We start from the raw sequence: 72089 nt of genomic DNA, 5'->3' as shown, positions 1-72089 counted from the left end.
CAACAATGTTTTAGTATGGCAAACTAATCTTCTATTAGCCCCATCCCCAAATTAAGGGTACTCATAATTTAAAAAAAAACATAGAGACTGATTATAAATAGTTGGTTAGAAAATTTCCTAATTGAAGAATGAAATGCTATCTGATCTCAACTAGAAACAAGATCTGTCCTAAGGAAATGAAACTTATAAAAATGTCATAAAATATGCATGCTTTTACTTTGGAACATCACTTAAAGTATCACCAGTTATGATAGAAATGCACATTTGGCCACAATTGAAAAAAAAAAGGTTTTAGGGCAAAAGAGTGCTAAAGACAAAGTTAAAAAAAAATTCTTCCATATTCAAATTGAGTGAGACTGTTGATACCCACATTTTTTGATATACAACTCAAGTAAAATTACTAATCAGGTGCAATTCAATTGTGAACTAAAACTTGATATTATGAAGCATTTTCTTTTCAAAAATTACTTGAACAATATCAATAGGGTTCTTGTAGGTCCCTATGACTTTTTACATGGTATAATTCATCACTACAGTAGGCTTTTAAACACAACATAACAAAACATTTCTTTCTAACAATGATTTGAAGGCTAAACTAAATAAAATTTTAGAGAAGAATTGTTTTGAAGAACCTTGTGTAATAATGTGAATGTTGTTGATTATTGTCAAGACCCGAAGGAATTGACAAGCACCGTCGATGCATCTAACTTTGCAGTGCTGTAAGGATGAAATTGATTTACAAAATCATGAAGATAATAATGCCAAAAGTCTCCCACAAATTCCTTGGCACCATCTAACTCCACTCTTCCCATGAGGACAATCACCAGTTGCTGCTATGAAGAGGAAAACCATTTTACAATCCTAAATTTTAAGAAACAAAGAGTAGAAATTTTGTCAGTATATAACTAAACAAAATGATTTCTAGAGAAAAAGAATAAAATCTTATCACAAAAATCTATAATAATGCCTTACCTTGCATGATTATTTTAAGAGATAGAATGAATTGCCATTTTGAGGAGCATATGAATTCTTCTAAAAATTAGCAACAAGACAGATGGAGATTCAAATTCTTGACATGTTAATTTAGAAGAAGTTACTTCCATGCAACCTACACGTTGATGAATATTAATTTAGATAGTTGGAACAACAAACAGACTCCCAAGTGACAAATATCAGTTCAATAAAATCATTTTGTAACATTTGTTGTGTGCAATGTTTTTGTAATTTTCTTACTAGAAAAATAAAAAGACTACCAGGAAAGAGGAGCATAGCCAATCATAAAATAAAAATAAAAATTTAAAATTTCATTTTAATAGAGAGCACCCACAATGACTATAGGATAAATGACATTGTTTGATATTTTTATGATTTCCAAAAAATAGATTAATAGCCAAAAGCAGCTAATAATCCAAAGTTGCCACCCAATCTTCTCCAAGTTCAAGAAACTCTTCCACATGATTGTCAAAATATTGTCACTTCTCCCACTTTTGATCATCTTCATAGTCACCAATGTTGAGCTTGTGCAATCTCCTTAGTTGAACCAATGTAAATACAATCAAACCACTAAGTATATTGCATCTTCTACGTGTTCTTAATATGAAAAGTTTATAAGTTAATTGATGTGATGATCCATTTTGGGTCTTTGGTTAGATGTTTACAGCCACCCTTAAACATCACACACTAAGGGAAGAATTAAGCTTGGGAAGAAAAGGTCAACTTTGACTATTTAACACTTCTGATCTAAGAATTAAGCTTAGTGTGTGATGTTTAAGCCATTTCAACATTTACCATGTTGGATGAGCGCCTTCATTCTTTAGACTTTTGCTCAAATAATTCATGATCATCTTTTGTATAGTTGGATATTAATCAACTCTGGACATATCACCCGGGTTCCCTTTCTATATACTTTGCTTAGGTGATAACAAGCTTTAAAAGTAATCTGACCAGCTCCCCATCAAAGCAAGACATAGATTACAATGGCATCATATACAAGCCATGTGGTTGATTCAGTGATGTCCATATATGGCACATACATCATTCCCTTGAGAAGGTATCCAAAACAATGAATTCTCCTATTGGCAAGTTCTCAGTACCACTTTATATCCCTATAGTAATTTTTATAGACGTTATTTCCATAGATATGCTGACAGTGACTTGGGAGTTGAGCGATGTCTCTTAAGCACTCAGCACTCTCTGACTAATGCCAGTTAAAATTATAAACATTATCGGTGCGCAAAGAAAGGGAGACATGAGCATGAGTTATGCGCATTTATTCAAATAGATCACCTCATAATATCGGTACCCAAAACTTTCTTTGCCCGCATTGGAGAATGATTCACTATAGACAAGTATCTTGACTTTAGATCCAACAATCTTCTTGGCTTCATTCACCAATCAACTATTCAATATGCTGCTGGTCTCTATTTCCAACATTATGTCTTTGTTAATTATTGTTAGTTGGACAGTTGTTATTTCTGACCCGAAAATAACAGCACTATTTATGGGTAGCTTGGATAGCTGTTCATCCTTATCTATGAATAGCGGTTGTATTTATGGGTAGTTTGGACAGCTGTTTGTCCACTTGCCAAAAATTAGTAAATGGTTATTATTTACTAATTTTAGTGATTCCTTTTGGACACTTTGCAACCAATTCTATTATTGGCTGTCAAGTTGTCTTAATCTCAGCCGTTGGTTAGATTTAATCTCGGTCGTTGGTTTACCAACAGGAGTAGTATAGAAAGGGGTCATTGGGTCATTTGGATGTGAAGAAGCATTTTGGAGAAGCAGTTTGCAGTGTTAGCAAATAGTCTTGCAGTATTAGCAAGGGTGCAGTGTTAGCACAGGGATAGTAGTGAGGAATATCAGCGGGAGAAATTAGGAGGTTGTCAGAGTTCTGCCAGTGTGAGGCAAGGAATTTTGTATCTCTTGATTTGCTGAAGTTTAATATAATTTCTCATCTGTAGAACTGGTTTTCCCTTAGGGGTTTTTCCAGGGACAATTTGTCCGAAAATATTGTGTTGATTCTGTTGCGCATTTCTTTCCGTATTTTAAGTGAAGTTGCAGTTGTGTTATTTTTCGATATTAGCTGAGAATTTGTTTTCAGCAGTTTAATAATCATTTATGATAGGAGATTAATAATCAGTGACTGCAATAGTTTGATTTTTCACAATCTTCAAGTTCCATCGAGCCACGATGATGCTTCATTTTTCTTAGACTTTCCTTGCGTGTCGATGGAGATAATGTGTGGGTTATCTCACCTTGAATATTTCAAACCTTGCCATCGAGTACCTTGAAACTTTATCTGTTTGGTGAAACCCAACTAGCAAATGCTTTGGGCTTATATTGAATGATGCTTGCTATGCCATGGCTGGGAGGTGCGCATGGGCTAATGCGCATGTCCCCTCCAAGACTTTAATACTCTCCAGTGAATGTTTTGATTATGCTATCTGTTCTTGAGCATTGTGAAAGACACATCATGCAGCCTATTACAGAACAATATGTCGCTGGCGAGATTATTAATGTTTCCCACCATCACGTGCTTTGCCTTCCTTTTTTGAATGAGATTCAATATGCCGCGGCTCCTCATCTTCAAACCATCGATTCCATTTCCATTTGCACGTTGAGAACATACAAGGCAAATGTGCAAGAGTGCGGTGGCTTCTTACGACAGGGAATGAATGTGATTGGCTCAGGGTATATTACCAATATATGCATTTCCCATCATACACATCCTTTGGCATACTATAAACCGGTTCATGTATCACCATCTATAGTCACGAACCCTTTATTTCTCCATTCGATGAAGAAAGCTTGCATTTTATCAAGGAGTATAACTAACTTTTATCAAGGTTTATTTACATCTCAATTCTTAACCTCTATCAATTCCAAAAAGCTTAATATTTGACTTTTGATAGAGCTTAATATTTGACTTTAAAAAACATATTATGAGTCTCATGCTTAACCTTTTTAGTTTTTGGAGGTTAAGGTTTGGGGTTTAAAATGTGCATTTGGAATGTTTTTCTTAACTCTTTTTGGGAAGGGAGGTTAATATTTCAAATGGAAATGTTGCATGTTCTAAACCTCGTTGCTTAACCTCTTAAAGTTTTCAAGGTGAATGTTGCAATCAAAAATACATGTTTTGGCACCTTTAATTAACCTTCCATAATTTGAGACTTGGGTGCTGGATTTCAGAAATTTGAAGTGTTGGGTGGAGCTAGAGACAGGTCAAAGGCATTAAGATCACAAGAGCATTTAAAAGATGATAAATTGCTGACTCTTTTAATCCTTGAATTTTAACACACTTGGATATTCCTTAAGTTGGTTAAGATGAAATCTTGGCATAATTGGTGATTAGGAAACTATGCCAACAATTGGCTATATCTGGAGACAAGGACTAACAAGGATGAAGCTATAGATTCACCTTGAAAAAAACAACCTTTTAAAGGATTGAACTAAGAACAAAAATAAGACAATTGAATTGAATGTTACATTTTCACATCAAATTTTCATTTTCTAGATTCTTTCAAAATGTAACATTTACTTCCAATTTTTTTTTGGTAACTTACATTGGGTTTATAGCCATACCATAACTCATAGGGTATTTTGAATGAGTCATTCTTCAATTTTACTCAGTTCAAGGTATGAACTGCAGTGTTGATAGCTTCCTTCCAGTATTTGATAAAAATGTTTGTTTCAATCATTAGAGTTCTTGCACAATCCATGATAGATCTATTCCTTCTTTTAGCTATTTCATTCTGCTTGGGAGTTCTAGGTGTCGATACCTATCTTTTGATTTCCCTTTCAATGCAAAAGTTATTGAATTCATGGGAGATGAATTCACCACCTTTATTTGACCTCAAGCATTTCAGTCTTTTCCCTGTTTCCTTCTCTACTCTAGCCAAATATCATTTGAACTTTTCAAATGTTTCTGATTTCTCTCTCAGATACATGACAATCATCATTCTAGAGTAATCATCAACAAAAGGAATGAAGAACTTTTCTCTAGTATAAATCTCAATTCCAATAGGTCCACACAAATCAGTATGCACAATTTCCAAAAAAAATTTAGACTGATAATTCTTACTTTTAAAGCTAGTCATTCCCATCTTACCAATCTGACAATTCTTGCATAGACCAACCTCAAGTTTCTTTATACCAGGAATGCCTCTTACTTTCTTGAATTTTCTTGTTTTCACAAGTTTATCAAAATTCACATCACATAACCTTATGTGCCATAACCAACTTTCTTCAACTTGAGCAATAAAACATGAACATTCACCAAGTTTAAGATAGAACAAGTTACCTTTAGTTTGTATGCCTAATCCAATCAGCTTTCCTTTGTCATCTAGCAGTCTTACTTTTCCATGCATCAATTACACTTTGAATCTATAATTGATTAGTTGTGCCACACTCAAGAGATTGTGTTTTAGACCTTCAACCCAATAGGCATGATCACATACAAGCTCTTTGGTTAGTGAAATTGTTCCTCTTTCTTTTATGCAACAAGGTTCATTATTTCCAAACCTCACACTACCACCATCATAGTCTTCAAAATGTTCAAACTTAGTTTTATCACTAGTCATATGATGAGAGCAACCACTGTTTATGATCCATGTATCATTTTTTCTCACATGAGAGATAAGTGCCATCTTGTCTACCTCATCATTATTAGACTCATCTTTCACAGCAATGTAAACAATCTCATCATCATTATTGTTAGAATCTTTAGAATCTTTAGCCATGAAACATGTTTTCTTACCTTTGTCCTTGAATGATTTGAAGTCTTCTTTCCATTACACTTGTGACCTTTCTTCTCATCCTTGTTTTTCTTTTTTGGGCACCTAGCAGCAATATGACCAATTTCCTCACATGAAAAATAGATCAAAGGAACTTTACCTTTGTATTTCCCTTTGCCTCTAGAATATTTCCTTGCTAGTAGAGCTTTAACCACCTCAAGATCACTATCATAACTCTACTCTAATTCTTCTTCATTTTTTGATTGAGATTCCTTTATCTTCTTGGCCTTTTCTTTGAGTGAAAGCTTGGCTTCAAATTCTAATTGAATGTTTTTGGAAGCTGGAACATAGTTGTCGTAGTTATCTAGCTCAAATGCAGTCGATCTTCCTACTATGGCCTCTAAATTTATTTTATGATTTGCTTCACATCTTCTTTCCTGAATTGTAGAAACTCTAATTGCATAAATGGGAAGCAATATTCTAAGAACTTTACTTACAACTATTTCTTCGATGATATCTGCTACAAAATCTTTGATTGCACTGATGCTTGCTTTGACTCTTTCAACATACTTGGCAATGTTCTCATCCTCTCTCATCCTCATCTGATCAAATTGTCCTCTTAGACTTTATTCTTTGGCTCTTCTCACATTATCAACACCTCCATATATTTCTTTCATCTTGTTCCACATAGAAAAGGTAGTTTTGCAGTCCTTGATATCATCAAATTCTTCATAGCTTAGGTTAGATGCAATGTCTATCATCATGGTGTTATGAGTCTTCTTCTCAACAATGTCATTGACAAATAGTGTACTAGAAGGAGTCACATATTCTTCATCAAAATATTTCAATCTTGTATCTCCAATGCAAGCTAGATGGTGTCTGATGAGACCTTGCCATGCTAAAATGTTATCCCTATTAAGCCTTGGAATTTCCCTCTTGTAAGACATCCTGATCTTTAGCTTAGATCCTTGAAATCCTTCCTGCAAGCACCAAAAGCTCTAATACCAATTGCTAAAAATATAGATGGAGTAACTGGGGGGGGGGGGGGGGTGAATCAGTTGCCACAAAAACAAAATCCACAGATCCCTTAGATGTCTTAAAACTAGTTACTCTTGTCACTTGGTAGCCACACAAAAAATAATTATAACTCGATAGTTGTACTATAAGTTATTACTGATCTTTAAGCATTCGCAAAGATTTAACATGCATGCATAAGAGAAATAACATGAACACAAGAGACACCAGATTTAATGTGGAAACCCAATATGGGGAAAACCACCAAGTAACTAGCTACCAAATTTCACTCCTCTAAAGTGAGCCTTGTTAGGAGCCAACACTGTTAAAGGTTACAAAACACGCTATGAGGTGTGACCTTGTTAAAGGATTTATACACCCTACTAGGAGTGGCCTTGCTAGAGGACTTTAGAACAATTCAATAGAATTGTCCACCTTGTTAGAGGATTTACAAAATGGTTATTAAACCAACTCTGTTAAGAGATTTAGGAAATCACTGCTACAATTGTGAGAAAGTAACAATGAGTTGACCTAAATGAGATGCAACTGAACTTTGTTGATATAGATCTTTGTTCTGCTTAACTAGATCCTCACTAATAAAATAAATATTTGCTGCTCCTCAAGGATATCTGATCCTTCTTCAAAATTTTCTCACACCTTCTTCTTCACATTTGTATGCTCACTCATTCATCCATCCATTCATACTTTAGAATTCACAACTTGACCTTTTATTTATGCCTTACAAATTATCCAGTTGGCTCATTTATAGGCTACAGTTACCAAAAATCATTACATTAGTCAGCTATATTCATTACATGAAATAATTAAACTTTATTTCCCAAAATAATGAAATCCTTCATTGGCCGACCCTACTCGATAGACACTATTCTAGAAATTATTTCCAATGTTAACCAACTAAAGTTCGGTAAACACTACGAATTTTGTAAAAAACCTTTGGACACCAAGTGAACTTGGTAAACACTAACTTTCCTTTACTGACCTTGTGAGCTTGGTAGAAACTGAGTTTTGCCACAAAAACCTTCGATGCCCAAGTGCACTCAGTAGAAACTATTTCCACAGAGTAACTTCGAGGAATGCTCGGTAGACTCTATAATTTACTTTGCTAACCAACTGAGTTTGGTAGACTCTATCTGATAACTGATATGATATTTGTGTAACATCAAAGACAACACACAAGTGAACAATTGTATCCAACACTCTTTTCATCAAATTCTCAATCATTACGATATTGTTCTAAAGCACTAGCCAAAGGTAAATATTAATTTTTGGTATTAGATGCTTGTTCCATGTCTTAACCTAAATTAGTGGGGTAGGTGGGGGGGCTAGGTGGTGAAGAGAAATTTCCTAGATATGTTGTGTCATTAATAAAATAATCAAGATACATGATTTAAATGAAAAATGCATGAATATTATAGTAAGTGACTTGTACCCATTTTCTTTTCTTTTATATCATATATATATATGGATGTTAGCATCTCTACCTTTATAGAGAAGATTACAATAATGTAATTAAGAACACATCCAAATTATAAGATTCCTTTGGCTAGGAATCCACATGGAAAGGGATTACATCTATCATATTCATTTAGGTGTCAAAGCTTGCCCAAATGCACCTTTAAATATTTCAACCTTTGTGTGTGGCTTTATCTGCCTTATATCACCATCCTCACCAATTATGTTTAGTAGAAAAAGCTTCTACCCTTTAAAAAATTCTCACTATTTCAAGATGAAATAATTATAACAAATAAATGATAATATTTATTCATCTAAGATCATATTTTATATATGCATACATTATCCTTCATAATGTATACATACATACATTATCCTTATATATATGGCAAACTTAGTGAAAATTTAGGTTAGTTTTTGTTGGGTTCCTTGGCAGGGCGTTACATTTGGTATCAAAGCCTGAGTTTCTACATTGGGAGCTCTAGGTTTATTTAGCATATTAATTTATTTCAGGTTCCTTGGTGGGCCATTACACAAGATTTCTCAAATCAACCTATTTTGCAATAATGCATGCACTTGTCTGGTTAACTCATCACTTTCTATTGGTGTCATCATGCGTGCTACCTATTTTTGAAAACCGTCTCCTAGGATCAAGTTGATTTGGTGACTAATCTTCCTCACTAGGGGTAATTCATCAGGTATATTATCTTACATAATATCAAGAAACTCTCCCAACAAATTTGCAACTTTTGTAGGTATCTCCTCTACTTCTTCTTCACCATCTTTTGGAATTATAGAAAAAATACATATGCTCGTGATTCATACCTTTGAGAAACTCCTTGCCATCAAAAAACATATTCTAGCAATGCTACATACATTTTCTTCATTCTCCTTTAATGGGTTCAACTTATGTTTCACTCCCTCCTTTGTTAGAGTGTAGGTATTTTCTCATCTATCATGTATAACATGCCTATCAAATTTCCATAGCCTACATAGAAACATATGAGATATGTCCATCATTTTGATATCACAAAGCATGTTATCATGGTAGCTTCCAATTTTGAACTTGACTAGGTACTACTCATTGACCATGACGTTATGGTCACCCTACACCTAGGCAATATGGCATGGATGCAGGTGTTTTTTCCTCTTGAGATTTAACTTCATGACCATATTTTCTTGCAAAAAATTGTTATTATTTACACCATCAATGATCACATCACAACACTTATCTTCACATTTGTATCAGGTGCAAAAAAAAATCCTCCTTTGATCAATTTCATTCTCTCCACTATGAAAGACTCTCCTATTAAATAGGACTTCTCCTTTTACAACATCTTCAGAATGGGATGATTTTATATCTTCATCAACATGCACAACTCTACCCTGGGTTTTTGTTCTCTAATTTGTCCTTCCTTGGCATTGTGAACATTCAAATGATCTATTCCCTTCTTCTCTACAGTGAAAGAATTTTCCATAGTAACCTCCTTCCTCCGTTTCCAGATCTGTTCCATCTACCTATTCCTCTCTGATCTCCATTGTTTTGATCATGGAAATTATTAGAATTATTTATCCCCTAGTTTCAATTGCTACAACTGGCCACATTCTTTTTCTTATGATAACCACTTGTGCCTCCAAAAGAATTCCCATCAAATCTCTCACCCTGACCTCTAATATTATTTTTGTTATCAAACATTTTTCTCAACATCTCCTAAACTCTTAGGGAAAACTAGTACACCTCCTCCATAATTTTTATTAAAATAAGACTCAACTCCTAAATTCTTAGCCTTAACTCGTTAAGATAATTTAAAACTTTCTCCTTATCATCTTTGGCATAGACGGTTCTAATGAGAATTTAGTATAACTCTTTAGTAGGGTAAGTGCACCAAGTTGTGGTGCCAAAAGGGGGATATAAGTGGACACCTTTTTTCTGAAATCAATAATTTCTAAACTTCAACAAGAATTTGAAGATAGTTATGCTCAAAATTTTAAGATATGACAAAAACAAAAGTCATAGTCCTTTGAATCTAGTTTCTAAACTACTATTTCTTTTTTAGAATGGTTTAGTTTTAGGTCCTCAAAAAAGGGGGCCATAGAAAGTGGTACTGTTTATTCCAAAAAAACATAACACAATACAAAGTGTGGCCTGCATAAAATTTTCACTTTTTTTTTTGAAATTCTTTAATCGCTCTAGTCAAAAGTTACTTAACACTATGTAGTTTATCCCAGATTTTTTGGGTAATTTTATAATATGTATTTTTTTAAAATAATTTTTTTAACTAGACACGTCCCAAAAATGGGAAATATTTGTGTGCTTCCCCTAGAAATAATTGAAAGCTAATGTAAAATCAAAACTTGTTTTTTTCAAAGTGTGTAGAATGGAGTCTAATTTTTAAAAAACTAAGTTGTTGCAAAATTCGATGAATGAGCCAAATTCTACAACCCAATTAGTACATGGCAGTTTTTGACAAAAAATAGACATACATTCAAAAGAAGTTATAGATGAAAGGCTTGAAATAGTTCAAATTAAAAACAAATTATATGGTTATATAGCTAACATAGAGACCTACAATGTCATGTAACCTAATCTTATTGATGCCAATCCACGGGGAATCTTGAAGGAGATAACATAAGAAAAATAAATCATTTTTTTGTATGTTTGTAGCAAAACATGTCTCAAACATGTTTATAAACTCCAAACCTTTGGGTTGGATCTCCAAGTCAAAAGCAAGCCTTAGGCTTGGTTTTAATGCAAAGCTTTGAATAGTGTATATGCCCTATAGCACGTGTGCACTATAGCACGCACGTGCTATTTAAATCTTTTGAATTTGGGTCTCAATAGCATGTGTGCACTATAGTGCGCATGCACTATTGAGACCTAATAAGTGCATAGAAAAGGAAGAAGAGATGAAGAGCAAGAGTAAGAGAAAGGGGGGGATAGTTATTTGTGTGTGTGTGGGAGAGAGAGATAGAGAGAAAGTAGGGGACGGGAGAGGGGAGAGAGAGAGTAGGGGATGGGAGAGAGAGGAAGTGAGAGAGAGTAGGGGTGGTAGGGAGAGTACAGGATGGGAGAGAGGAAGTGAGAGAGAGAGTAGGGGTGGCAAAGAGAGAGTATGGGATGGAGTGAGAGATTGATAGTAGGGGATGGGAGAGAGAGAAAGTGTGAGAGAGTGAGTAGGGGTGGAAGAGAGAGTATAGGATGGTAGAGAAAGATTAGGTAGTGGGAGAGGAAGTGAGAGAGGGAGAGAGGGAGAGAGAGTGTGAGAGAGAGTAGGGGTGGCAGAGAGAGAAAGTATGGGATGGGAGAGGGAAGAGAGAGTAGGGGATGAGAGAGAGAGAGAGTAGGCAGTGGACGAGGGAGTGGGAGAGGGAGAGAGAGGGGGGATGGGAGTGTGTGTGAGAGATCTAGAGAGTAGGGGATGAGAGAGGAGAGAGAGGGGGGAATAGGACTATGTGAAAGAGAGAGAGAGGGGAGAGAGAGATCAGGGGATGGGAGAGAGTAGGTGATGGGAGAGGGAATGGGAGAGGGAGTGGGAGAGGGAGAGAGAGGGGGGAATGAGAATGTGTGTAAGATAGAGAGAGTATGGGATGGGAGAGAGGAAGTGTGATAGAGAGTAGGGGTGGTAGAGAGAGAGTATAGGATGGGAGAGAGAGATTGAGAGTAGGGATGGGGAGAGAGAGAGATTGAGAGTAGGGGATGGGAGAGAGAGAGAGAGAGAGAGAGAGAGAGAGAGAGAGACAGAGTGGGAGAGGGAGAGAGAGAGGAGGATGGGAGTGCATTTGTGTGAAAGAGAGAGTAGGGAATGGGAGAGGTGGGAGAGAGAGAGTAGCTCAAGAGAGAGTAGAGGATGGGAGAGAGAGAGAGAGTAGGTAGTGGGAGAGGGAGTGGGAAAGGGAGAGAGCAGGGAGATGGAGATGTGTGTGTGTGTGTGTGTGTGTGTGTGTGTGTGTGTGAGAGAGAGAGAGAGAGAGAGAGAGAGAGTAGGGGATGGGAGAGAGTGTGAAAATGTGAGAGAGAGAGTAGGGAGGGAGAGAGTGAAAGTGAGAGAGAGAGAGAGAGAGAGAGAGAGAGAGAGAGAGAGTGAGAGTGAGAGTTAGAGTGAGAGTGAGAGAGTAGGTAGTAGTAGAGGGAGAGCGAGTGAGAGATAGAGTAGGGGATGGGAGAGGGAGAGGGAGAGGGAGAGAGAGGGGGGATGGAAATGTGTGCATGTGTGTGAGTGTGAGTGTGTGTGTGTGTGTGTGTGTGTGTGTGAGTGAGAGAGAGAGAGAGAGAGAGAGAGAGTAGGGGATGGGAGAGAGTGTGAAAATGTGAGAGAGAGTAAGGGGTGGTAGAGAGAGAGTAGAGAGGGAGAGAGTGAGAGTGAGAGTGAGTAAAGAAAGAGAGAGTAGCAGCTGGGAGAGAGAGACTAGCTGGTGGGAGAGGGAGTGGGAGAGGGAGAGAGAGGGGGGGTGGGAGTGTGTGTGTGTGTGAGAGAGAGAGAGAGAGATAGAGAGAGTAGGGGATGGGAGAGTGTGAGAGAGAGTAGGAGGTGGCAGAGAGAGAATGAGATGGGAAAGAGAGTGAGAGTACGGGATGAGAGAGAGTGTGAGAGAGAGTAGGGGGATGAGAGAGAGTGAGAGTAGGGGATTGGAGAGAGAGAGAGAGAGAGAGAGAGAGAGAGAGAGAGAGAGAGAGAGAGAGCAAAGAGGGGGAGAGAGAGAGATAGTAGGTAGTGGGAGAGGGGGAGAGAGAGGGGGGGCTGGGAGTGTGTGTGAGAGATCTACAGAGTAGGGGATGGGAGAGGAGAAAGGGTGAGAGAGAGAGTAAGTAGTGGGAGAGGGAGAGAGAGAGTAGGCAGTAGGAGAGGGTGACTAGGAGTGAGGAGTAGGGGATGAGAGAGAGAGAGAGAGAGACAGAGACAAAGACAAAGATAGAGTAGGGGATGGGAGAGGGGAGAGAGAGTAAGGAGAGAAAGGGGGAGAGAGAGAGAGAGTAGGGGATGAGAGAGAGGAAGTGTGAGAGAGATCAGGGGTGGCAAAGAGAGTACAAAGTGGGAGAGATATTGAGAGAAGGGGATGGGGAGAGAGTGAGAGTTAAGGATGGGAGAGAGATATTGAGAGTAGGGGATGGGGGAGAGAGAGAGAGTAGGCAGTGGGAGACAGACTGGGAGAGGCAGAGCAAGAGAGAGGAGGATGAGAGTGAATGTGTGTGAAAGAGAGAGTAGGGAATGGGAGAGGGGGGAGAGAGAGAGAGAGAGAGTAGGCAATGGGAGAGGGATTGGGAAAGGGGGAGAGAGAGGGGGATGGAAATGCATGTAAGAGAGAGAGAGAGAGAGAGAGAGAGAGAGTAGGGGATGGGAGAGAGTGTGAAAATGTGAGAGAGAGTGAGAGTAAGAGTGAGAGAGAGAGAGAGAGTAGATAGTGGGAGAGGAGAGAAAGAGAGAGGAGAGAGTAGTTGATGGGAGAGAGAGAATAGGTGGTGGGAGAGGGAGTGGGAGAGGGAGAGAGAGCAGGGATGGGAGTGTGTAAGAGAGAGAGTAGGGGATGGGAGAGAGTAGGAGGTGGTACAGAGAGAATGGGATGGGAGAGAGTGTGAAAGAGAGTAGGGGATGGGAGAGAGAGTGAGAGTAGGGGATGGGAAAGAGAGAGTAGAGAGGGAGAGGGAGAGAGAGAGAGAGAGAGAGAGAGAGAGAGAGAGAGAGAGAGTAGGCAGTGAGAGAGGGAGTGGGAGAGGGAGAGACAGAGAGGGGGGGGATGGGAGTGTGTGTGAGAGATCTAGAGAGTAGGGGATAGGAGAGGAGAGAGTGAAAGAGAGTAGGCGGTGGGAGAGGGAGAGAGAGAGAGTAGGTGGTGGGAGAGAGAGAGTGAGAGAGAGACTAGGGGATGGGGGGGGAGAGAGAGAGAGAGAGAGAGAGAGAGAGAGAGAGAGAGAGAGAGTATGGGATGGGAGAGGGGGTAGAGAGAGAGAGAGAAAGAGAGAGTAGGGGATGGGAGAGAGAGTAGCTTGAGAGATAGGGGAATGGGAGTGTGTGAGACATATAGAGTAGGGGATTAGAGAGGAGAGAGAGAGTAGGGGATGGGAGAGGAGAGAGAGAGTAGGAGATGGGGGATGGTGGGATAGGGAGAGATGTGTTTTGACATAGTGTGTATGCACTATAGTGCATACGCCCTATAGTGTGTATGCACTATGTTAATTCAACCAAAAATGGTAAAAAAGAAAGTTTGGGTCCCATTTCATCCATTCTCTACTATTGGTCTATTGTGCATTCTGTGTTCCAACAGAAAACATGGGTTTCAACATAGAAAACACTATTTGAACACATTTTGAAGCTAGCAAACACCAAATTCAATCATTGGATGCACAATTTGAAGATTTTTTGAATATTCTTTGTATAGAAGAGGTTAGTGCAATCCTTTTTAAATATTATTTGTTGATATAGAGATACATATTTGATTATAATTTGATGTGTTGTTCAATATATAGTGAATTCTTTGAAATTTGTATGTTTGAATGAAATGTTATTTAGAAATGGTTAGAAATTTGACAAGTTGTTTGATATATATTGTGTATTCATTCAAATAATTGTAATTTTTATATTTATTTGAATAATTTGTAATTTACACATTGTAAGTAATTCAGATGTTTAAATAATTTGACATGCAGAAATCATCATCATGCCAAGGAAGAAACCAAGAACTCAAACAAATGAAGATAGGGAGAGAGATTTGGCAATTAAAAGAGATGAAATAAAACTACTACGTGAACAAAGAAAATTGCAAAGAAATAATGAAGAATTGACTTTCAAAGAGGATCAAGAACCACTGATACAAAAAAACAAAAAGAAAGAATTGTAAAGACAAAGAGAACAAATGAGACTATTATGCCCAAGATGACAACTGAATTGTGAAGCTACACCATCTTCCAATGTTGGACTCATATCATCCTCTCATGTTGAAGAGACACTAATTTGTAGATCTGATGATGTATGCACTCCATCATGTCATGTTGAAGACACAACATCAACACATCAAGTAGGTGATATTCCATCTTTTGCATCTTATTGCCAAGGCACATCATCTTCGGTTCAAGGTACAAAATGCACTCAACCTTATGTTGATGTTCAAAATGTTGAGGGAACGGAAGAGATTATAACACCTTCTAGAATTCATTTTAGAAGACCAAAATATTTGATTGATATATTGATACTAACATTTTAAAATCAATGCTTGACAAGATTAGCATGCATACTTGTCAAAGAAAAGTTAATCATATGTGGAGATTATTTTTTGAAGAATTAAATATTATAAGTCAATGCCAATTATTTGTTGAAATGATAATAAATTTTTAATTTAGGCCTATCATAAAGATTCTTGGGCTAAGAACGATGGATGATTCAAATAAAAAAACATTATAAAGAATCTAATGAGTGCTTATGACAAAGTGGGTTCTAAATCATGCACCAAAGATAGTAATATCACAAGATGAGTACTTACATTGACAATAGTAAGTAGGAAAATGAAGAAATCTTGACTCATTAGAAATACAAGAAAAACATTAAAAATTGGTAGAGGTACTCTAAGGAGAGCCATGCTAAGGCATGAGAGATTGGAAGATCCAACAAAAAATGAGTTATGGACATTTAGCGATAGACTACCACAAAAGGATAAAAAAATTAGTGAAGCTTTGAAATCATTAATCAATTTTTTTTGGAAAAATAACACACATGTTTCCCCTAATCAAAGAGATGTTGTAAGAAGGAGGATTGGTAGCCAAAATTGTGACCCACATGTGAAACATTTTTTGGACTCAACTCAGACACATTTTTTTGCAAAATTTATTAATATGTATCCTACAATTTGAATAAGTCAAAGATTTTTGAGATGGGTAAACCTTTTTATGCCAAGATAAATCACAGATGCACAACTTGCTGTTGTAGGATACATATTGAATTTTTTAACCATTTTGATGTTTTTAGGCATATATCTATGTTTTTGCATTCTAATTTTTTTTTGCAGGATTGTGACATGAATGAGCCACCAAGATCTTCAAGGGAATTCATATCCAAAATTTTATGCGAAATAGGAGATGACCAACAATTTTTTTTGTTGATAGATAATACTAAAATTGCACCATATCAAGATTGTTGCACACTAATATGATCTAGTGAGTTGCACTCATTTAGAAGTTCTGATGCAGTTTCATGGAGTATCCACACACAAAAAATATCATGCTATTGTCCATCATGTGTAGAGAAAAATTAGGATGACTAGGAGTCGACTGAATGGGTGGACACATGGGATATACGAGTTGATTTGGAGCCTAGGAGTTAGAATGGTTAGCACTTCCTTTGTAAATGCATGAGAATTAGGCCTTAAAAATATAAGAAATAGTGAAAATAGTCATATACCTTCCAAAGTAACCTACCCTATCCTTTTGGTATGTTAAGGTGCTCCATAAAGGGTACTCAAATATATAATTTATTTTCCTACTGTTTTGGAAAAAGTTGAAGAAAAATCCTTGTGAGTGTTGTTGAAGGGCTACAAGGCATGCTATTAGGCCTAGTTTGAGGAATATTAAAGTTTTGGTGTCTAAACTATCGAAGAAAGTCTAAAACTTGTTCAAGTACCTTGGATTACATATTTTAGGGCTATCGAATCACATCATAAGACTTTTTGGAGGATAATTTATCATTTCACTTATTGAAGGCACTTTTGGTCACTAGATCCAATTGTGCATTTGGTTGCAGACTGATCCAAAGGGCTTCTAATAAAGGTATACTCTACCCTACAAGTGGACTCCACTCTACATGCCCAATCCTCAAACCTAGGGTTCTAAACTGACTTAGATCAATCACAACTTCTTAGGGACTCCCCTTCTCCAATAGGCCTAAAAAGGAAAACTCTCCCTAGATGGGTTTAGAACTCAACTTTCCTAATAGAAAAGGTTTCTACGGACCTAATCTCTCAAAAACACCCAATTTTAAAGTTCTCAATCCCCCAACAACTGATTTGCATAATTGTTACCAGCATTTCTAATAGGGCTAATCCTAGCTTTCTCGATCAAAATCCCAAAATTTACAAAGGGCCATAGTATATTTTCACCTCGTTAGACACCCTTTATCCACCTCTTAGATATTCCAAAAGATCAAACTTTGACTCTGTTCTAGAACCAACTAACACCCACTTTGAGTCACAGACCTAATTGGCAAGATTAGGTTGGGTTACAAAGGAAGTATGAGTAAATGGGTTCACATAACTAACTCCACCCCTTGGAACTCTTCTTCACATCTAATTAATCCTCTTACACCCTTCACCTAGGTCAAATCAATCAATTTGGAAGCCTGAACCTTCTTTCTTCTTCAAATCTAGACTTGACATATAACAATGTTCAGTCTAAGGCTTGCTGGTAAAAATAGGTAACCTACACCTATAGTTCTAAATTCTTACCATCTTTAAGTACCCTATCCTAAATTTCATTCCCCAAAGTGTCATTTAAATCCCACAATGGAATTACAAGTTAGGATGCCATCTTGAAGAAACCCTCAGATTTAGGGTAAATCTGACCAACCTCTACAAAAACTAATGTAACTTTTGTTGTAGATAAGATAAAGACTTCAAACAAAATAAAATGGAACATAACTCAATCCCCTATCCAACCATACCAAACTTTCACTCCTACCAATCTATACAAGCCATACAAAATTGAAACAACAGAGAAAAAGGAAAAAATTCTTAGTTTTATTCAATGTTTTCTACTTATTGGTCAAGTTAATCACATATAAGTATAAATATCTAGTATTTTTGGATGGCTTTGTGAATATTCTTTTGGTTAGACTTGGAATGAGGTTCTAATTCACTCTGCAACTCAAGATATTCCCATTTTACTAACTGTTGTCCCCATTTTGTGTCATTACCTAGGGTTTCATCTATTTTCCCTCATATCTTGAGATTCCACCATGGGAAATTAATGAAACTTGGTGGAATCTAAGTTAAGATAATGTTTTTTTTTTTTTTTTTTGGTTTTAGGTCAAAATAATGAGGCTATAGAGAAAAACTTGATGCCTTAAGCATGCAAGATCTATGTGTATGCTAGAAATTCGTAGCAACATCTTCCATAACTTGCTATAGAGAAGGTTTTTGAGGCTTGAAAATTGGTATGTGATCATATTTCATGATCCCCCTCATGTTCCAATTTCTAGATTAAAGTTTTTCTCAAGGGGTAGGGTACTTCCTTTTCTAATGGATGCCTAATTGCCTACATTCCTAAGTAAGCCTTAAAAAAAATAGTTGTTGCATACTTCTCTTGAGATCCCAAGGCTTTAGTATTTTTTATAAAACCCAAAATGGTATCCAAATAAGTGATTATTTTCTTTGGGTTGTGAGGAGATGTTTGTGATTTTCCATGTTGAAGGCTACAAGCCTAGTCTTGAGTTTGTGAAGCAACTAGCCAATGAAAGTTGCATAGTTTGAATATAATGTTGGATTCATGTTAGTTTTGACCTAAATAGATGCTTTCCATGCTTGGAAGTCACCCCTAGTCCTTATTTTTATTTGTGGGGTTTTGTGTCAAATAAGCCTATGGGCCACTTTTTAGGCATACAAATGAGCAATATAGGCGATTTTTCAAGGCAAAAAAGTTTTTTATGTTTCTTAGAAGGTTAAAAAGGTCCTTAGGGTCATTGGGTTAAGTTTTATGCATCTAGGAGTTAAGATGTCAAAAATTGCAAAAAATTGCAAAAGTTTTCAAAGCTAAATTGCAAAAATGCTGACAACTTTGCAGGAGTTTGGGAATTGGTGAAGGGCTGAGCATTTGGAAATAAGTTATTTCACTATTTTCAAAACTATTCCAAGTTGTAGAATTGGAATCAAGTTGAAAATGCAAAAATTGTACTTTTTGTGCAAAGTTGCATTGTTGAAAGTTGTAAAAGTTGCTCAAATTTGCAACTTAGTGGGAAAAGGGTTGTCTAGTCTATTAGCTCTCAGTGGCTAGGTAAACCCTATCCCCAACTATGTCTCATCCTGTTTAGTGCTCGGACATTCTCGGGCATGCCAAACTGGAACGTCCCTAAGGGTCACTAAATGCCATAGGGCTGTGATCTTTAATAGGGCATATCTCAGAGCTTGTGCAAGGTATGGATGTGATTCTAGTTCCTATAGGAAAATGTTGTGGAGACCTACAATAACCTCTATCCCTTTTCAAATATCATACTTTATTTTGATTTTGTGATGCCATCTCTGGTGATGTTGAAACTTGTAGTATTGGCTAGTACAAAGTTACCAACTACCAAATCTCTCACACCTTTTGTCGTGGGATCAAACTATCTACTTCGTTAGCTCCAGATGGCTAGGTAAACCCCATCTCCAACCTTGTCCTATCTCGTTCACTGATTGAACATTCTCAGGCACACCAAACCAAAAAATCCCTAAGGGTCACTAAATGCCATAGGGTTGCAATCTTTGATAGGGCATATCTCAGAGCTCGTGCGAGGTATGGATGCAATTCTAGTTCCTATAGGACCATGTTATAGAGTCCTACAATAATCTCTCTCACTTTTTAGAGATCGTACTCTATTTTGATTTTGCAACACCATCTCGGGTGATGCTAAAACTTTTAGTGTTAGCTAGTACAAAGTTGCCAACTACCAAATCTCTCTCACCTTTTGTCGTGGGATTGAACTGTCTACCTCATTAGCTCTAGGTGGCTGGGTAAACCCTATCCCCAACCTTGTTCCATCCCATTTAGTGCTTGAACATTCTCAAGCATGCCAAATTGGAACATCCCTAAGGGTCACTAAATGCCATAGAGCTACAATCTTTGATGGGGCATATCTTGGAGCTCGTGTGAGGTATGGATGTGATTCTAGTTCCTATAGGGCCATGTTGTGGAGACCTAAAATAACCTCTCTCACTTTTTAGAGATCATACTCTATTTTGATTTTGTGATGCCATCTCGGGTGATGATGAAACTTGTAGTGTTGGCCGATACAAAGTTGCCAACTACCAAATCTCTCTCACCTTTCATTGTGGGATCAAATTGTCTACTCCATTAGCTCTAGGTCACTGGTTAAACCCTATCACTAACCTCCTCCCATCTTTTTTAGTGCTTGAACATTCTCAGGCATGCCAAACCGAAATGTCCCTAAGGGTCACTAAATGCCATAGAGTTGTGATCTTTGACGGGGCATATCTTAGAGTTCGTGTGAGGTGTGGATGCAATTTTAATTCCTATAGGACCATATTGTGGAGGCCTACACTAACCTCTCTCACTTTTTGAAAATCATACTCCATTTTCATTTTACGATGTCATCTCTAGTGATGCTAAAACTTGTAGTGTTGGCCAGTACAAAGTTGCCAACTGCCAAATCTCTCTCAACTTTCATTGTGGGATCAAACTATCTACTCTGTTAGCTTTGGGTGGTCGGGTAAACCCTATCACCAACCTTTTTCCGTCCTAATAAGTGCTTGAACATTCTTGGGATTGGTTAATGGATTCATGTTGAGCTTCCAATTGTTGATCGATAGCCATTAAATGAGACAAAGCTAGTTAAAATTTTGTTGGGGATACTTTCGGAGGACTTTATGACATTATTGACACTCCCATCCCCAACTCATAAATAAGGAAAAATATGGAAAAGATGATATGATCTTGTGTTGAAGTAAAATCTCAAGAATTGATGCACTTAATGAGCCATAAGAAACCTACGATGGTTGGATATAAAGGCTCCATACACTAGCCCAAAAATGGAAGCTAGGGATGTAACCGTGCATGTATTGGCATAGTCTCCCTGTGAGGATCCTAACTATCTACTTTTGTTGTTAATTTGGGTATCACTATATCATCCAAAATGCTATGAAGTACTAAAGCATGTAGTAACTTCTCCTATGTCTCTATAACAATCCATCAAATCAAGGAGTCATAAGGTCTTCTCCCATCAAAATGAATAGTTTTAAGGTCTTCTAGGACTTTTAAAACTTTTTCTTAGCATGTTTGGTTGCTTTTAGGCTTTCCTACATTTATACCCTATTGTGTGAACCCTTGAACAAATTTGATATTTCTATAAACTTAATGAGTCATGAGGTCAGAGGGGTCTAGTAGTCTCCTAGGGTCTTGTTAGATGTCATAGGAGGGGTTAGGATCTATGTGTTATAGGTCAATGATTAGAGCAATACAAATATTGTACAATGTTCATGGATATGTGAGCTTGGATATGTGTTGCAAGATGAGTATAGACCTTATGCCTACAATTGCAATACTTTATGTAATGATTTGAGTAAGTTATAAATGTTTAATAAAGACTAGTTGTAGGCTATTGATAGAGAAATATGTAAGGTATTGTTAGTATATTTTGGTTATAACTTGTTGGTGGCCTAGAGTTAAGGTTTGGGAGCATAAAGCATGGTAGAAGACTTGGAATAGTGCATGATTTGGGATTTTCAATTCATTTGGTTTGTGTTGTGATGATCGCTAGCTTATGGCGTATAGATTACTGCTTCTAGGAGCTGATAGGATAGTGTAGTGTATTGTTTAGATTGGCTAGTGTTAATTGATAAGTAAGAATCTAATGATTCATGAGTGTTCTATTCATTCTCATGACAGATGGGTTCATGCAAACCGCTACTCATGCAACATGGGTCAATGAATTTGACTCAGAAACAACATAGTTGAAACTTGATAGAAATATCACAATTTGACATGTTGTGGAATATATATGTTACTTATCAATTAACAAGCTTAAGGGGATTACTAATTAATGTTTCATAAGGAACAACACTTGATGAAGCTTTTACAAATAGAGTTGCAAGAAGAGTCATTTTAACCATGGTGGAAACTTTTTAGTTAAGCACAATTGAGTTGGAGTAGTACTAGGTTGGGTGACCTCCCAAGAAGTATTGTTACTTCACCTCTCTAAGCATCAATTAGATTCAATGAGTGCTAAGTGTTCTATTCATTATCATGAGAGATCAATTCGTGTAAACCACTACACATGAAACATGGGTCAATGAGTTTGTCTCAAATACTACACAGTTGAATTTTGATAGCAATATCACAATTTGACTTCTTGTAGAAATTTCTCCTACTTATCAATAAATGAGCTTAAGGGGAATTCTAATGAATGGTTCATAAAGCACAACACTTGGTGAAGGTTTTGCAAATTGTGTTGCATGAAGAGTGGGTTTAGCCATAGAGGAAACTTTATAGTTAAGTGTGCTCAAGTGAGAGTAGTATTGGGGTGGGTGACATCTTAGGAATTCCATGTACCTCAACTCTATGAGAATCACTGAGATCCAATGAGTGCTAAGTGTTCTATTCACTCTCACAAGAGATGGGTTCTTGTGTCCCACTACTCATGAAAGATGGGATAATGAGATTGACTAAAAAATTACACACTTCAATTCCATTAGTACTATCACAATTTGACTTGTGAAAAAATATCTATGCCTACTTATCAATAACACAATTTGCTAGACCTTTTGACCTATCATGGCATATACATACATATCTAGTTTCAATGGTGATAGATAGATTGATTTATGAGGAGCACACATACACAAATAGGAAAATCTATGAGAAGAAGCAAAGTATTTTTTAATAGGATTGACTAGCATGCTAGACAAACCTCCTAAACCATTCAATTATATCCTTTGTCTAGTTCATACTGAAACACACAAATATTACTAAGGAAATCATACAACTTTTTATTTTTTTTATTTTGTTAATGATGTTCCTCTTGTCATGATTTTGGATTGATAAGGACTCAAGTCTATAGGGGGTTTGATTTTTTCCTGGTCTCTTAAGTTTTGACAAGATTATCTTATGCATTTGATCTACTTTATAGAATTTGCACAAATGAGTTGGCATTACCATGTGACAACTCTACTGCATTATGGAATTTGCTAATTTGCATGCCTTAGGGTTTGAACCAGTAAGTGAAACGTTGGAATCTACCTTCCCTTGTCCTAACCTAATTTTTGGATGCATTGTTTTGGTCTTTCTCATTATATTTTTGTACCTCCTTTGTTAAGGTGACCTAATTAGGGTAATTAGGCCTATATAACAATCCAGTTTTGGAAGGCTTGTAAAAGGCTTCAACACTTGCCCTTTTGGGGATACAAAAAACTCAATAAAGGGTACTTGGAATGCTAATTATTTTCTAAGGTCTTTGGGAATATATGGTACTTGTTGCCTAATTTTTCTTTGGAAGGGCTAGTAGCTTAGATGCTGCATTATGAGGGTAGAGTTAATAAATTTGTGTTTAGGTTGCTATTTGGCCATGGTTCCTTGCTTTTAGTGTTGGAATGAACCCCTAAACATGCTGATCAACGTTATTTGTGAGAATCCATCATTCATGGGTGTGAAGCCAAGTTTGCTAGTGTAAAGTTGTATGGATTAATGATGATTCCTTAGTGTTATTATTGTGTCAAGGTGTAGAAGTTTGGGTGTATAATCTATCTTGTTGGATTGACATTAGCATTGTGCTTATTGTACCCTAACCTTTGCATCATTCTACCTATAAAATTCTATCTTCTATAAGGTACACCATTGACAAATTGTTCATATAAGGAAATATATGCATTGGAATACATGTGAGTGCCCATTACAATTGGTAGTTGATGATGGAAGATCTAACATATGGAATTAATGAAACCTTGAGAATTCTATTATGCTCTACATCACAACTAAACCTTGGAATTAATGTAAGGTATTGTTTTTAGTTTCAGATTTGTTATATGTTTGTAATCATAATTTATGATAAATGTTTAGATGCATCCCATAGAAGGTAGGCTTTAAACATGAACAAGAAGATCATAAATCAATATGACAATGACATAAATTGCAAATGATAAATTTTTGGCTTTAACACTGTTAAATTTTATTGTTGATCAATATTGTATCAAAAATTCAAACTAATTAGGTATTGAATTAAGCTTGATAAATAAATGATAAAGAAGAAAAACTTTAAACATGAAAAAGATCATAAATCATATGATGATGACATATTGGAAATGATAAACTTATTCTTAAACAGTGATAAATTTTATTGTTAATCAATATTCTATCAAAGTTTTGAACTGATTAGGTATTGAATTCAATGTCATACACAAACATATCTAATTTAATGTCATGCATGAACAAACATATAATATAAAATGATAACCAATAATGTCATGTACATTAACAAACACATAATATATTATGATAACCAATAATGTTGTACATGAACAAACATATCATATATTAACCAATAATGTCATAATTCTAATAATGTCATGCATCAAATAGATGTCATACATCAAATATATAATGTCATATATACATCAAATGCATATTGAATATGTCCATTGACATAAAACCCAACATATAAGTCCATTGATGCCTATACATGTACATGTCTATCAACTATATCTTCTCCTTGCCACAAGGGGAAGGAAACAAATCTCTAGAGGCCTTCGATCATCGTGTGGAGGGAGACGGTGGCGATGATGGTGTCCTCCTCACACACTCACTTGTCCTCTTGTTGAGGCTCTTCTCTAACTCGAGATGATACAAAAAAAGTAGATATGAATCAATAATTATTATACATTGAAATTAAATATATATACACACACAATTAATTATTTTCTTACCACCACCATATAGTCACTCTGCAAGTCCACCTCGAAGGCTCATGGATGATTAGGTGTGACAAGACCCTACAAAAATTGAATCAATATAATCACTTATAAATAACATTAGAAATTTGGATACTAACTATTATAAACAACAACTAAAAAAAAGAAAATTCTTTCATACCTTAGTCAATGGTTGTGAACTAGCCATAGCTGTAGCCACTCCACGATCGACAGATTGCTAGAGATGAGGAGTCTCTGATGTCAAGAGCTGCATGCCATACAATACACGTTAAATGTAACATGAAACATGAAACAAATATATTCAAATGAATTTAATTAACATGAAACAAATATACCTCTACAAAGCTCATGTTGCATCTAGGCTCAGAGTATGTAGCGAATGTTGACAGTCATGTAGAGAACTGATGCACATGCATAATTTTTTTTGTCAATCCTTCATATGATTACTTAATAAATATATGTATTCATTTAAATGACTAAATCGATATATACCTCTGGACTCATTGAGGGGACAAAAAATGGGGCTGGGGGATTGCTACTAGCCCACCAACACTCTAACCCTAAATTTTGAACAATGTCAATACATGCTAATTAATTAGTCATTCATTATACATATGAAATGGGATAAAATTAGTTTATTATAATTGTAATTTTCCTTTGTGTAAATTCAAAATGTCTCATTTAGGAACTGATCAATCACTAGCCCATCATCTGAACCATCTTTAGTATGACTGCCAAATGTGCATAAGGATTCGCATGATGTGCACATGTGACAGCAACATGTAGAAGGCTCCTCCTCAACTAATGGACTCATGAAATGAATGAGGGTCTGCATCAAAGCTCTAATAGTCCCTAGAGTGCTAGCCTCTACATGTTCCTTCACAACTAAAGGAATAGTTACATACTCACCCTATGGCTTGACCAGGTGCCCTAACTACATTAGGGTCACGATGTGCCCCCAGCCTCTCAAATGATGACCTCCCACCTCTACCCTGAGAGTCTAATATATCAAAATAATTGGGGATCTCCCCAAGGAAAAACTCACAATACAATTTCTTTAAGAAATACATGGGGACCTCGTGATTATTGCAATGAGGGGCATAAAAAAGAATCCACCATCTATCCCAAAAATCATTTCTAATAGCATCGTGTATGCGCCAATAGATGGGGAATCATTTAGTACCCTCTGTAATAGTATTTTGTTCACCAGGTTTTCTAAATAATGCACATATTCTACCTTTTGGTATATCCTTTTTTTTTAACATCTTGATATGATAATTTATTTGCATAATATCTTTTTTGTTCTTCCCTCTCAACCTACCAAACATCTAATTGACCACTAACATTAGCTATGTGGGTCTTAATGGATTCGAGGGATAATGCCAATTGAGCTCTCATTGGATTGGTTTGTCCACATTGTTTCAACTGACCAATGAGTCCTTCTAATTTAGTTTTTCCTCTTTCTATTTCATTTATTATATTTTCTTGCATGCCAGGGGGAGGTCTTGCAATTAGTTCAAGTTGCAGAATTTGTTCTTCTTCTTGTGGAGGGTTTTGGTTTTGATCATCTTGAGGATTTTGGTTTTAACCTTCTTGGGGATTTTCTAGTTCATTATTAACATTTCCTGATAAGAAATCAATTGAAATCTAAACAAATAAAAAAAATTTATAAAAAATTGAAAAAAACCTTAAAAAAAATATAAAAAACATGTCAAACAATGCAAAAAGAAAGATAGATAACATATGGCATGCTCATGATCTTGATCTTCGATGGTAAGGAGGCATATTGGCAAGGTGGGTGGTAGAAAACTTTTTTGAATGCAATCTGCATACACCCTATAGTGAGGAGTAGGAAAAAAAGTTTAAAATGAATAGGCTACGAATATATAGCCCATTTATAAAAATTGGGTTTTTTTTTATAGCGTGTACATGCCATAGCGCATATGTGCTATCAAAAAATAGAAAAAAAAAATGGTGTCACCTTTTTAGCACTACAACTTTGTGCACATACCCAGTATACTCTTGAACAGATCTTTCTGCTTGCTTCAACCCTTGCATTTTCTTTAGAAAATTAAGCTTATAATCTATGGGAATAAATTGTAGCTTCAATTTAGCTATCACCTTGTTCCATATTTTGATTGTGTCCTTTCTTCTTTTAATTCTCTCCAACTGAATCCCATACCACTAGAACTTTTCATGTCCCTTTAGATTTGCCTTTGCAAACTTGACCCTTTTAGGATACTCAATATCTTCATACTCAAAGTATTCCTCCAATTAATTAATTGAATTAATAAACTCCTTCAGGTTAAGGTTTCCCAAAAATATGTGAATCTCAAACCTAGGTCAATTTTCAATCTTGGAGATGGCCTTGAAAAATCTTTCTAGTTATGGGTTTAAAACTACCTCTAGACTTCAACATTTTCTTCTTCTTCGTTCTAATCATCACTTTCATCTCTTAGAACAAGATTTATTCCTTTGAACATTTTCACTAAGGAACCCAAAATAAATTAACCTAAAGTTCAACTAAGTTAGCCAAACAATTTTTTTTGAAAGATAATAAACAACAAGAGATAACATAGCAAAAGAAATAACTCACATAGTGGTGTTCTAATATATCCAAAGCTCCCAATGTAGAAACTCGGGCTTTGACACTAGATGTAATGCCCTACTAGGGAACCCAAAAGAAATTAACCTAAAGTTTTAGTAAGTTTTCCAAATATTATTTTGAAAGATAACAAACAACAAGTCATAACATAGCAAAAGCAATAACTCACATACATACAACTATAAATAAATAGATTACATCTCGTAAGGGTCCAATGATGTTGAATATATATATATATATATATATATATGTATGTATGTATGTATGTATGTATGTATGTATGTATGTATGTATATGTATATACATATATATACATATATAATATATATGTATATATATGTATATATATATGTATGTATATATATGTATATATATGTATATATATGTATATACATATATATACATATATATACATATATATACATATATATATACCCATATATACATAGATACATATACATATATACATATATACATATATATACATATATATATATATGTTTTATGAATACTAAATTGATACATAAGAAATCTACATCAAAGATAAACCACAAGTATGATCCAATAACATACAATTACATAAGATGCCACATGGCATAACTAAAATACATGATCATCTATTGTACAAGTCACATGGTATGAAAATATCAAATAATATACATCATGATTGAATACGTCATCTCATAAGATCTCCAATAATCAATTATGGAACAACATTATGGAACCATCTAACATAAATACAAGATCAGAATGAAAGGAATCACTATACAAGGACATCTAGCAACAACATCCAACTCTCGTATCTCAATGGTATAAGAAAAAAATACTACCACCCGACCTCCAAGAGCCTAAATGGCCCACTTCCACCATGCTGAGGAGATAAGTCTCAAATGGATATCAATCTAGAAGTCATAACCAATATCTAGGTCAAGAAATCCTAATAGTAATCTATCTTAAAGATACGAAGACACAAGTATCATCTAATCCTAGGGGCAACAAAGACATGTAGAAAATCTACTATGTAAGTAGGCATGTGTCATAACATGAGCCAACTCTAAGGTTATCCTGGTAGCCTCTCTAGCATTTGGCCCCCTAATGTCTCTATGCAACATTACTATCCTTTTGTATAGAAAAGGCATAATGATGAGGCAAGGTTGCTACCAGGAATCTTCTCTACTCCCATCCTAGCATATACTAGCACTCAAGGCATGGGTGAGAAAAAACATTGACTCTTATTAATTCATTTTACTCTAATTTAATGAAATGTTATCACTTATTAAAACAACTAACAATGGTTACCCAAATAGCCTTTATAGTGCTTTGACCTCCATTGAAGGCCACTTTCCAATATACAAATAAATTAATTACCCTAAGCTCATGAAAAGTACAACTCATAAAATCACAATTTTTAGCTCAATCCCTTACAAGCAACTAGAAAGCACCTATAGATAAAACAAAATATTCACCTCAGTCCTTTACAAGGAACTAGAGAGAACCTAAAGATCAATCACAATATTCACCTTAGTCCTATACAAGCAACTGAAAACTACCAAAAGATAATCAATTAATGACTCAAACATTACAACAAGAAAATCACAATAATCACCTAAGTTCTATACAAGCAACTAGAAATCATTACAAGATAACTAATCAGAGCTCATCATAGAAACATGTGAATACATCACCATGGTTGGGTATAAAAGGTCATGACCAAATAATAACCATAACATCATTACAGAACAAAAACCTCCAACCATCTGGTAAACATCCTGACTGGTCAACACACAAAGTCAAAATCCAAAATCAACCCTAGTAAATCATAGACTACATCAAGTATATAACAAATGTTTCCTTAGTTCATTTTTTTAATTGAAAATATAAGATTTCAATTTACAAAAAGGTTCCACATTTTTTCGTTTATTCAAGTACCTATCTACCAACATTTTCTCGAATTCACAATTATAATAAGATTTCTTTAGCATACAAACACTTCATAAGAACTAAACCATTTAACCAAATTTAAATCATATAATAGGTCTATAAAATTCTCTCAAAAAATATAGTTGAATTATAATTTCAATATTTATAAATAGGAAATTACTATTACAACTTTAATGCCTGTATGTATTCCTTAAAACAAAATGACATAACTAAACCTCAAAAAAAAACATGTATTACTAAATCTTTAAAATTATTATCAAATTATTGCTAAATATAATTATTAAAATATCAATAAATTATAATATTTATTAATTTAATATTAACAATAATTAATAATGTAATAATGGAATAATTATTATCAATTTAATAATAATATTAAATAATTATTATAAATAATAATTAATGCATTTAATAAAATATATTATAATTAATAATAATATAATAAAAAGACACTCATATTTTTAAAATCCCCAACATGGGGTAGCTACCACGTGACACTAGGCCTGTGCATGACTGGCTTCTTTGGTAGCCTTGGCTGCTACATCAATCAAGGACAACACAACAACCTTTGCTACCATCATAGCCATGCGATGGGGAGGAAAAGAGAAGGAGGGTGGGGGTGGTGGCCTTGTTGGATACAATTATTTAATTGTGTGTTGTCTTTGATGTTAAACATATGTCATACCAAATGATAGTTAGTGCATGCTAAGCTTACTTGGTTAGCAAAGACAATTTTCCTTGTCTACCAAGCATTCCTAAGCTTACTCTATGCAAAATCAGTGTCTACCAAGCTCACTCGAGCATCGAAGGAATTATGCAAAAAAGAGTGTTAACCGAGCTCACTCAGTTAACAAAGGAAAGTTGAACAAATTTAGTGCTAACTGATTTCACTCGGTTACCAAAGGATTTTTGCAAATTTTTAGTGTTAATAGAGCCTCTGTTGGTTAACACAGGAAATTGCTTCAGAGCTAGTTTTGACCGAATAGGGTTGGCTACAAAAGGATTTTCGTTTTCTTGCATGTGAAGCTTGATTATTTTACCTATTGATTCTAGCCAACTATGGTAATGAATATTGGTCATTCTAATTTGTATTTGAGTCGACTTGACAATCTAGATGATATAGGTATAAGTTCAAGTTGTGATTTCAAAGTGTACAAGTGTGTTGGTTGAATTAAAAGGAGAAAAGAGAGGAAGAAAACTTGAAGGATAAGCAGGTATCCTTGTGGAGAAAAAAAGTGGCATTTGATTAGGAAGGATCAAGTATAAGCAGAATAGAGATTTGGATTCAGTAATTCAGTTGCATCACAATCAAGTCATTTCATTGTTACTCTCTAACCATTGTAGCAGTGATGTAAAATCTCTTAATAGAGTTGGTTTAATAGCCAGTTGTAAATCCTCTAACAAGGTAGCAATTCTATTGAATTGTTTTAAGACCTCTTACAAGGACACTCCTAATAGGGTGATTAAATCTTCTAAAAGGGTCACACCTAATAGTGTGTTTTGTAACCTTTAAACGGGTTGGCTCCTAATAAGGCTTACTTCAGAAGAGTGAAAAACAATAGCTAGTTATATTGGTGGATTTTCTCATATTGGGGTTCCATATTAAATTCTATTGTCTTATGTTTTCCTTTATTTTTCTCTCATGCATGTAAATTAAAGTTAAGTAATTACTGATAACATCTAAAAGATAATTGATTACCAAGTTTCAACAATTTATGTTTGTTTACCGAGCATTAACAATAATCAGTTTTATTAGTCTAAATTTTATTGTTGACATCTAAGGGATCTAAGATTTATTTTAGTGGTAAAATATTCACCCCCCCTCAGTTACTCCTCTTATATTTCCAACAATTGGTATCAGAGCTTTTGGTGCTTACACAAAGGTTTCAAGGACCTAAGCCAAAGATTAGGATGTCTTACAAAAGAGAGATTTCAAAGCTGAACAAAGACAATTTTGTAGCATGGCAAGGACTTATGAAGCTTCATTTGGCTACCATCAGTTATTCAAGTTGCAAATACCTTGATGAAGAATACAAAACTCCTATTGGAACATTATCTATTAAACATATTGCTGAGAAAAAGAACCATAACATCATGATGATTGATATTGCATCTACTCTCAGCTATGCTAAGTTTGATGAGATCAAACACTATAAACTACTTTTAATATGTGGAACAAACTAAAAGAAACCTGTGGAGCAGATGACAATGTAGGAAGAGCCAAAGCAGAAAGCCTTAGAGGACAATTTGATCAAATGAGGATGAGAGAAGATGAAAATATTGCAAAATATATGGAAAGAATCAAGGCTAATGTTAGTGCAATCAAAGCATGAAGAGGAGAAATTAAAGAAGAAATTGTTGTAAGTAAAATTCTTAAAAATTTTATTCCCATCTATGCAATCAAAGTATTTGCTATTCAAGAAAAGAGATGTGATTCAAATAACAAGTTAGGCTTGGATGTCCTAGTGGGAAGATTGACAGCTTTTGAACTAGACAACTTTGACAACTATGTTCCTACTTCCAAAACTATTGAGTCTACATTTCAAGCTAAACTTTCACTCAAAGAAAAAGGCAAGAAAATAAAAGACAATCAATCAAAAAGTGAAGAGGAAATTGAGGAAAGTTCTAATAGTGATGTAGAAGTTGTTGAAGCCCTACTTGTAAAGAAATATTGCAGGAGTAGAGGAAAGTACAAACATAAAATCCCTCTAATCTATTTTTCTTGTAAAGAGATTGGTCATATTGATGCTAGGTGTCCAAAAAAAGAAAGCAAGGATGAGAAGAAAAGCCACAAGTACAAAGGCAAGAAGGATTTCAAAGGTCAAAAATCCTACAAAGAAAAAGTTAAGAAAACTTGTTTTATGGCTAAAGATTCTGATAACAGTGAGGATGAAATTTTGTACATTGTAGTAAATGATGAATCTGATGATGAAGGAGATAAGATGGCACTTATCTCTCATGTTAGTAAAAATGATACATGGATCATAGATAGTGGATGTTCACATCATATGACTGGAGATAAAACAAAGTTTGAACATTTTGAACACTATAATGGAGGTAGTGTAAGGTTTGGAAATAATGAACCTTGTTGCATAAAAGGAGAAGGTCATACCTCATTAACCATTGAACTTGTATGTGACAATGCTTATTGGGTTAAAGAACTAAAACATAATCTACTAAGTGTGGCACAACTAATCAACATTGGATTCAAGGTAGAATTCATGAATGGCAAGCCAAGACTACTAGATGACAAAGGGAATCTGATTGGATTAGGCAAGCAAAAAAAAGGTAACCTATTTTATCTTGATCTTGGTGATTGTTCATGTTTCATTGCTCAAGTAGAAGAAAGTTGGTTATGGCACAAAAGACTATGTAATGTAAACTTTGATAGTATGGTGAAGATAAGGAAACTCAAGAAAGTAATAGGTATCCCTAGTTTGAAGAAACTAGATGTTGGTTTATGCAAAAATTATCAAATTGGCAAAATGGGAAAGACTAGTTTTAAGAGAAAAAATTATCAGTCAGAAAATGTCTTGGAAATTGTGCATACTGACTTATGTGGACCTATTGGAATAGAAAGTTATAGTGGAGAAAAAAAATTCATTCTGTTTGTTGATGACTACTCCAGAATGATGACTGTTATGTATGTAAAAGAAAAATCAGAAGCATTTGAGAAATTCAATTGGTATCTAGCAAGAGTAGAAAATGAAACTAGAAAAGATTGAAATGCTTAAGATTAGGCTGAGGTGGTGAATTCATCTCCAATGAATTCAACAATTTTTGCATTGAAAGAGGAATTAAAAGACAAGTATCAGCCCCCGGTACTCCTAAGTAAAATGGAATAGCTGAATGAGGAAACATATCCATCATGGATTGTGCAAGGACACTAATGACTAAAAATAATGTTGCTATCAAATACTGGAAGGAAGCTATCAGAATTGTACTTCATACTTTGAACCAAGTACAGTTGAAGAAGGACTTAGATAAAACTCCCTATGAACTATGGTATGGCTACAAACCCAATATAAGTTACCTAAAACTATTTGGCAGCAAATATTATATCTTGAAAGAGTCTAGAAAAGGAAATTTTGATGCAAAAGATGATGAAAAGTATATTTCTAGGACATTCCTGCGGAAGTAAAGCATATATATGTTTAAAGCATATATATGTTTGAATTTGTCTACTCACAAGATCATAGAAAGTGTACATGCGAGAATTGATGAGCTTGCAGAAAAATTGAAGAAGAAAGTAAAAAGGACCCAGAGAACTATAGAAGATTTGTTTATTATGAACCTGATACATTGCCTAACATATTTAACAATAAGGAGTTGCAGGAAGAGCAAACCAAATCATAGGGACCTGAGTCACATTCAGAGACTACCGAGTTAGTGCATACTAAGTTTGAAGTACCTGAGCCACAAACTAAACAACTTGACCCTGAAGTTGAAATTCACAATGAAGACAACTTGCAATTCGTTCAAAAGTCAAAGAACCTATATTGGCAAAATATGTCAGAAGGCATCATGCACCTAATCAGATTATTGGAGATAAATCAGATGGTGCTATGACAAGAAGCAAACTAAAAGTTACATGTTTACTTACTGAATTTGAGCCTAGAAGTGTTAAAGATGCACTAGAAAATGAAAGTTTGATTGAGGCTATGAATGAAGAAATAGAACTAATAGAAAAGAACAAAACTTAGACTCTTGTACCTAGGTCTAAGGATAAAAATGTGATTGGTACAAAATGGGTATTCAGAAACAAGCTAAATGAAGATCAAAAAGTATTAAGGAACAAAGAAAGATTAGTATGCAAAGGTTTTTCTCAAGAAGAAGGTATTGATTATGGTGAAACTTTTTCCCCTGTTGCAAGATTGGAAGGTGTTAGGACTTTACTTGCATATGCGGCTCATAGAGGATTCAAAGTATATTAGATGGATGTTAAATCTGCATTCTTGAATGGAATTCTTGATGAAGTCTACATTGAACAACCAAAAGATTTTGTTGATTCTGACAAAAGGAACATGGTTTACAAATTACACAAATCACTATATGGTCTCAAACAAGCTCCTAGAGCCTGGTATGAAAGATTACATAACTATCTAATATAGATTGGTTTTCAAAGAATAAATGATAACAATAGTTTGTATACCACGGAAGGACTAGATAAGAATATTGTGTTGGTAGAAATATTTGTGGATGATACTCTATTTACAGGAAATGATGACCTATTCAAAGAATTCTCTTAACAAATGAACAAAGAGTTTGAGATGTCCATGTTTGGTGAGATAAAATTCTTTGTTGGATTGTAGACACAACATAAAATAAATGGTATCTATATCACTCAATCTAAGTATATCAAAGAGATAATCAATAAGTTTGGAATGGAAGATTCAAAACTAGTTGGAACTACCATGTGTACTAGACTTAAGCTTACCAAAGATGATTCCAAAGAAGTAGATTAGACCTTATATATATCAATGATTGAGAAATTATAGTATGTAGTTCACACAAGGCCTGATATTGTCTTGGCAGTTGGAATAGTGGCAAGATTCTTAGCAAAATCTAGAGAAAACCACATGATAGAAATCAAAAGAATCTTGAGATATCTAAAAGGTACTAAAGACTATGAGTTATGGTACAAACTTGGAGGAAATCTAGCTCTAAGAGTATTTACTAATGCTGATTGGGCAGGAAATCTTGATGATAGAAAAAAACACTAGTGGTGGAGCTTTCTTTCTTTGTAAAAGATTAGTGTCTTGGACAAGCAAGAAGCAAAACTGCACATCCTAATCCACAATAGAAGCAAAATATGTGGGAGCCATAGTAAACTATCCTAACATTGTTTGGTTCAAAAAATTGCTAGAAGGAATGAAAGTTGAAATCAAGGAGCCAGTAGTCATGTATTGTGATAACATTAGCATAATTAACATATGAAGAACCCAGTGATGCATTCCAAAACAAAGCACTTTACTATAAATATCACTTTGTCAAAGAACTGGTTCATGATAAAGAAGTTAGATTAGAATATGTCAATACAAAAGAATAGATTGTAGACATATTCATCAAGCCATTACACAAGGATGCATTCTTTTATCTAAGAGGTAATCTAGGTGTCATTCCCCTATCCAACGCTCGCTGAATAAAAGTTTAGTGATGCATCAACAAGAAGCAAGATGAAGATCAATTAGTTGTTGCACCATACTCAAGAGAATATTGTATATGAATTAATACTCAAAATACATTGATACTAATATGACATGTGTTTTCTTTGGTATGTGTTGTCAAAGAGGGAGAAGTTTACTATCATATCCTTCTGAAATTTTGCCATTCCAAGAGGAAGAAAGTTAAGTAATTCTTTCATAGAGGGAGAATACTACAATGAAGGAAAAGTTTTCTATGTAAAATCAAGAAGGAGAAACTTTTTGTCAAAGGAACTCTTGTTCTCAAATTTCGTTGTGCTATGACATGTTGTGTTACCATCAATGTCAAAGAGGGAGATTGTTGGATATAATTATTTAATTATGTATTGTCTTTGATGTTACACAAATGTCATACCAAATGATAGTTAGTGCATGCTAAGCTCACTTGGTTAGCAAAGATAGTTTTACTTGTTTATCAAGCATTCCTAAGCTTACTCTATGCAAAGTCAATGTCTATCGAGCTCACTTAGACATCAAAGGAATTATAAAGAAAAAGAGTGTTAACCAAGATCACTTGGTTAGCGAAGGAAAGTTGAATAGAGTTAGTGTTGACCAAGTTCACTCAGTTACCAAAGAATTTTCGCAAGTTCACAGTGTTAACCAAGCCTTTGTTGGTTAACACAAGAAATCATTTCAAAGCTAGTTTTTATCAAGTAGGGTCAAATACCAAAAGACTTTATTATTTTTGTATGTGAAGCTTGATGGTTTTACCTATTGATTTTAGCTGACTACAGTAATGAATATTGGTCATTCTAATTTGTATTTTAGCCGACTTGAAAATCTAGATGATATAAGTATAAGGTCAAGTTGTGATTTCAAAGTGTGCATGTATGTTGATTGAATTAAAAGGAGAAAAGAGAGGAAGTGAACTTGAAGGGTAATCAAGTATCCTGGTGGAGCAGAAAATTGACATTCAATAAGGAAGGATCAAGTATAAGTAGAAAAGAGATCTAGATTCAATAATTCAATTGCATCACAATTAGGTCATTTCTTTGTTACTCTCTAACCATTATAGTAGTGATCTAAAATCTCTTAACAGAGTTGGTTTAACAGCTAGTTGTAAATCCTCTAACAAGGTGGCAATTCCATTGAATTTTTTTCAGACCTCTTACAAGGCCACTCCTAACAAGGTGATTAAATCCTCTAATAGGATCACACCTAATAGTGTGTTTTGTAACCTTTAGCCACGTTGGCTCCTAACAGGGCTCACTTCAAAAGAGTGAAAAAAAATAGCTAGTTACATTGGTGGTTTTTCCCATATTGGGTTTCCACATTAAATTCTGGAGTCTTATGTGTTTATTTCTTTTTCTCTCATGCATGAAAATCAAGGTTAAGTAATTACTAATAACATCTAAAAGATAATTGATTACCAAGTTTCAACAATTTATTTTTGTTTATCGAGCATCAGCAGCAATCAATTTTATTAGTCTAAGTTTTATTGTTGACATCTAAGGGATCTGGGAATTATTTTAGTGGTAACTAATTCACCCCCTCTCAATAACTCCTCTTATATTTTAAATAGGCCCTCGCACATGTAATAATATTTTTAATTTTTTGTTATTATATAAACATAAAACCCCAGATCCATATTCCCAAAATGTACAACACAGTATCATATTCTTCTTAAAAAGCATTATTATTACCACAATAATATATTATTACTATTGTATTGATATATATATATATATATTAATTTAATTAAATTATAGATTTGGTAGGAAAATAATTGCAAAATGATCAATTTCATCTTTATTTGATATTCCTTTTTGAAACCCCATCTCGAATCCATATTTTTTTTAAACAATCTAATTGCAAAAATAAGGTTCTCAAATAAGGGTTTCAAATAGTAAAATTATTCATAGAATTTTTCAAGAAACGTAGAACATGAACTTTGAACACAATGGTTTCAACTCAAATAAATTATAAAAACAAATCCATTTAGACACAGAGAAGATAGAAATTTCAAAGAGGAAATTACTGCATAGAACTCAACAAGATCCTACTTGGATCTAGTGTTAATCAATTGGATGTTCAAAGCTCGCAAGAAATTCTTGTTCTTTCAAAAACGCTTTTTCTCAGAAATGTGCTCCCCAAACCCATGTGTGGAGACATGAGCTCTAATTTCTTGATATAGAGCTTTCTCCAATTAGTGTTTCAGTTTTGCAATCACACAAAACCTTTTTGTTTAATATTTTTAAAAAAAAAATTCATGTTAAAACTTTTGCATTTTAATAAAATTAAACTTTATTAAATTACTTCTTTCTCTCTTTTATTAAATCATAAGCTGTCTTTAATAAAATATTTATTTATTTAACCAATAATAATATTTATATTTTATTATAAAATTGATACTCATAAATAAATCATTATTAAATTAAATAAATATAATTATGCCAAAATTAAACTTTAATTAAATCTTTAAATTTAAATATTTTATTTAATTAATTTCTTAATTAATTATGTATAATTAAATTTTGATTTTTCTTTATAAAAATTTCATTAAATTAAATCATTTAACTTGTTTTAATTTTAACTAAAAATCACAATAGACCCACAAATCCATATGAGAAAACTCATATGAAAGACAAATTACCAAATTAAACTCAAGTGTAAAAATGACAAATTTAGAAGAGTAAATAACTCAGATGCTTGTCCTACTTTCTAGGATAACTAACTAAGGTTTAGGATTTGGACTCAAGAACTATCTCCCCTCTTTTACTATTGAGATACTGCAATAGGGCATGCTTATCCTAGCAATCTGCGGAAGTCGAATCCTGATACATACAATCTGCATAAAAGTTGAGTATGTACATATACATATAAATCTTAACTAAAAAGGAAATGATAGGGAGTAGTGTATCTTGTAGATCTTGACTAGAAAGTGACTATGAATCCTTCCCTCAATCAAATCAGAAATGTCAAACATAAAGTAAAGCATACAAGTACACCATACACATGCAAGTATGGGGTAAGTAACCATAGAAACTACATATAAGACACCCATATATCTATCATCATGAAATAACAAAAATTACTATATGAACATAGGGAACATCATCATTGAAATGATAAACATAAACACATGAAATAATTATGTATCATGTAGCTCATCAAATATATCGACTGAGTATGAAATAATATCCAAAAAAGGTGGGTAAACAAGCACCACTAATAGAAAATAGAACCATAAAATAGGCCTGAAAGAGTTCAACAATATAATATGAAAAGTAATCTAGGGTACCTAGGCATTACATCTACCTCCCATGGACTTAGGCTTACTCTTGGAAGCCTACAAAAAACATAAAACTCTAGCACTCACTGTGTGGGGTCCATTGGACCCTTTGCCCTTGTAAGAGGATAAGACTCCATTGAAAAACCCTTTGTGATATACCCATATCTCCAATTGTGGGTTCTAAAGTTGTAGTTCTATGATCCAAGAACTATGGTTTTCATTGAGCTCAATCGGATGACCTATGTCCTTATTGTTTGCCTAAAAAAAGTTCTCCATCAAAACTCCTATACACTCTAGATGTGCTAGATTGTTGAAAACAACCCCCATTAGCATAGGAAGGATTACTCTATGTTAGCTGGTCATATTGATTGCACTTATTGTAGGGAGTGCATGAAAAATCTCTATAGTGTGAACCACTGAAACCACTATATGATGGAGGATAAGATCCTACCCAATGTTGATGATGATTGCCTCTAGAAGAAGAAGGCTTCCTACTACTACCCTTTCCCTAATTACCTTTGGACCCTAATGTTGCAAGTGCTCCCACAAAACCACCATGTCCCAAATTAAAATACTGCTCTACAAGGATAGCCTAATTTACTAAATCCTTGAGGAGTTTAGGTTGGAAAACCATTACATCCCTAATGAGATGATTTTTAATATCCCAAATGAAATTTTGAACCATTAGTGGTGAACTATCACAGGTTCCTAAATAATGCATGAGCTAATAGAATTTCTGGTCATGCTCTACGATAGTCATAGTATATTGCCTCAAACTATGAAACTCATCTACCCTCTACTAGTGTCATTCCTCTAGTTGGAAGAATTCAAAGAAATTAGCAAATAATAAATCCCATGGAATAGTATTTATGTTCATTCCTAGTTTCTTCTCTTCAATGTTCCACCATCTAGAAAAGGTCTATGTTCATGATGACAAACCTCACTTTGACATTAGTGTCAAAGTCCTGCATAAAAAAAACATCTATCTAAAGCAAGTAACCACTTGTCTACCAGATAACCTGTACCAACCCCAGTGAAAGGTTTGAACTTGGACCTCTATAGGTCCTTCATCTCACGGCCTTAGCTGACCTTTGTCTATCACCATGGATGTCTCTCTGAGGAATCCTAGATATCTACCTATCCTCATTCATAGCATGATGTGATCCTTCCTGGAAAGTACCCCTTGGAGGAGGGAGACAGTCTAAGATCATCCTCATCACCTTTCTCAAATTATACTCCTCTGAGTCAGTATGCTCTTCTCTATCACTGTAAATTTTATCTTCTCTTCTCTATCATGGTGAACAAAATGGAGAGATTCAAGGTCGCTACTGCTCAGGCATTCCAAAAAAGAATTAAAGGTCACACCTTTGAGTCCATTGTAAAAGAGGTCTAGAACTACGAACATTGAATTCAGAGTTGCTATCAAAAAAATCTCGAATACACTAAGGAAGCGCTTGCGTGGCTCATGGCTTTGGATGCCTACTTTTTGCTGGAGTGCTTGCATTTCTTGGCTAAGCAGACTTACCAAGATTCTAAAGAAGGAATTCATGTGGCAAAATGCTTAGACCCGTTCGGTAGAAGCACTACCCACAATGCCATAGTGAGGGACATGACAATGCTAGAGAATTAGGTACCACTGTTCGTGCTGCAGAAGCTCTTAGAGATGTAGCTCGACTCAAGAGACATGCAGAAGAGAGGCATTGTGATCTGGTAAGACTTGCTTGCATAGAATTTTCTCCATTTCTATTCAACATTCCTGACGGCTTGAGGCTGCGTATAGGAGAGAGGAGTCACATACTGGAGGCAATCTATTTCTACCTTATCATATCTTCTTGCAAATGCAAACTCATGGCAAAGGGAGATGAGGACGAGCAACCAGTTTCATTAGACAGAAAAAGTGTAATAGAAGAAAAGAGCTATCTATAGAAGGCTTTATCTTCGTTGGACATCGGTCCCATTCTAGCATTGAGGAAACGGGTGCTGAAACATAGAGTGGTGCAGTTCCTGATGAAGTTGCCCATGCAAATTCTGTCGCTTCTGGGGAAGCTACCAGTGTTGCACCTGTTGAAGGGGCCCTTGACTTTTCTATTTGGATCTAGTGGAGAAGAGAAGGATGATGGAGGAAGCTCCTCTCGAGAGACTCCACCAACATGGGACGAGCTCACCATTCCATGTGTTGCCAATTTGTATGTCGCGGGAGTGAAGTTCGTCCCCACTAACGGAGACCTCACCTCGATTTTCTTCGATCAAAAAAGCACCACTCTCTATCTTCCTAAAATGAGGTTGGACTCGAACACGAAAGTCATCATTAGAAATCTGGTGGTGTTCGAGGCTTCGGCAGTGCTGGGTGCGATGATATTCATTCGCTACACTGATTTCATGAATAGCATCATCGACACGGATGATGATGTCTGAGTGTTGAGAGAGAGTGAGATCATTTACAACCACCTCGAGAGCGATGACAAAGTGGCAAGTCTGTGGAACGACATGGGTAAGTGTGTTAAATTATCCAGAGTTAAGTATTTAGACAAAGTTATTGCACACGCGAATAGCTATTATAAGAGGACATGGAGCATGGATGTGGTGGAGTACATGAAGAAGTACATATTTGATTCTATAAGGAAGCAAAGGTGCATAGAATCGCTTTCTACGTTAATCTTTGAGAGGACGATTATGCAAATTCAACCAACTATTGTAGAGATCTCAAGAAATGCATAGTAACATAATCAAAATAATAATGAACACATAACACAGTGATTACCATGGGGAAACCCTTATGGGAGAAAACCCCCACCCTCCAAAACCCGCATAATGTATTATCAAACCAAGATGATTAGAATGCACTTGCAATTCCAGTTCTTACAAGAGCACATCACCACAACTCAAACTCAAAGAGACTCCTTCTAGCACCAGCCTTGCAAATTGCACTCAATTACAAAAACAACTCTCCAAGCCCTCCTTTTATAGTGATTTTACAACCTAGAAACCACTTGTGGTTTTACAAAACCATGGACATAACTACCATGCCGCATGTTACCCATTTTTGACATTTACATTTCCAATGTGGAAAAACAACCAGGTTAAAATAGTAATCCCTCCTATATTCTACTATGGACAAGGAAACTTTTGGTATTTTATATACTCTTTTCCAAGATATAAACAAGTGAAAAACTTCCACAATTTTTTTTTGGAATTTTCCAGAAAAAGATTGCAAGGTTGAGGCACATGTTCTCAACATTCTTCCACTTGTTGAACACCTTGCAAGAGTCAGGAGATCCTAAATATCATGGACTTAATTGCTAGGGGCCGGGAGGCTCATAGACTCTGAACACCATCTGAATTTCTTTGTGCTCATGGGCTTAGTTAATGTATCAGCAACACTCACCAAAGTCTCTACCTTTTCCAGCTTCACCTTTTCATCCTCGACCATATCTCTCACAAAATGATATTGTACATCAATGTGCTTGGTCCTTGCATGAAAAGACAAGTTCTTTACTTGGCAAATTGCACTCTAGCTATCACTATAAATTGTCACTGCACACTATTTGAACTCTATATCTGAACACAATCTCTTTAGCCAGATGGCTTCCTTATAGGCATGAGTAGCTACCATATACTCTGCCTTAGTAGTGGACAGAGTGACCATAGCCTATCACTTGCTCATCCAACTGATTGCACCACCAAATAATGTAAACACATATGCACTAGTGGATCTTCTTCTATCAACATCACTGGCCTAGTTTGAATCCACATAGCCTCGAATATCCAAGGAATGCTCATTTCACATTCCATTAAAACATATTGAGTACTTTGAGGTACCTCACAAGTATTTGAAAACTCTTTTTACTGCATCCCAATGTGTTATTCCTAGATTAGACATGTAACAGGAAAGTGCTTCCAGTGCTTGAACAATGTCTGCTCTTGTACAGACCATAGCATACATCAAACTTCCAACAACACTCTGATATGGTACTCGACTCATCTCTTCCATCTCCAATGGGGATGTAGGACACTGTGAGCTAGAAAGATTTGTTCCCATAGTAACAGGAACACTTAATGGTCTTGAATCCTACATATTAAACCTTTTCAATATAGTACCAACATACTTACTCTGGCCTAGTCAAAGCTTTCTATTTTGTCTATCTCTTATAATCTTCATTCCTAGAATGTCCCTAGTTGCACCGAGATCTTTCATTTCAAACTTTATCAAGAGTTGAGATTTTAACTTTGCAATCAAACCTTTTCCTTTGCCAATAAACAACATGTCATCGACATCCAAGGAAATAATCAGGAAACTATCACCATCAAATTTGAAATATATACAGTAATTAGATTTAGATCACACAAATTCCAAACTCAACACATATGTATCAAACTTTTGGTATCACATCCTAGGACTTTGTTTTAGACCATACACAAATTTCTTCAATTTATAGACCAAATGACTTTTACCTTTTACCACATAGTGCTTTGGTTGTGACATGTAAATTTCTTCCTCCAAATCTCCATGAAGGAAACTAGTTTTCACATCCATTTTCTCAATCTCTAGATCATAAGCTATTGCAATAGAAATAAAAAATCTAATGGATATCATTTTGGCTACTAGAGAAAAAACCTCACCATAATCTACTCCCTCAACCTGAGAGTAACCTTTTGCAACCAAACGTGCTTTATACTTCTCAATGCTTTCATCTAAACCAATCTTCCTTTTGAACACCCATTTACAACCAATAGGCTTCCGTCCTTCAGGCAATGGTACAAGGTCCCATGTTTGATTCCTCTAAAGAGCTATCGTTTCTTCATCCATGGCTATTTTCGAGGACTTTGAATCATTCATACCAAGAGCCTCTTGTACAGATCTTGGTTAATCAATATTAGCATTCAATGTAAATATGCATCTCCAATCATTAGGAGAATACCCATACCTTTTAGGCGGTTTCCTTTGTCTAGTAGATCTTCAAACAAGATCTAGTTCAGGTTTAGGAGGTTCAGGTTGATGATTAGGTTCTGCCTCTTCCTCTGATGATTCAGAACTTGAAGAGCTCACTTCAACATCTCATCTTTCTAAGGGCCTCGATTCAACTTTCTCAAGTGTAGCAAGAAGTTGAATCACATCTTTCTTTTCTTCTATCCATTCTAATTGCATTGTAATAGAAGAAGGCTTAGTTTCTCTAAAAATAACACTTCTAGAATAAAATACCTTTTATGCAATAGGATCCCAAAGCTTGTATCCCTTCACACCATAACTATATCCAATGAAGATACATTTGACAGCTTTGTTGTGCAATTTTTTCTACTTCTCCTTTGGCACATGAGCATCTGCCTCACAACCAAACACTCGTAGATGTCTAAGTGAAGGCTCGTGGCTTGACCACGCTTCCATTGGCATCTTATCAACAAGAGGTAATGTAGGAGACTTGTTTATCAAGTAGCAGGTAGTGGCTATAGCTTTGGCCCAAAACTTCTATTCTAGTTCAGACCCACTCATCATACTCGCCTTCACCATCATGGTCCTATTCATTCTTTCTAGAACTTCATTCTGCTGTGGAGAATACGAAGTTTTCTTCTCTCTTTTAGTACCACAATCTTTACCTAATGTTTTAAAATCATTGGAGCAAAATTCACCACCATTATCAGTTCTCAAACATTTTATTTTCTTTCCAATTTGCAATTCAACCATTGCTTTAAATTCTTTGAAATGACTAAAAACTTCAACTTTACTCTAAGGAAATAAATCCATGTTCTTCTACTAAAATCATCAATGAAAGAAACATAGTAAGCTGATCTACCAATAGAAGGAACATCAATTGGACCAAATACATCTAAATGGATTAGATCCAAAATACATGAAGACTTATGAGAACTTGAGTAAAACTTAATGCAATTTTGTTTACCATAGATACAATGCTCACAAAAATCAAATTCAAGATTGCAGTCATTTAACCCATCAATAAAGTTCTTATTTTTTAGGGTTTGTAGACCCTTCTCACCTATGTGGCTAAGTCTATGGTGCCATAACATGGTCTTCTCTATAGACAACTTTGATTTGTTAGACAAAGCACCCTTGGGTACCTAAAAACCACATCCATCTATTGAAAGAGAAATCTTCTCCTTCTCCAACTAAGTAGTCTTTTTCACAATCTTATCAGAAGTACTATTGCACTCGATTGTGCATGCATCAAGCTAGTACAATGTACCCAATCTGCTTCCTCTTGCTATTACCATAGCAGCTCTCACCAGGGGTGAGGCCCCTAGCTCAGTTGGCTAAATCTTTCCTATTGTAGGGGGTCGATCATGGGTTCTAGTCTCCCCCATCCCCATGGTACCGATGGGCATGTCGCACCAGCGCTATCAATCACATTAAAAAGTTTAGCCGATGCACTGCAGTTTATAGGGGGGAGCCATGCTACACCTGATTCCTGTAGTCTAACAAAAAAAAATTAAAAAATAGCACCTCTCACCATTTTTGCACCTGCTTCAAAACATTGTACATGCACATCCGCATTTATTAGCTTACTAACAGATAACAAATTCCTTGCTAGTCCAAGGATATGTAAGACACCATCAAATCTTCTAATTCTACCACCAAAATTTTTCACATGAATACTTCCATGACCAACAATATCAAGTACTGAGTTATCACCTAAATACAACTTACCACCATCAAAATTTCCATACTTAATAAACCAATTTCTATTAGGAGTCATGTGGAAAGATGCACTTGAGTCTATTAACAATGCATTTTCACCTACATGAGTGGCCAAGGCTATGATGAAACCATCTCCATCTTCCTTCTCGGACTTAGAATTAGAATCTTACTTCTTCTTCTTCTTTTTCTTGTCCTCTTTGTAGTCCTTTCGAAAGTGTCTAGGTTTGCCACAATTCTAGCAGATTGCCTTGGACTTACTAGAAGATTTTGATCTCCCCTTATTTTTAGACTTAGAATGGGCATGTTTCTTTTCATTCTTGCCTCTTTCTTTTGGTCTTCCGCAAACACTCAAAGCCTCTTTGGCATTTAGAGAGACCTTCCTTCTTATCTACTCAGAGAGTAGAGAACCAACAGCATCCTCCATCTTCAAGACAACTGAAGTGCTCCCTATAACCATCACAAGACTATCCCATGAGTCTAACAATGAACATAGCAAGATCTGACACCTTTCGTTTTCATCCATTGGCACCCCTACTGAGGTCAATTGAGTCACCAACATATTAAGGATTTCTAGATGCTCAAAAATTTGTCCATCTTCTTCCATTCTCAAGGAATACAACTTCTTGCTCAAGAAAATCTTGTTCACAAGTGATTTTGATTGATAGATCTCACTTAGCTCTTTCCAAAGCTTCTTCGTGGTAGGTTCTTCATGGACATTAATCAAAATCAAATCTGTAAGACACAATCTAATGAGGCATTTAGCTTTTCTATCTATCACATCATATTGTGCAGCTAAAGACAGATATGTGGGCTCTAACTTTTTCTTATCAAACGCATCCCATAGATCCCAATCAGTCAATAGATCTTCCATCTTCAACTTCCACATCTCAAAGTTTGTGACAAAAAAAAATTCAACATCAATTCTTCCTGACATGCTTTCCATCTTTTCAATCCTCCAACATAGAAATGAAATAATCTGCACAAGCTCCCACTCAAACCTTGATTAGCTCAAAAAACCCTATACCCAACAAATAGAACCAAAACTTGCTAGGCTTTGATACCACTTGTAAGGAAGCAAAAGTGCACAAAATAACTTCGTATGCTAATCTTTGAGAGGACAATTATGCAAATTCAACCAACTATTGCAGGGATCTCAAGAAACGCATAATAACATAATCAAAATAACAATGAACACATAACACATTGATTACCATGGGGAAACCCTTCCAGGAGAAAAATCCCACCCTCCAAAACCTTCACAATGTATTATAAAATGAAGATGATTACAATACACTTGCAATGCAAGTTCTTATAGAAGTGCATCACCCCAACTCAAACTCGAAGAGACTCCTTCTATCACCAACCTTGCAAATTGAACTCAATTACACAAACACCTCCCCAAGCCCTCCTTTTATAGTGATATTAGAACCTAAAAACCACTTGTGGTTTTACAAAACCATGGGCAAAATTGCCATGCCACATGTTACCCATTTTTGATATTTACATTTCCAACATGGAAAAACAACTAGGTTAAAATAGTAATCCCGTCCACAATTTTGTCTCTTAGTTTAGACCCCCATAAAATTCATAAAACAAGCTAACTGTGCTCTAAAAATGGCCCTCCTATATTCTACTATGGACAGGGCACCTTTTGGTATTTTATACACTCTTTTCCAAGATATAAACAAGTGGAAAACTTCCACAAACAAATTTTGGAATTTTTCAAAAAAAGATTACAAGGTTGAGACACATGTTCTCAATAGGTTCATGGTCGTGTCTCTCTTGTTTGGTTGTGCTCATACTCATACTCCTCACATTTATGGAGGCTTTCTGCTATGTATACAACTACAAGCACTAGTTCAAGGACACCAATTTATTTCAAAAGTACATTTGGCAGAAGACTTCATGCCTTATCGTTACAGGCTCTATATTGTTACATTGAAAAGTTGTTATTGTTATGAATCTGTTGTACTGGCACGGACCCCATATGGTTTTGTTTTATGTAAAGGAAAGATCATTAAATGCAATCGAAACGTTTATGTTGTTATATTTTTTATGAGCAAATAGAATAATTAACTCAATATAATAAAGGTATTAAAGTAGATAACTAAGATTGCATACTAGACACAGAAACACTCAAGTTTTTATTTTTCATTATAGAATAGCTATATCAGTAAATATGTAATTTGGTCAACTTCTTTTGAATTATTAAATATCTACATTAGTAAATATTCCTTCACTTTAGTCACACTAGGGAGCCTAGTGAGTTTCATTTAAAGTTACATTCGACCTTTTAGTTATTCTTTAGCATGAGCTTCAATTTGTTTAATACTTTCTATCTATAATTTCATTCTATCCCGTCAAGGGTTAAATTGTTGTCGAAGGTATATTTTTTATTTCCTATTTTCTTGTTTTTCTTTTTCTTTTTTCATTAATTTCTATTATTAATTGTATAGTTTTTTTTTTTTTCAAATTGTGTAGTTTTAAATGAGTGTTTAGTTAATAAAAAAAAAAAAATTTAGCACAATAAAAAATCTTTTATAAGTTTTAGTCAATATAGTACAAATTATACATAATTAAAATATTAAAAGTTTATCAAATAAATTACATTTATAATTTCATTAACATAGTAGTAAAATAGACTATAAAAAAAAACAAATAAAATATCGATAACAAATTATAGTTGGGTCTTCAAAAAAATTTTTTTGAAATATACTATTTGACATCTATGTAGTTACCAAGTTTCAAGTAAAATATTTCTCTTGAAATTATTCAATAGATGAATTTTAATTTTGAAATGCACCAATATATCCACAGACATACAAACTATAAATAAAATAGTTTCAATTAAAACATTTTCTTTCAAAATTTATGTGTTGTAGCCTAATCCATATTTTATTAAAACTTCAATAAAAACCTGTCTCTATTCCATATTATTTTTTAATCCAAGTCTCAATAGTTCAATAGGGCTTATGGTTTACTTCAATAAAATTTGTTATGTTATTTGAGTCCTCTTTCACCCATAACTTTTTACTATCGATTTGGCGAAGTCCCATTGGCTTTGGCTTATTGAGTACTCTAGCTACCCATGAGGAATGGCACCACTAAAATGTTAGTAATGTAAGTTTATAGAGAGATTATTATAGTCATTTTATATTGTATTGAAATCAAAGTAAAATGTTCATTTAATGATAGAATGAATATCTTATATAAAATAATGAAGTGCCAAATTAAAAGTTAATATAAACTTTACAAAAATATAAAATTTTCAAATTTAATTAATTATATTTTTTCCCCCTTAAATCTCTATGCAAAGTAGTAATCGAAGTTATCAAAATCTAATAAACAAAACAATATAACTAATTTTGATTTAAATATCACTATCCTTTCAAATTTTATATTCATTTAGATAATCTTAGCTAAAACAAATTTTGCATTTATTATTTTAGAATAACCAAATCATAGTGCACTTGCAAATTTCACTTTCAGCCTAATATTTTTTGAAGCAAAAATTGCATTCAAAAACTATTTATACAATCTAATAACTATTTCTTTGAACATGTATGGAGTGACATTAGTAAATAAATGGTTGCACAAATAAATTCTAACAAAAATATATACCTCATGTAAATATTCAATGACATAAGGGGTTGATATGTTGAGTGAAGCATATATTTAATACTTGATGTTTACTAGTTATCATTATCCTTTATGCTCAATCAAAGTGATTATTTTCAATGTAGTTGGAATGAAAAATAATAGCATGAGAAGTATTAGATCCCTTTGAGATTATGATTTGTATTAGTTTGATCATTTGTAATTTCATATGTATATTATGTTGTATACTATTAATAGTCTATTAGGTGTTTTGTTTAAAAGATACAAGTTTTTGCATTAATGTTTAAGAAGATGATTCTTTCATTTTATCTTGTACTCTATATTGTCTAGATGATGAGATTATGTTATGCAAACCTTGTTTGGCCTAAGTTTTAATTATGATGATGTTCTATTAATTTGAGCTCAAGGGTTTGTTGAAAATGTACTTGTTAAGACATGTACATAGTAATCTAAGGATGAAGTTCAATTGTATATTCCACATAGCTAAAATTTATGTTTAAAGTTGAAAGCTTATTTAAATTATACTTATATATTCTTTATTTAACATGTGTTATATGTTAGGAAATTTTTAAAAGAAAATTAGTTGAAGCATTATATTTATAATATTTATTTGCCCAACTAACTCCCTAAACATCTTACATAATAAAGATCATACATAATTTTTAAAAAAAATTGTAACTTCAATTTTTAATTTTTAATATTTTAGAATGAAGTTGATAAATTTAAATATATTCTATATCTACAATTGAACTAGGAAAAAAGAATATAGTATTTTAGACATAAGATTATAATTATATTATTATGAATTTTTAAAAATCAAAATTAAAAATATTCATATCTTACCGAAAATCATACAAGTCCTATCTTATTCCTTATAAAACTTCCAAGTCTATAGTGATTATCAATTTTTTTTTGACAACCATGAGATTCAAATAATTGCTGATGACCATGGGCTCTTATATTTGAATCTAACAAACCCACCCATTTAAAAAATAAATAAATAAATGCGTTCTATGGATTCGATATTTTGAACTTAAAAGAGGACTTGGAAAGAGGAGTGAAATATGACTGAAGATTTCAATATTGTAGTCTCCAATTTACGTTAGCTATCTTTCAACACAACTTTTTCGTTGGTCAACCGTAACATTTTCAGTAGTGTATTTAATTGTGTGATATCACTCTTTCCTACGTTCGTACATAATTATTTCATTTGTTAGATAATTGAATTTACAACAAATCCTTAAATATTTCGGTATTCAAGGACGCGAGAAGAATCTCCATGAAAGCGTGTACTGACTCTCGCACTTGATTGCCAAAGTCCATCTATGCATTCCTCGTACAATTCAGAAACTCATAAATGACATCTTAATCTTAATTAATGAATAACCAACCTTGTGAGACATGCTAACGCTGTTTCCAACTTGAAGGCTGAACAGTAGAGCTTGCTGCTACTGTATTTTATTTTACTCTAGGAAGCAAGCCGTGGACTATATATGGACAATAGTAAACGCAGTTTGAAAAATAAGAAATGGGTGTACATTATTGTATTGCAATAAGAAGAAACAGCTGGCAAGAATTTCCCCCATTCCTTTCTAGCCCTGCAAAAACTTTGTGTTGGTCGACCAAGTCTTGCAGTCATAAACTAACAAAAGGCCTGCAAACATGCAAGTATCAAGAGTATGTCAGTAGCCAAAAAGATGAGACAATGCCACGAACCAAATATGTATTTGTTCATGTACTCTATCGCCGCTACACTCCATCTCTTGTTATAATGTTTGTTGATGTCTGCTATAGCTTTGTCCAGATACTCAACTTTACCCAATTTCACACAATTACCCATGCCGTTCCACAGGCTTGCCACTTTCCCTTCATTTGCCAGGTGATTGCAAATGATCTTGCTATTTACCAGCAGTCGAACATCATCGTCCTTGTCGATCATGCCGTTCATGAAATCTGTGTAGCGAGTGAAGATCATCGCACCAGGGGCCGCCGAAGCTTCTAAGGCCACCAGATTTCTCAGAACCACTTCGGAATTGTCATCCAGCTTCAGTTTCGGAAGATAAAGAGTGGCAGTCGCTGGGTCGAACCGAATATTGGCGAGGGCTCCATCCGTAGGAAGGAACTTTACTCCGGCTGAATGTAAATCAGAGACCGAGGGAATCGACAGTTCGTCCAGTGTTGGAGGAGTTTCTACAGAGGACGATTCACTTTTCTCAGCTTTCTCCGTGACCGCAGACCCGAAGAGAATATTTAAGGGTTCCTTAAAGGCGCGCAGGATTGGGAGATTTCCAAGAACAGAAAGAAGGCGCACGGGCAATCTGATAAAAAACTTCATGATCTTCAATTTAAGTAGACGGCGAGGAAGCGCCGTGAGACGTCGGACAGGGCCGATGTTTAGGGAAGAGACAGCTTCCCATCCTCTTTTCAGAGCCCCTGTTATGTAAGTCATGTCCGGCAACGCCTCCTTTTCCTCCTTGTTTTCCCTTACACTGGAAGCGTCCAGCGCCGCCGCAGGGACAATCGAGTAATATAGAACCTCCAGTATGTGAGCCCGCTCTTTTATACGCAGCTTTGAACTCTCTGGCATCTTCAACATAAAAGGCAACAATTCGTCACAGGCAAGACATACCAGATTTGAGAGCCTTTCCTCGGCCTTGTCCTTAGAAGCAAGCTGCATCTCCAGAAGCTTTTGCAAGAGGAACAACGGTATCTGATTCTCAAGCATGCTAAGGTCCCTCATTATTGCATTGTGAGTGGCGCTTCTGCCAGACGGATCTAAAACTCTTCCCAGCTGCTTCACATCGGAGGACACGTGTGAAGATGCCTGATCCGCATGTTTGACGTAGAACTGCAGGCACTCCAACAGGAAGGAGGCGTCCAACACCATCAGCCATGCCAGGGCTTCCTCCGTGTAGTCCAGATACTTGTGATAGCACGCCCTGATCTCCCTCTCATGCTTCTTCATCTCTCCGACTACATGAGACTCGCAGAGTCCACGGGAATCCTCTTCTGGAACTGGTGCAGTGGCACCTATGAAAGAATTAATTTACCATCATTATGGTTTAATATTATGTAAAAATGTAAGCAAGAAATGTGACATGGGTGAAGATCCCGGGAGAATAAATATCTTATCATTATTATTTAAGTTGATGCACAAGTTTAATTCAATGGGTAATGTATTTTATAAAGAATCCTCAAACAAAAAGATTTTACACTATTTTGTAACCGAATGAGAATCGAATGAATGATTTTAGGGTAGTTGTAAACGGTTTGTAAACCATTCAGATACTCTTTAAAAGACATCTCATAATGTAATGGAAGGAGTTACAGAAGAGAATCAATAAGAGGGGAAAAGACAATAGGTTTGAAGAAGAGACTAAATTGAGAAGAAACTCTCATGGCTCTCTGGCGGCAGCCACCAGAGAGCCATACGTTTGTAATCTGTCATTAGTATATAATGGAAGTGTGTTTTAGTTTTAATAATGTTTCAGTCTTCTCTATATCGATCTTTTGTACTCTGAAGCATTCGGTTATAGTTCATTGATAGGAAGAATGTTATAACAATTTGGTTCGGGTTCCAAGTTAAGAACAGTTAGTTTCATATAACCATTATTTTATTGTCATTATTGTGGTTGCTCTGCATCAGATTGATATCAGAGCTTAGAAGATTTGGAGCGTGTAGATGGAAGGTGATCTACACCAGGGAGTATTGTGGTTGTTTTGGATTCTTGGTATGAAGTTTGCGGTTGTAGTTTGGTGCCAGTTCGCTAAGCTGTAGGGGGTGGACATGAAGGTCTACCAAAGGCCATAGGAGATGGTCTTGTGTGTTGTCAATAGACTGGGGAGAGAGGCATGATGGACTCCCAGGTGAGGGACAGAGATTGTGATGCAACGTGGAGGAGTGGACTGAGGAATGGGAAGCACCATGGAGGCGACCAACATAACTCCATAGATGGGAGTTGGTTGATAGTGAAAAAGGAATCAGTGGAGGCGTCGATGCAGTGACCTAATTTCCATGGGACATGGAAACATTTGAAGTCTGGCAATTTGGTGCAGTGGCACCCATGAAAGAATTAATTTACCATCATTATGGTTTAATATTATGCACAAATGTAAGCAAGAAATGTGACATGGGTGAAGGATCCCCGGAGAATTAATATCTTATCATTATTATTTAAGTTGATGCACAAGTTTAATTCAATGGGTAATGTATCTTATAAAGAATCCTCAAACAAAAGGATTTTACCCTATTTTGTAACCAAATGAGAATCGAATGAATGATTTTAGGGTAGTTGTAAACGGTTTGTAAACCGTTCAGATACTCTTTAACAAACATCTCATAATGTAATAGAAGGAGTTAGAGAAGAGAATCAATAAGAGGGGAAAAGACAATAGGTTTGAAGAAGAGACTAAATTGAGAAGAAACTCTCATGGCTCTTTGGCGGCAGCCACCAGAGAGTCATACGTTTGTAATCCGTCATTAGTATATAATAGAAGTGTGTTTTAGTTTTAATAATGTTTCAGTCTTCTCTATATCGATCTTTTGTACTCTGAAGCATTCAGTTACAGTTCATTGATTCATTGATAGGAAGAATGTTATAACAATTTGGTTCGGGTTCTAAGTCAAGAACAGTTAGTTTCATATTACCATTATTTTATTGTCAAGTTTGTGATTGCTCCGCATCAGGAACCTTCGAGCAGCAGCCACTTTGTATCTTTCCATTTCAGACAGCTCCGATCTCCAGTGATGATATGGTCTGATCGAGACACATTGTGGGACGTATGCTTCCTCCTTCACTTTCAGCAACTCCTTGGGCACAGCGAAAATGGATATGTACATCTTCTTTTCTTCTCCCTCTTCGCCATTCATATGAATGCCTTCCTTGATTTGAACCACCCAGCGGTCCTGATCGATCTTTACTTCAACTGAAGAGCTGAATTCCATTATTAAACTTATTCGACGAGGATTGAGAAAGAGTAGGAGAGAGGTCGGTAAAATTAAACGGAAAAGCAAAGGGTGGACAATATGTGAAACAATGCGTCAGAGGGTTCTCTATTTAGGGGCAAGAAAACGTAGAACTGAACAGTAATTCGTACACCTCAGACTTCACATGTGTAAAATGCTTTGCACTGTGGATCTACACTATAAAATTGAAAGCCGCCTACTTTCTGTGTTACTTTTCCTCGCAATAACGATAGATTTAGTCTCAGTGCGTGCATCTAACGCTTTTTTTTTTTCATCGTTACTGGAGTGTGTTCCACTTCCCAACCGTGGGGACGAGATTTGGACGCGAGCATGACTTGATATACCAAATTCATTCTATCACGTTTTCTACGCAAAATAATACAAACGCAAGCGTTGATATCGATTCTTTCATTTGTTTTCGTGGATTCTTTTTTGTTTACTTTGTTGACACATTGATTCTAAGCCAATACGCCCCCCTCCCCCGGAAATGAATAAACTTTCATGACTGACAAGATGGTGGCGTGAGATGATTGGAAGTAATTCTAAACCGTATAAAACAATATGTCACGTTGTAATTATAATATAATATTGAAATTTATGAAAAAATATAACAGGCAATTCCGATACGGCCACGTTACAAATGTTTACCAATGGATTGGGTGAGTAACAGTACATTTCGTAGAAATTGACGCAAGGATCTGCTAGCAGTACCACTACTACACACCAGCACTATTAAAGACGATAGCTAGAGACAAAATCGATATTTTGTCTTTAATTTTTATTTTTATTTTCTTAAAATCAAGACAATATGGAAAATCGTGTCTTTTCCTAAAATGACTGATTGTTATATTTCCCAACTTTGGTGCTCAACTAGTTTACACGTTCTGAACAGGGCATCATCGCTTACTTCTCGACAGGGCATCATCGCGTAGTTCTGAACAGGTGGGCATCATCCGTGGTTGTCAACAGAGGCAAATCAAAGGCTCGTCATGGATATGACTGGGAGTCATGACGAGTTCATGATTTATATCGATTTTTTTTTCTGCTATCATACCTTAGCGTCGACACCTTCAATGGAAACGAGTCTGATTTGCACGATAAACAGGTTGTAAATACCCTAAAGTCTTATTATGTATGTTTAATATTTTCTGCTCAGTTTCCTCCATTTTAGTATTAGAGTTTTCTGCTCTTTGGAATTTCAGGTTTTCAATCAAACCGAAAAAGATCAATTGGCTAGAAATCATCGGTTGCTGACAGCCTTGGACCATTTGAAACACATTTTCTTGAGGTAAGAGGCATTTTGTGGCCGCGTAAAATGTTTAAGGAGCTTTGTTTGTTTTTATATGCCCTATTGTGTGCGCTATCCAGATCTTTCAATGATTTTATGGAGATCATATGTTTTACATTGTTTTGCCATATTTTGACATGGTTCTTAACCATTTATCTCTCCGCACCATGGATACTCCTAGGGTTTAGAGGCATCAAGCATATCTAATCCCTTTACATGTGTCGTTTTGCTCCAAGAAAACCTTGTAACTTCTCTAATCCTCGTCAGATGTGGCACTTAGCTCCAAGATGTTCTTGTGGCGCTTAGATTGTCATTCCTTTACAGCCATCAAAAATTGCACCTAGAACATGCATAGGTCAGAATCCCCTGAAGAAGATGACCTAGTTGCCTCTCTTCATAGATCCTATTGATCTTTTGTACAATAGTATGAACATTTTTTTTTTCATTCTATTACTTCGATAGGTAGATGGTTGGAGCCAATAGGTTCTTCGGATCTCAAAAATTACAGTCGCAACTTGATCTAAGCCTGTTGTTCCTGATACTGTTCTTGCCAAGACCTTTAAGATATTGTTTCTGTTGCTTTTCCTCTGTCAAATTTGTACATATGCTCAACTTGTGGATGTGGACTGGATTGGGATGGAATGCATGTGCTCGTTGATTCACAGTAGCGGGAAGGATCATCATGCAAGGCCTTGATCTTGCTATTTGTGTGAGGCTCCCAATTTTTATTTTATGTGCCCTAATCATATTCTTCCATGGTTTTGCACTTGATTCACGAGGAGGCAGAGTGAGGGACACATGAGCAGTCAGACCTTTCCTCTGTGTAGCACAAGAAATCTCACCCCTATTCACTCGATAAATTGTGAATGAGATAAATTAGACAAATTGAATGCTTTTGTCCGCCCACCCATCACAACCAACAAGCTGCACCAATCGATGTCTTAGAGACGCGACCAAGCTCATATTGCCCTTGCAATGATGCACTTGGTTGGATGCTGGGAGAGAAAAATAAATTCTAGGGTTTAGATTCTCTATAAGAAACTTGGTTGTCATATTGTTTTGATGTCTAGAACTGCACTTCATACATCTAATAAATTTTCTTACGGACCTGTACTAGATCTCATGTGCCTTTCTATTTGTAATGTTGGCATTGTACAAATATTAAATTCATTATCTGGGTGAAACCCTTTATATTCATTTTATGGTAGGTTACCCACAATAGTAGAGTTGTTCACCCCAGGAAACACTTAATATCCTGGAAAGAAAAAAGTTCAGATTGTTAGGCAGTCTACTCTGTGGGAATCAACTACTTTCTGTCTTGCCTTGATATTGACATTTAGAAATTGATGGGATAGTTGCATTCATGGAAGATGGGTAATACTTACCCTGGATTGGCAAAGGGCGAATAAACATCCATATCATGCATAGGTCAGGATCATAATCATTTAACTTTCTCTAAGAATTGATAGCCTTTTTTTTCATTTGAAGATTTTTGGTAGCTGTTAGACGGAGTCTTTCCTTTGATTGAATGAAATATTGGATGTCAATTTTTTTTCTTCCTTTCATATTTTGAAAACTATTTTTTTGTTATGGTTTGCACATAGTTCTTTAATATGTTGTGTATCCTCATTAAACTCTCTCACACATAGTTGAGAGAACAAGTTTCCATGCATGATAATTGCTATCCAGACAAAATCTTTCACAATGGGTATCTGAAAATCAGCTTTAAAAATGACTGTAGATTAGTTTATATATGTAGTTTTCACACAAACAAAGCCTTCATTGCTAATAGCTTCATAATAATTACGAAGAGATTTATGGGTACCGTTTTAAAAGATTGTATACTATATATAATTACACAAGTAATGTCTTCATTGAAAATCCATTCATAATAATGACATGAATGATTTCAAAAGATTTTGTTCTAGTTTAACTATCTAGATATTCACACAAATAAAGATTTGATTTAGAATATCTTCTTATTTTTTAGCAAAAGATTTCTAGTCATCAGCCTTTAAAATAAGTATATCAAGTGAACGTTTTCTAATTTCTTGAAATTAAATACTCTGCCTAAGTTTTCAAATAAAGCAGTATGACTAATCCGTCAAAGCAGTATGTAGAGTGTATTTTGTATAGAATGATATTAGTAATGGATCACTAATGGCTAGTACTTATTTAGCCCATAAACCATTGGTGATAGTTGGAAGGTGTCATAGACATTTTTAGTGACTTGGGAGTTAGCTATGCTAGAGTAATTCCTTGTACAACTACCCTTGGTGTTTGGTTACAATAATTGCATTAGTGACCTTAAAATTTCAACCCTATCCACATCCCTATTTGCCTCAACAAGAAAGCATGCCTAGCTCTTGTCATTGGGATTCTCCACGAAACCCTTCAAGATTGTAAGCCCCAAGTTCCAAATGATATTTCTAGAAATACTTTGTATCTACAAGCATACAACATCTCTACAAGCATTTTTTGAGCTTGATTCATATTCTCCACAATGATGGGGCACCCAAATGCTTGATTGCCTAACTAGCACCACCTTGTACAATGGCGGCTAGCATAGCAACTTCTTTGTCAAAAACCTTTGATTTCTCATAGGATACATTGTAATGGTCTATAAGAAATACCGTGGTCAAATTTTCAAAGTAAATAATTACATTTTTTGGTTCAATTATATTGTTCAATTCATATTTTTTTGGCTCAAGATTTATGAAGTAATTGAAGACTTGCACATGCTATTCTCTTCTTTTGTTTGAATAGTGTTCTTCTCTTTTTACCTTTTATTTTTTGGTACTGGCTATGACCTAAACATAAGAGCTCTAATTATCAATGTGTAGTATTTTTTAAGTTTTCTTATTTGATTATGAGTCCTTCTTGTCTCTCTCCAACCAAGGAGTCTTCCATCTCATTCTAACCAAATAGTCCTCCTGGTCTCTCTAAATAGGATCATACCCATATTATTCCAAGGTGCTTTTCCATTTCCAACATCGTCAAAACTCATCCATTTTCTTTTGTCAATATTTTCTAGAATGCACCAAAATGCCATCTTAGTCATTATGATAACAACTTCTCTATCAACATTTCTCTCAAGCCTTTGGTCTACTGTTCTAGGTAGCTATTGTCTAGGGCCCTGAGCATTACCCAACAGGGAAATAAAAAAGGTCAAGATTAAAAGCAGATAGGTCAAAATTACTTCTCCAAAAGACCAATTCTAGAAGCACGATCCCAAAGCTATCGACATCACATTTTTTGGGCTTCACTCATATTTTAATTTGCAAATTGGGAGGCTTATTTTCTTGGAAAATACTTACATGGTTAGAGTATTCTGCTTTAGAGTAACTAATATAGAACACTTCCAATCCTTATCTTCATCTAGTGAAATTAATAAATCTAATTTTTATAAGGAGTTAATATGATTCTATTCTTACATAAGCTTGAGGTTTTATATTCTTTATTTAGCATATGTGAATAAGAATTACAATCCTATGTGAACTCGGTGAAGACTCACTAAGGCAGAGTCGAGAATATGTGTTGATTAAAATAATGCAGTATAGTCAAATTTGAGATATGCATATTCAAATAAGAGCCTCTTGTTATGCATATACTTTTTATATAAACCTTATTCGCATCAACACTTATTCATTGTTGAGGCACAGTTCAAAATGGTCCTATCAAGCAAAGGAAAGTCTTGATGCAAAAAGATCATAGGCTGAAGAGATATCCATTATAATATGAATATCCCAATTGATTTAACTCTTCATAATTAGTATTTAGTCCATTCATTAAAAATTTTATCTAATTTGTAGCATCGCTATAAACTTGGACAGATGTTATTCAAGCCACACTAAAAGAATGAGCTCTAATATCTAAAATGCAGATCAAGTTGGTCGTTTATTTACTTATGAGGGTTAGTTGTATATGATCTATCCCAATGTATAGTTGAGGTCAAGAAAACTACAAATATAACCTATAGGCTATAACTATATGATACTGATCATTGAAGAAGTGGTTGCATAGGAGTTCTACATAAGCCATGTAACATGTTCTATATGCATTGTCTCTAATTTTAACAAAGATGAGCGAGAAAATAATGCTGACATATTCCCCTTGATCTTGAAAATGCTTGGACTTATTTGATATTGCAATTATTCATTGTGTTTTGTGTCCTTTAGCTAGTGTAGTTAGTCTTATAATATCATTAATTTCTAAGTGACACAACTTCAATCCATAAGCTAGCATATGTCATAAAATATAAGATATTATTTCATTTGTCTTCTCAATCTATTTTATTATTTAGAACATTTGAACTAAAGAAAATGACTAGTAATAAAACATTTAAATTCAGGGGCATAAAGATAAGAGCTTGAAGAAAGTTACATAAGTTAACATTGATGCAAAAATTAAAAAATGATTGCTAAAATCTGGATAAGTCTTGAACTAGACAAAATTATCAATTTAATGCATTACCTAAAATAATAAGGTCATTATTCCCTCAAATTTCAAACTCATTAGCCAGATCCATTCTTTTGATAATAGAAGAAAATTATTTCACCCTTGACTCTTTCCAATGATGATAATCACTTATTATGAGTGTAAGTTAGAAGTTCCAAGCTTACTATTAGGAAGACCATATTAGCCTTGGAAACAACTTCGGTAACTACACTTTGACTCTCTTTTGTAGCATTTATTCCAATCTAAGGGTTTCACCCTATACCAAGACCTCTTTTCAGTTATTTTCTAATCTACAAATGATTATCAAAATACATGGGTGACATTCTCAAGGCCTGCACATCAGTATTGAAAATCCAAAACTCCACACCCTTTACTTCACTCGCTATCATCCTACTCACAACTTTAGAGCCACACCCACCAACACAAATCACCTTGATTTTGGTTGCATTATTATTGACATGTGGAGAAGAATCTATAATTTCAACACCTCCTAGCTTGATTGTTGAACATATAAATTATATAATTGTGAATTGATCTGATTTGCAACCTCTCTTGATTAACTATGGTCTTCCTCCAAAGATGAATTTTCCTCCTAATATGAGAAACTTTGTAAGGTCCTCTTCTAGAATCGATTGGGGTCTATCTTATTCTTACTTCATATTAATGAAAATTTACCCCAAGTAGTGAGAACTTGAAGCCAAGAAAGTCTTCTAGCCCAATAAACAATTAGGAATTTTATGAATCAACTATCCTATTTTAAGGGTTTTATATTGATCATACCCTATCTTTTAAGCTCACATAAGTATTGGTCCCTTGTGTAGTCGATAAGAGTTTACTTTATTGTAATGTTTTTATTGATTACATCTATTTCCTAAAGATTGTATGAGTGTATATTCAATCGATGATGTCTTCATATTTTTATTTCTTTTTGGCAAAAGGTGTAAGCCTAAAAAATATAAATTGTAAAAATAAAAAGAGAATACAAAGAGGAAATGCTCACCATCAAGACTAAAGATGGAAGCAACTCAAACAAAACTAGAAGAAAATAGAGGACAATAAGCTCTCTATCAAAACTTAAGAATGGAGCAGCACAGACAACACCTCACTTAGACCTCAATTCTATAGATTTTCTCTTGATAATATCTTGCAATTGAGGATAAAAATTGATATCAGGATTATGCGAATCAATGCTAATATCATCACAACCAACATTAGCCAAAAATTTTACTGCTTGGTTACCTTCATAGAGAGTATGAGAGATACGATGATCCTCAAAAGAATTAATAAGAAACCAAATATTCCTCAGAACACAAGAAATCTGCCAATTCTAACAAGTCCTAGAAATACAAGAATTAATAATTACCATAGAATCACCTTCGACATGAACTCTATGATAACCACCTCTTTTGGCAAGCAATAATCCTACAAGTAGAGCATGTACGTTCACCAAATTATTAGTTCCAAAGGGAAGAGGGGAAGTTTTGATGGCTCAAACTTTGCCATGATAGTCTATAATACAAACACCAACACTAGATTTACCTAGGTTTCCTCTGGAGGAACCATCAAAATTGATCTTTACAGGACCATTGGATGAAGGTGACCAAATAATGAGAGCCCTATCAAAAAATTTACTACTCTTTTTTGTAGGTGCTGAGCCAATAGGAATTAAAATATTTTTCTAATCTCTAATAATAGAACTATTCCATGAAGAAACAAAAGAAGTTGAAACTGACTTTGAAAGTAGCGACATTAACAATTTCTAAAATTAACTTCTCAATTCTAGCTTGAACCTTATCAACCAAGGAAAAATCTTGCCAGAAGATTCTTTTGTTCCTTTCCCACCATATGGCCCAAATAATGATAGCTAGAATACATTTCCAAATACAAAAAAATGTGGAAGATGGAAATAAAAGAGGCCAAGATTGAAAGACATCCCACAGTTTATTTTGTAATGGTATAGACATGCTCAATTTATTTAGCATTAATTTCTAGTAGTCCTAAGAAAAAGAACAATTCAGAAGAAGATGGTCTGTAGTCTCAAAATCATCCTTACATAGCACACATTTGAAGGGTTGGGCAATGCAGAGTTTCTCTAACCTATCACTAGTTATAATTATTTTTCTCAATGCTAGCTATGCAAAGTAGCTAGCCTTGGGAAGAACCAAGCTATTCCAACAAAGAGAAAAGGATTTGTTGGCAGCTAAGCCAAAAAATGTATATGGGAAGTGGAGATCAATCCTTGACAACCATTTTTGATATCACACATTTATGCTTAGTTTGTTTCATTTTAGCATCTAAATATGTTAACAAGAAGGTGGGGGAAAGGGTAGAATTTCTTGTACCTAGATATTTTGCAATAAACAAAGAAGGAATACAAATAAAATTCTCCTCCCCCTTTCTAAAATTTTCACTCAAATTATAGATTTTCTTGATCTAAGTCTAGGGGACATATTTTTACTCCTCTAAATCTTTTTCTTTTTCATTCCCTTTGACTCTAGCTCTAGCCTTACATTTTTGGGTTATTTTATCTTTATAAGATGAGTAAATAATCTTCTTTAAAACAATCCATATACCCCTCACCTTAAATTTCATCTTCTTACCCCACTACACTAGTATCTTCACCCATAGAAACTATAATGGGACTGGAAGAGGTGAGAAGGTCTTTAATGTTCTCATATATTAACACCCAAATACTTTGGTGAAGGATCTAGGATTTCTGTCTAAGTTCTTCCTATGATTTTTTATAGTAGTTTTTATGGAAGACCATAAGTAAAAAAGGAACAAAGACCTTGACATGATGATGAAATAATTAAGAATCAAACAAAGTGATTACTAAAGGCCATAGTAAAAATGTTCATCTATGTTTGTGTACACGTAAGTACTTTTAGTAGCTCCAAGTCTTCTTAACCTACATAGGTCATAGTTGACTTTTTCTCCCTAGTCCTCTAATTCTCCACGTCTCTCCTCAAATTTGGGTAGGGTAAACTTTAAGAAATCCCCCTCTAGAAAAGGATATAAAATTTTGGCAAATCTTTCATTATTTTGAAAAACCAAATTATTTTTATCGACGAATCTCTCATTTTTTAAAGTTTACATATTATTTACATTGGTGATTACTTTGAAATCATAATTTTAGTGTAAAAATATTTGGCGAATCTCAATAATAATAGGAATTTCGCTAATTGTCATGGAATATTATAAATCAAAATTGAACATGTTTTATCTCATGAAAATAATGAGGATAATTATATTATACTTTAAATCAATAGTGAAAACTAAATATTGGTGATATAACCCTAAAGTAACTAATAATTATGATAATTATTGGTGAATTAATTTTAATTTTTGTGATAATATATAATATTTAGGTGAATCGAATCTAATCATGTATCGAATATTGTGGGGAATCTTTGAGTTTAAATTTTTTAATAAAATAAATTATTGAGCGATTTTGAATATTTTAGAACTAAATTTAATAAAAATGTGGTGATTTAGGTTGCATTAAATCTTAAATTATTAGCCAAATTACTAGCCAAAAATTTCTAAAATTAGCCAATTTACAAATATTAGCCATCAAAAAATACCTTGAATTTGGGAAATTTTTAGACTTTAAGGTCATAGCACTTATGATGATTGTAGCACTTGATTATATACTTTTGCAAGCCTGTAAATTCAACCATTAAATTCTCATAAATGATAACCTTCATATCAAACAATACTATATTCCATCCTTCTAATCTATCTTAAATTATTCTATTATATTGGGGTGCCAACCATGGGCTCTCTTCAAGTAAGAAGTGATAGCACTCCATTTTAGCATATTACAAACCCCATCCTTATTCTTGATTCACTTATAACCAATTGGCTCAATACAATTCTAATGCCACCCTCTGTGCCCCCCTTCATGATAGTGCTTCAAGGCATAGTACAAATTCCAATAACAAACTTCAAAATCATGCTCAAAATAACATATTATGTGTGTGATCATTTATTAGATTTATGAGGCTCTAAGCTATTTGTGCAAGAAATATCTATGCTAAAAATCTTATTATAATAATTTATGTAAAATTTAAATTCTATCATTAGAAAATGTATGCCTCTTGTCACTTTCTACATCATGTCAACTTGTAGTAATGCACTAACTTCAACATTCAATCTATCTTTTTTTTTCATATAGATTTCGTCTTACCCAGAACACCCTCATTCGAAAACTAGTCAAACATAGAGTTGGCCTCTCTATAAGCATGGGATATGAGAAAATTTTCAAAAGAAGAAATAGTATATGTCTATTTTTTTAATCCAAGTTTCAATATTCCAAGAGGGCTTATGCTTTATTTCAATGAAATTTACTATGTTATGTGAGTCCCCTTTCAACTAGACCTTTTTACTCTTAAGATAGCTAGCCAACAAAAATCTATGATAGTCTCCACGACCTTTGGCTAAGTGGTTACTTTGGCTACCTACAAGAAAGGTTGTCACTAAAATGTCATTAATGTATATTTATGGAGTGGTTATTGTAGTAATTTGATAGAGTACTATAGTAACATTCATTTTATAATTGAAATCGTGACAAAATGGTTATCTTATAGAAAATAAATAAGTGCCAAATTAAGCTAATATAAACTTTATGACATTATTGAATTTTTAAATTTGATTAATTGTGGCTCGTTGTAGTTCTGGGGATGTTAAATTTTTCTTCTCAGTTCATAAGGGTGATTATACTAACAATCTCATGGAAGCTCAGGCTATTTTATATGTTGTGGAACAGTGTTGCTTGCGGGGATGGAGTAAGATTATTTGTGAGTCTAATTCCCAGGTGGTGGTGAACATGCTTTCTTCGCAAGAGCTTGAGGATGTTAGTTGGCAGCTGGCCACTGTTGTTAAGTAGATTCTTTTCTTCTCTTCCTCTTTTCAGTTCATTAGGTTCATGTATATTCCTCGTGAATGGAATAGAACTGCTGATTGTTTAGCCAAATGGGCTTCTAGTCATGATCTGGGTTGGAATATTAGGGATAGGGGGCAACTGTCCTTTGAGATGGTGCAAGAATTTGATGATCTTGTTGCTCAGGATCAAGCTCCTTGTTGAGCTCTCCTTGTTGTATTCCTTTCTGTCTTAATAAATTTTTACCCCTCTTTTTGCTGATAATATTTTTTATTTAATCTTCTTAAATCTCTATGAAAAGTAGTAACTAAAGTCTTTCTCTCTTATCAAAATTTAATAAAAATAATATAAGATCATTGTAATTCATATATGCCATCATCTAAAATTATAAATTAATTTAGATAATGTTCACTAAGAATCATGCATTTATTATTTTAAACAACTAAATTGTGGTATACAAAGTGTCAATCACACCCTAATAACTTTTTTAACAAAATTTACATTAAAAAATTATGTAACCTAATAAATATTTCTTTGAACACATATGTAGGCATCTTGGTAAATAAATGCTATAGTAAATATTGATATTATATGTATATCTTGGAAAAAGTAAACATATTGTTTAGATGTTACAAAAATATAAATGTTTAGTTCAATATGTAATTTTATCTAGTTTGCATGTATGAAATAATATTACTAATCATTTTTAACAAAGAAAAATCTAGGTTCCTACATTGGTAATAATTTATTTTCCATGCATCTTGTGTCAATAGTTGTTCCTTTTATGGTTACTCCTATATGTTGCACTAATTATATTAATTTAATAACATGCTTTATCAACTGGATAATTGGTTTGTTAATTTTTTTGTCATACCATTTATTGTTTTTTTGAATACATATACAAAATGAAAAATTTGTTGCACTAATTATATTAATTTAATAACATGCTTTATCAACTGACTAATTGGTTTGTTATTTTTTTTGTCATACCATTTATTGTTTTTTTGAATACATATACAAAATGAAAAATCATTTAAGAAGTATTTGTAAAAAAAAATATTTTTCAAACCTTTGAGAAAACAATAATACTTTCTACCAACACTTAGGTAAGATCATAAAGTTTTCATTTTAAGAGAATTAACTTAGGAGAACATGAGTGCGACAACCCACTTTGTTTAGGTATTAGTATATATCTCATTCTTTATGTAATAGTTAACAACATAATAGAGTGGAGCACAAGATAAATAAACAGAAAGAGTTACATATCATCATTGTAGATTGTAGAATATTTTTGACTAATAACATTTCACATAAACAATCATTATGCATTTTAGATGTAAGTGTAATTAATATACCATTTTTAATATATTGAAAAATCAATTATATATCCCATAATTAATAATTTTCATTATATTCAAATAAACAATCCATATAAAATATCATTCACCAACTCTTCTGACTTGACTTCATAAATAAATTAATAAATATTATGCATATTTGTGTAACACTTATTTCATTATTTTTAAAAAAAAATGATAATTAAATTACAGGATACTAATTATAGATTCTTAGTTTCATCGATTTTTACAAACACAGAAGTTAAAATGAAATTTTAGTTTCTAAAGCTTTTTGGAAAACTAAGAGAGCGTCAGTAATTGATATGTATAACTCTTAGTTGATTGTTTTGATTAGATAAATACTGCATATAATTCTTGTAAGAATATAAGCAAATAATGTTTGAAAAAGCAAATATATTTTTTCATTTATATTATAAACTATTTCTAAGAATAAACCAGTACATTACAGCTTATATCGATTTGGCACAGTTGAAGAAAGCACAATAGCCAACGCAACAAAGGAGCAAACTGTCAGCCTAATATTCTAAGTGGATAAAAACGAAATACAAAGCTTGCGTTCTGCCGAAGATTGGGTAAGTAATGGCTGCCAGAAATCAAAAAGTTACCTCTTATATTTTTATTGCCGTTTAATCCTGTAGAAAATCCGTATCAGTCCACCACTGCTTACAGTCGTACACAGAACAGAAGGCTTGCAAACAAGTGAGCAGCAGAAAAAACGCTGCGGCGATCAGAGTGAGAAACTGCCATGAACCAAAAATATACTTGTTCACGTACTCCATCATCGCTATGCTCAACCTCCTGTTGTAATGCTGGTTGACGCCCGCTATTACTTTGTCTAAATACTTCACTTTTGTCAACTTCACACATTTTCCCATGCCGTTCCACAGGCTCGCTACTTTCGCATCGTTTGCCAGATGATTGTATATAATCCCGCTGATTCTCAGCAGCCGAACATCTTCCTCTCTGTCGATGATGCCGTTCATGAAATCTGTGTAGCGAGTGAAGATCAACGCACCAGGCGCCGCCGAAGCTTCGAAAGCCACAAGATTTCTGAGTATCACTTCTGAATTGTTATCCAGCCTCACTTTGGGAAGATACAGAGTTGCTGTTGCTGCGTCGAAGCGTATTGTGGTGAGATCTCCGTCTGTAGGAAGGAATTTCACTCCCGCTGAATATAAGTCGGCCACTGAGGGAACCTTCAGTTCGTCGCGTGTAGGGGGAATTTCCACAGAAGAACCTCCTCCTTCTTCTCCCTCTCCTTTCTTTTGTCCTTCCCCATCTTTCTCTGCTTTGTCGGATCCGAAGAGCAGAGTCAATGGCCCCTTAAAAGCCCGCAGAAACGGCAGATTACCAAGAATAGAAAGAAGGCGCATCGGCAGCTTCAACAGAAACTGGACGATCCTCCCTTTGAACAGACGTCGGGGCAGTGCCGTAAGACGTCGAACAGGGCCGACGTTTAACTTGGACAGAGCCTCCCATGCCGAATTCAGACTCTTTTTAACAAATGTTGTGTCCGGCAACGCTTCCTTTTCGGTCTCATCGCACTGAGTGTCGCCACCATCTATAGCTGCCGCAGGGACAATGGCATTATAGAGCACTTCCAGCACATGACCCCTTTCTTTTATGCGCAGCCTTGAACTCTCCGGCATCTTGAACGTAAACGGTGACAACGCCTCGCATGCAACAGCTACCAGATTGCAGAGCCCTTGTTCTGCCTTCTCCTCAGAGCCTAATTGCATCTCCAACAGCTTCTGCATGATGAACAACGGCACCTGATTCTCGAGCATCATCAGATCTCTCATGATCGCGTTGTGGGTAGCGCTCCTGCCAGATGGATCTAACACTCTGCCCAGTTTCTTCACCTCGGATATCACTTCCTTGGAACCCTGATCCGCCTGTTTGACATAGAACTGCAGGCACTCCAGCACGAACGAGGCGTCCAAGGCCATGAGCCAGGCAAGGGCTTCCTCGCTGTAGTCCAGATATTTGTGATAATAACTCCGTATCTGCCACTCGTGCTTCTTCAGCTCCTCCACTAAGGATTCGAACTTGAGACCTTCAACTCTCTGTTGAAACCTTCGCGCCGCAGCCACTTTGTATCGCTCCATTTCATACAGCTCTGATCTCCACTGGTGATATGGCCCGATTGAGACGCTCTGTGGAACGTATGCATCAGGCTTCACTGCCAGTAGCTCCTTTGGCACATTGAATACGGCTATGCGGATCTCCTTCTCCTCCTCTTTTTCGTGATTTACAACGAGGCCATCCCTAATTGAGATAACCCATCGAGATTGATCGATCTTTACTTGAACAGAAGTATTGGAAGCCATGCTCAGGAGTATTCAGGAATCAGAGAATCGCAAACTAGCACTACACACAGAGAAAAGAAGAACAGCGGACGATGAATGATAAACAAAGGCTTGTAAATTACTAAAGACTGGTAATGAGGGGCCTCTTTCGCTGAGACTTCACATGGCTACACATTTTTGCAACTTAATGGCTTTAAAAGATTAAAGCGGTAACTTATTTTACATCCTCCGACATGTTCCTTATTTATTTATTTCTGGTGTCATTATAGTTTCTGGTAGTGCGCACTGCACATTTATAATATAAAGCATGTTCTCATGGTTGCAAACACTAGTCCACTTCCCATTTGTGGGGACCAGATTGAGAATTCGATCGTTGTCGCCTCTTATTTTAGCCAGTTCATTCTTATCATAGGTAAACGAGAATTTATGTTTTGAGGCTCGTAAACACTCGGAAAAGTCTCAGTTTTCATAAAATAAGAAAAACGCTAACAATGACCTGTCAATTTTTCTTTTCCTAAATTGACAGACATTATTGGTTTGGAATTGGTGGATTGGTGGGGACTGGATTCTTTCTCGATTAGCTTTAACGCGACTTCACATAGAGTATCTATTTGGCCACGTTCTGAAACTTGAAAGTTCAAATGTATGTTTAATTTATGCTTGTGTACTCGATCAATAAAATTGCGTAGATTTAGGGAAAAGTTTTAATTTGCACTAACATGTTTCTAAATTCGGTGTTAGCAAATATGAGAAACTGAGATGCATACAAAATGTTGTGTTCAACGCAATGAAAGTAAAGACTAATGGCCACAAAAAGCCAAATACTTCGAATTATCTATATTCTTGTAAACAAAACAATTGATGATGCGTTCTACTGATTGACTGTAAATGTTCTGGTAGACAAACTTTTAAAATAGAAAATTTAAGGTGAAACTTGTACATTATATCATAGGATAGTTAAATATGATCTGATTTCAAGAACAGTGCAAAGCAATCCCAAGTAAAATTTATTGAGCGATAAAGGTATTGCTTATTAATCGATAGCAAAATGTGATAGTTACCTGTCACCTGAATCGACCATTCAACCAATTACCTCGTTCATGTCAGTTTTAAATATCAACCATCGAGTTTAGTCCCCACAATTTCTAGTGGAGCATAGTAAAACGCAAGCCGAAGGTATATTACATAAAGGAGATGAGAAGGACGCGCATGATGCTTTGGTATGATAGCTGTGTGGACAAGAAATATGTGTGATTAAAAGAATACCTTGTGAAGCTTCAGAGCATAAAGATACCCCTGCTGCATTCCGGCATTTCTTAATCGCTTTCGCACCTGGTGTTAATCGGGATAGCTCCTGCTCAATGTGCCATAGCCGTTGTTCAACGCTTATTCATTGGGCGATACCAAATGGGCCGAGCTTATTTCTGTTGGTGATGTAGGCTTCCAACTGTCCGTTTCATCTTCCCTGCTCTTATTCCAATTATTTCATTTATTACTGTCTTCTCATCGAGAGTTCTAGATCTCTCATTTTAAACTATGCTTCTAGATTATTAGGTTTAGGTTTAGGGTTTGTTCCAAAGATTGAGTCGGCAATAATACTTTTCCAGAAGCTTGTAGATGTTTTGTCTTTTCGGCTAATAGTAGATTTTTCTAGAATATTGTATGCTTTCTTATAAAAGGCAGTATGTATTCATTTGATAGGATGGTGGAATAAAATATAATATAGTTTATTGTGCGGCAGCACATCATATTGTTCTGTGTCTTTCTTTGTTATTTTTTGTACTCTGCCTGTCCATCAAATTGGTATCAGAGCTGTAGAAAATCTGGGCATTATTTTTATAGGCAGATGTCATTGTGGGTGAAGGGCAAATGAAAGTAAAAAGATCATGGCTAGTGTGTGAGGAAGGAAGAGAAAGGGTTTGTAGTGGTTACAAGTCAAAAAGTTTTACTTTTAAATCATGGTAGGAACTAGTGGAAGTATTTCATAGCTGCAAATTCCAACTTTTAATGGAAAAAATTATGATTATTGGAGCATCAAAATGAAAACACTTTTTCATTCTCAGGATGTTTGGGATTTAGTTGAAAGTGGGTTCCCTAAACCAGCAGACCAGCAAGCATATCAAGCTCTTTCACAAGCTGAAAATGATTGATTAAAGGAAAATAGGAAAAAGGATGCTAAGGCACTATTCTTTATTCAACGGGTAGTGGAGGAAGCAATATTTCCAAAGGTAGCTACTGCCACAAGCTCAAAGCAAGCATGGGACAACTTGCAATTAACATACTAGGGCACAGGAAAGGTAAAAACTTCAAAGTTACAAAATCTTAGAAGAGATTTTGAAAATTTGCAAATGAAAGATTCAGATTCAATAGACTCAAATTTCACTCAAACAATGGGGATAGTAAATCAGATTAGATCATACGGAGAAACCCTTGGGGATCAACAAGTTGTAGAGAAAATACTTAAAAGTCTACCAAATAAGTTTGATTCAAGAGTTGTAGCCATTGAAGAATCTAAGGATCTCTCCTTGCTATCAATAGATGAGTTAATGGGTTCTCTCTTATCACATGAACAAAGGTTGAAAGGAACTTCATCATTGGAGAATGCTTTCAAGACTCAACTTTCATTTGGAAGAACAAGAGGAAGATCAAATCACAGTAGAGACAGAGGATGTTTTACACCAAGAGGAGTAAGAAAAAATCCACAGTTTGAGAGTAGAAGGCCAGCATCAAGCTCACAAACCAATTTCACATCAACAAGAGGAAGGGGGAGCAACCATCATCAAGGAGAAAGGTATGAAAAATCTAACATCCAATGTCATTATTGTAATAAATTTGGACATTTTGCATCTGAGTGTAGAAAAAGACAATATGACATGAATAGGCAAAAGACACATTTTACAAATGAAACTCAGCCCAACACTAGTGAACAAAACACCATCTTGATAACATGCAATGTTGCACAAGAGAGTTCTAAAGAAGTATGGTTCTTAGATAGTGGTTGTAGTAACCATATGAGTGGGTCTAAGGAGATATTTTCAACAATAGATGAATTAGTAAAATCAAAGGTTAAGTTGGGGAATGATCATCAAATCTCAGTCATGGGAAAAGGGTCAATTAGCACAAGAACTAAGAAAGGTGAAGAAAAAGAAATTCCTGATGTATATTATGTTCCTAGATTGCAACACAATCTCATAAGCATTGGGCAACTAGTACAAAAGGGATATAGAATACATTTTGAAAATTGTGAATGTGTGATTCTAGATAAAAGACCAAGCAATAGGCTGATTGCAAAAGTTGAAATGACACAAAATAGAATGTTCCCACTTAAAATCTAAAGTGAATTATTCTTAGAGCCAAATGAATTGCAAAAAATAGCTGAATCTACATTCAAATCTTTACACAAAAATGAATCTTGGCTATGGCATTTAAGGTTTGGTCATTTAAACTTTAAAGGGTTACAATGCTTATATAAGAAACAAATGGTCTATGGGTTGCCATCAATAGAGCCACTTAAGAAAAAATGTGAGAGTTGTATTTTGGCAAAGAAACATAGAGAAAAAATTTTAGTTGGAAAGTCTTATAGAGCAAAACATCCACTTGAGATAGTCCATTTAGATCTTTGTGGGCCAATGCAAACACCATCTTTAAGCGGAAAACTTTATTTCTTGACATTTATTGATGATTTCAGTAGAAAAGTTTGGGTTTATTTTATGAAATATAAATCATATGTATTTTCTATCTTCAAAG

At 35.0% G+C, this 72089-nt stretch overlaps 1 protein-coding gene, 1 long non-coding RNA gene and 2 pseudogenes across 2 annotated transcripts; 2 read left to right on the top strand and 2 right to left on the bottom strand.

The window, feature by feature from the left end:
• Nucleotides 1-40108: 40108 nt before the first annotated feature.
• On the top strand, nucleotides 40109-47405 carry LOC149547369 (putative UPF0481 protein At3g02645; annotated as a pseudogene).
• Nucleotides 47406-50308: 2903 nt separating this feature from the next.
• Nucleotides 50309-68560, bottom strand: LOC149547366 (uncharacterized; annotated as a pseudogene).
• Nucleotides 53213-54092, bottom strand: LOC149547368 (putative UPF0481 protein At3g02645). The gene has a single exon (XM_089791616.1). The coding sequence runs from the start codon at nucleotides 54024-54026 to the stop codon at nucleotides 53721-53723; it is 306 nt and encodes a 101-aa protein (XP_089647742.1). The 5' UTR covers nucleotides 54027-54092; the 3' UTR covers nucleotides 53213-53720.
• On the top strand, nucleotides 54875-64939 carry LOC149547367 (uncharacterized). Its single transcript, XR_016353865.1, has 3 exons — nucleotides 54875-55152; nucleotides 55250-55335; nucleotides 64562-64939. It is a non-coding gene; the product is annotated as an uncharacterized LOC149547367 (long non-coding RNA).
• Nucleotides 68561-72089: the final 3529 nt, after the last annotated feature.

Source organism: Cupressus sempervirens, chromosome 7 (genome assembly GCF_028749045.1).
Source record: "Cupressus sempervirens isolate cs-2001-9-10 chromosome 7, ASM2874904v1, whole genome shotgun sequence".
NCBI classification, from domain to species: domain Eukaryota; kingdom Viridiplantae; phylum Streptophyta; class Pinopsida; order Cupressales; family Cupressaceae; genus Cupressus; species Cupressus sempervirens.
This window is presented reverse-complemented; position numbering and strand designations above follow the sequence as displayed.

What these genes read in the sequence shown, in the direction of transcription:
- LOC149547368 (XM_089791616.1), bottom strand. Translation starts at nt 54,026, where the DNA reads ATGGAATTCAGCTCTTCAGTTGAAGTAAAGATCGATCAGGACCGCTGG.